This window comes from Miscanthus floridulus, chromosome 12 (assembly GCF_019320115.1).
Source record: "Miscanthus floridulus cultivar M001 chromosome 12, ASM1932011v1, whole genome shotgun sequence".
NCBI classification, from domain to species: Eukaryota; Viridiplantae; Streptophyta; class Magnoliopsida; order Poales; family Poaceae; genus Miscanthus; species Miscanthus floridulus.
In genome coordinates, this window is record NC_089591.1 from 58524395 (window position 1) to 58595866 (window position 71472).

The following is a 71472-nucleotide window of genomic DNA, read 5'->3' on the forward strand; positions in this document are numbered from 1 at the left end:
TTGCCTTTCCTCTGCTACTGTGACCCTTCTTTAAATAGGGAGGGAGAGAGGAGTTCTTGTCCCATTCTCTAGCCAGCCTCTGAGCTGCTACCACTTCTCCTTCCTTTCCACCTAATGCGGCGGTTCCTGAGTAAGAGAGGGTGATGCGAGGGAGAGAGCAACTCATAGATCTGCTTGTGAATCCAAAGCGTGATGTCGAGCTAGAGGTCGTCCAATGTAGATGAGATGGTGCGAGCCGCCCTTGCTGTGGAGGGACCACTACCACCGATGGAGGAGGGGCACTGGAGGGTGCCAAGCGTTGTCGACCTTGCCGTCATTTGTTGTGGCCTTCCTTTGGTGGGAAGCACCCCCTGCCCTGACGCTGTTGTCGGGGTTGGAGCTGATGACGATGGCATAGTCCCTAGGTGCCTCGGTGGAGGGGCACCACATTCACCGGGGCGGTGCTCGACGTTGCAGATGACGGTGCCTTCAAAGATCCCGCAGAGCAGTGGGATGTTGCCGATGGAGAGCATGGTGTGGCGGCCGTAGTAGACAAACTGGCCCGTGTATATGCCCAGACATTGCCGATGGAGAGCTTGGTGCGGCGGCCGTAGTAGTACTTGTAGTAAAGCTTAGTAGAGACTATAATTGAATAAGTTTGGGGGAGCCCCCGAGTGAACAGTCTTTTGAATTTTAGGAGTACATTAGTCCTTTACGTGATGAAATTACTTTGTAAGTGTTGAATTTGTGCAAAAATGAACAAATTTTCCATCTTTTGTTATGACAAACAGCTTTTCAGCTTCCTCTTTTTGTAGAAGAGGTTTCAATGCCTTCCCATGGCTCAAGTTGTAAAAAACTAGGAGTGCGGGTGAATTAGTTCTGATCATGCTGGTGAGCAAAGAGGTTGTAGCCGCTGGGGCATGGGTCTCCCGTAGTCCTACTAGTTGTATTCAGAATTTGTTCCTGAAATCTTAGTCTTTAGGACTTGTTATGAGAAGAACAGAAAACTTAGAAAAAGTTTGCAAAGATAACACAGGAAGTGTTTGTAAGATAAATGTACTTGTATTATTTGTATCAGCCCCCGAGTGAGGTCTGGCCCCTCACGATTTGCAGGGGTCGAATGTCACTAAAGATCAGGGATTTGTAAAGACAAAAACTAATAAGAAAAAACATGCATTTATTTAAGGGTAAAAACGATGTAGCTGCTCAATGTTCTAGGAGTTGGTGAAGACCTCGCTGTTGATGGTTTTCAACTTGTAGGCGCCTGGGCGGAGTACTTCTGTGACGACATACGGCCCCTCCTAGGGCGGGGAGAGCTTATGGCAGCCCTTGTTGCTCTGCACAATGAGGAGGACAAGGTCCCCGATGTTGATTGCTTGGTCCCGCACCCGTCAGCTGTGGTACCATCGCAACGCCTGTTGGTACTTGGCTGAATGGAGGAGGGCGATGCCGTGGGCTTCGTCTAGCTGGTCCATGGTGTCTTGGTGGGACACCTCGGCCCCCTGTTCGTCGTATGCTCTGATTCTTGGTGCTCCACAGTCAAGGTCCGTTGGGAGAACGCCCTCAGAACCGTAGACCATGAAGAAAGGTGTGTAGCTGGTGGCCCGGCTGGGAGTTGTCCTTAGGCTCCAGAGCACCACCGGGAGCTCGGCGACCCAGCGCGCGCCGAACTTGTTCAATCGGTTGAAGATCCTAGGCTTGAGGCCCTATAGAAGCATGTCGTTTGTGCGCTCGACATGCCCATTCGTCCGGGGGTGCACGACGGCCGCCCAATCGACCTGGATGTGTTGTTCATCGCAGAATCGAATGAATTTCCTACTAGTGAACTACGTGCCATTATCTGTGGTGATGGAGTTCGGTACTCCGAAGCGGTGGATGATGTCGAGGAAGAACAGCACAGCTTGTTCAGATTTGATCATGGAGATCGGTCGAGCTTCGATCCATTTCGTAAACTTGTCTATGGTGACAAGCAGGTGGGTGAAGCCCCTGGGGGCATTTTTTAGTGGCCCAACCAGGTGGAGCCCCCAGACCATGAAGGGCCATGTCATGGGGATCATCTAGAGTGCCTAGGCTAGGAGGTGACTCTACCGAGCATAGTACTAACACCCTTCACAGGTGCATAGAATTTGCTCGGCGTCGACTACTATGGTGGGCCAATAGAAGCCCTATCGGAAAGCGTTTCCAACCAAGGTCCTTGGCATGGCATGGTGACCGCAGACCCCACCGTGGATATCACTCAGTAGAAGTTTTCCCTATTCGCTAGGGATATAGAGCTGTAGGATCCCGGTGTGGCTCCGTTTGTAGAGTTTGCCTTCTATAAGAACGAAGGACTTGGCGCGATGTGCGAGCCATCGGGCTTCCATCTTGTCTGCCGGTAGTGTGTCACGGAGGAGGTAGTCAAGGTAAAGCGTTCTCCAGACGTTGAGAGGGTCAGGCTCTGCTGCTAGATCCTCTTCAAGCTCCATGACCTTGGGGTCGGGCGGAGCAGTTGGCGGGTCGGCCATCAGAAACGGATCAGATGGGCCATCATCGACCTATTCTGACCCCTCGTAGCACATCGAGGGCTTGTGTTGATCGCTGGCGAAGACACCTGTCGGCACTGGCTCTCGGCTAGATGCTGCTTTCATGAGCGCGTCGGCTGCTTCGTTGAGGCACCTTGGGATGTGATTGAGTTCAAAGCCGTCGAATCTATCCTCTAGCCGTTGGACTTCTTGGGAGTACGCCACCATCTTGGTGTCGTGGCAGCTTGAATCCTTCTTGACCTGGTTGTTGACCAGCTGGGAGTCACCCCTGATGTTGAGGCGTCGGATGCCTAGCTCGATGGCGATTCGTTGGCTGTTGATGAGCGCTTCGTATTCGGTGATATTGTTTGATGAGGGGAAATGGATCCGAACCATGTACCTCATGTGGACCCCGAGGGGTGATACGAAGACTAGTCCTACGTCGGCACCTTTTTTTCATTAGCGATCCATTGAAGTACATCATCCAGTACTCTTGATCGTTGACTACTAGTGGCATCTAGACCTCAGTCCACTCCATGACGAAGTCAGCTAGCACCTAGGATTTGATCGCCGTTTGGGGGGCATATGTAATGCCTTGATCCATCAGCTCGAGTGCCCACTTTGCAGTTCTTCCTGTGGTGTCCTGGCTATGGATGACCTTGCCGAGGGGGAACGACATCATGACTGTCATAGGGTGTGACTCAAAGTAGTGGCGTAGCTTCCTCTTGGTGATGAGGACGGTGTAGAGGAGTTTCTGGATTTGGGAGTAGCGGATTTTGGAGTCAGATAGTACCTCGCTGATGAAATATACAGGGCGCTGCACCTTGAAGGCGTGCCCCTCTTCTTCCTACTCTACTACTAAGGCGACGCTAACCACTTGCGTGGTGGCCGCTATGTACAGCAAGAGGGATTCTCCGTTGCATGGAGGAACTAGGACCAAGGGTTTCGTTAGAAATAGCTTGACCATGTCAAGCGCCTCCTGGGCCTTGGCTGTCCACACGAAGTGGTTGACTTTTAGGAGTCGACAAAGGGGGAGTCCTTGTTCGTCGAGGCATGAAATGAATCAGCTGAGGGCGGTGAGGCACCCTGTGATCCGCTGAACCCCCTTTATGTTCTAGATCGGGCCCATCCTTGTGATGGCTGAGATTTTCTCCGGGTTGGCTTCGATGCCGTGCTCAAAGACAATGAAGCTGAGCAGCATGCCCCTCGGGACCCCGAAAACACACTTTTCGGGATTGAGTTTGATGCCATTTGCCCAGAGTTTCGCAAAGGTTTGTTCAAGGTCGGCGACAAGGTGGTCAGCCCGCTTGGACTTAACTATGATGTCATCGACGTAGGCCGCAATGGTCCGCCCGATGAGGTCCCCAAAGCAGTTGAGCATACAGCGCTGGTAAGTTGCCCTAGCATTCTTCAGACCGAACGGCATTGAAATGTAGCAGAATGATCCGAAGGGGGTGATAAAAGACGTCGCGAGCTAGTCGGACTCTTTCATCGTGATCTGGTGGTAGCCGGAGTATGCGTCAAGGAAGCAAGGGGTTTCGCACCCTGAGGTAGAATCGACTATTTGGTCTATGTGTGGCAAAGGAAATGGGTCCTTCGGGCATGCCTTGTTGAGGCCTGTGTAGTCGACACATATCCTCCATTTCCTGTTCTTCTTTCGCACAAGAATGGGATTTGCTAACCACTATGGGTGGTGTACTTCCCTGATGAACCCAGCGACCAATAGTTTTGCTATCTCTTCACTGATGGCCCTGCGCTTTTCCTTGTCGAAGCGGCATAGGTGTTGCTTCACTGGCTTGGAGCCCGGGTGGATTTTCAAGGTATGCTCGGTGACCTCCCTCGGGATGCTTGGCATATCCGAGGGTTTCCACGCAAAGATGTCTTTGTTATCATAGAGGAAGTTGATGAGCGTGCTTTCCTATTCAGAGGAGAGCGTGGTACCAATGCATACCATTTTAGCCTCAGAGCTGCTGGGGTCCACGTGGACCTCCTTGGACCCTTCCACCGATTCGAACAACCCGGTTGATTTCTTGGCGTCGGGCATTTTTTCGGCAACCTCCTCCCTAAGGGTGGTGAGTTCCTTGGAGGCGACGACTGCGGAGGCATGGCTGTAGCATTCGACTTCACACTCGTAAGCGCGCTGGAAGGAGGCGGTGATGGTGATGACCCCGCGGGGACCCAGCATCTTCAGCTTAAGGTATGTATAGTTGGGAACGGCCATGAACTTCGTGTAACACGGTCATCCTAGGATGGCATGGAAAGTTCTCAGGAACGCCACTATGTCAAAGGTGAGGGTCTCAGTCCTGTAATTGGACTAGTCCCTGAAAGTGACAGGCAGATCGATCTGCCCTAGTGGTACGGCCTGCCTACCAGGCACGACGCCATGGAAAGGCGCTCGAATGGGGTGGAGGTTCATTCAGTCGACGCCCATCTCGTCGAGCGTCTTGGCATACATGATTATGAGGTCGCTGCCTTCGTCCATTAGTACTTTTGTGAGTCACTTTGGGCCGACGATCGGATCAACAATAAGAGGGTACCTTCCCGGGTGTGGGACGACATCCGAATGGTCGGTTCGGTCGAAGGTTATGGCAGATTCTGACCACTAGAGGAAGGCAAGCGTGGCTGGTCCGGCCGTATAGACCTCACAGCGCGCGACCTTCTGGCGGCGTTTGGAGTCGTAGGCCGCTGATCCTCCAAAGATCATGAGGGCACCGTTCGGCATTGGGAAGGCGTCGTCCTTTTCCTCGGCATTGTCTATGCTGGGGGCAGGTTCCTTCCCCTGCTCCCCTTTGTTGAGGCCTCCGGACAAGTATTTGCGCATGAAGCCACATTCCTTGTATAGATGCTTGGCCAGGAAAGCATGGTTTGGGCATGGCCCCTCGAGTATTTTCTCAAAGTGGTTCGGAGTGCCCTCCATGAGCTTTTGGCCACCTTTGCGGTCAGCAGCTTCCACGAGCGAGTTGTCGTGCCGTTGCTTCTTATTCTTTCTTTTGGCGGGACAATTGGAGGCGCCTTCGCCAACGTCCTCGTCCCGCCTCGCCTTGTCGTCAAAACGGTCAAAGATGGATCCGACGGCCTCCTTTCCTGAGGCATGGCTGGTGGCGATGTCCAGGAGTTCCTTGGTGGTCCGTAGGCCCCTACGCCCCAGTTTGTGAACCAAAGACTCGCAGGTTGTCCCGGATAGGAAGGCTCCTATCACGTCAGTGTCGACGACGTTAGGGACCTCGTTGCACTACCGGGAGAAGCGCCAGATGTACCCATAGAGGGTTTCATCAGCCTTCTAGCAGTAGTTCTTGAGGTCCCATGGGTTTCTAGGGCGTTTGTACGTGCCCTAGAAGTTCCCCACAAAGATCTCCATCAGATCCGCCCAACTTTAAATGGCATTGGACAGTAGGTGCTCCAACCACACTCATGCCAAATCAGCCAAGAATAGCGGGAGATTGTGAATAATGAAATTGTCATCACTCGCACCACCGGCTTGACAGGCAAGCCGATAGTCTTTGAGCCAAAGCCTAGGGTTTCCTTCCCTAGAATATTTAGGGATATTGGTGGGTGATCGGTACCTTAGTGGGAAGGCAGCGTTGAGGATGTGTCGGTCGAAGGCCTAAGGGCCTGGCAGGCCGGGGCTCGAGCTCTGGTCCTCACTGCTATCGTAGCGTCCGCCGTATCGAGGATGATAGCCACGGCGGGCTACTTCCCTTGCGTCATTGTGGGTATGCATGCGGGCGTCGACGGTGTTGCGTACGTCGCGGTTGTGGCCGAGACGTTGATGTACCGGGACAGCAGTGTGCTGCCTGCCACCTGGCGGTGTCTAGTGGATGGATGCATCCTTGGCGGGGCACACCGAGGGCATGTGTTGGCTGGCATCAGGCTCGCGTCGCTAAGACAACGAGCTTTCTACCTGCTACGCCGCCACACGCTCGAGTAACGTGCGAATCACTCGGTGGGCTCAGTGATCCTCGGACGTCGTGGCCTCTAGAAGGCCGTGCAACAAGGCCATCATAGCGGTGATGTTCTTGCTTGCCTAAGTGAAGTGAGGGAGGGTCCCGTGGTTGCTGAGGATCCTCTTTTGTACGGTGCGGGCCATGGCGCCCGCGCGCCCACCGTTTTCGCGGCGTTCGATCTCGCGATTGATGTCCACGTACTCCCGCATGAGCCCTTGTCCGGCCTCATCGATCTCTAGCTTTCAGGCTCTTAGCTGCTCCATCCTCAAATGAGATAGGACCGCTGCCTCCCCTTGAACCTGCCGTCAGGGTTGCTTGTCGGGGTAGCCTCCTCCTCAGAGACGCTTTTGACGCGCCCCTCAGGGGTTTGCGCCATGAAGCATTCCTGGGAAGGGTGATGGCTCCCCCTGCTGGAGTTAGAGATGGAGGGCGATTATGGCTCCTCCATGAGGAGCTCATGGAGAGTCTCCATGTCATGTTCAATTACCCCCACAAACTCACTATCTGTGGGTGGCTGAACCATGCGTAGTGCCAGAAGGTGGCCAGCGGTCACCGCGGTGTTGCGGAGACCGAACGGAAATGCTATTGGGGCGCTCCGCACGTGGCGTTCCAAAGAGAGGTGATGCGGCGTGGGGCCTCCCTGGACGACTGGGGCCCAAGGGAGACATTGAGCTGGCCCTCAAGCCTCTGGTGGCTAAAGTTGCCTGAAGGGAGAGAGTGGATGGCCGCGTGGGCCAGCGCCAGCTCTCCTCCTAGTGTGACGATAAAATCTAGGTCACCGAAACACACACGTGCGCCTAGGACCCAACTGATTGCGTGGTTAGCCATCCGAGGCTTGATTTGGAATGCGCAAAGTCCCCTACCTGGCGCACCAATAGTCGGTGTTTTGAACAAGCACTGGCAAGTAAATTTATATTTATGCGCGTTAGGCCCGGATGGTGTGCTAAAGGGCACCAGAATTATATTGGTTCGTGCTGAATGTCCCTACATCCAGTCTATTGCTGCTCGTGTTATTAGCACTAAAAATAGTTCATAGTAGGGGGTACAAACGGTCGAGAGAGGGATTGGTCCTAGATCTCTGATGGAAGGGTCGAGAGGATGTCAAGAGCATGATAGCAGCTGGACTGTGTGTGATGTGTGTTGTGTTGTCCGTCAAAGGTCGGTCCCTCTAGTGGGGAGCCCTGCCCTCCCTTTTATAGACCAAGGGGGAAGCAAGGGCTATAGATGGGAGAAAGAAGAAAATACCAAGGATATAGAAGGTCCTTCAAAGGAGCCAGGTCTTCCTTTTTCCCGTGCCTGCCCTGTATAACATGGTAGGCCATGTCAGAAGCGGTGTGCTTGTTGATCTTCGTAGGCCATGCCCTAGCCTCTTTTAGCAAGTGGGTGCATCCCATCTCGCCCCTGCGGGTGGTGGGTCGGATGGGGTTGTTAATCTCCGACCCCGTAGGGAGCGGATGGCGCGGTGACTGCTCGTTTGTCACCGTAGTAGACGGGAGTCCCCGCTTGGAACGTAGTGGTTGTCGTATGTCCACGTTGGGTTCTTCGCCCGGAGGCTGAAGGCGGCGCCTACAACACTGTAGGGTGAAGAGCACGCACCCGCAACACTTTTTAGGCTCTGCCACGCCTAGAAGGGTCTAAGCGCCCATCCTGTCACGCCCTGATGGTACTTTCCTACAGGGGTGTAGGGTATGGTCCTTGATGCCGTGGTTGACCCGAACGTCTTGTCTTACCCTATACCTATTATCATGACGGAGCGGGGAGTGGTTGTCAGGAGAGGCAGAGCCAGTCTTTTATCCATCAGGTGAGGTCGAGCCCAGCCCTCAGGGGTCGGGTGAGGCGGAGTCTGGCCCTTAGCCCTCGAGTGAGGAGGAGCTGACCCACGGGCGTCGGGCGAGGCGAAGTCTAGCCCTTAGCCCTCGGGCGAGGCGGAGCTGACCCATGGGCGTCGGGCGAGGCGGAGTCTAGCCCTTAGCCCTCAGGTGAGGCAGAGCTAGCCCATGGGCGTCGGGCGAGGCGGAACCAAACTCCCGTCATTTGAGCAAGAAGCGTAGTAGCGCCCTTGTCCGTCCGGGAGTTTTTAACGTTCGATGGTTATTAGTTCCACCTCTTTGGGTACTCCGGTGTTAGGTCCCCGACACAAATAAATAGCGAACGGCATGTTTAATTGATTAAACACGAAAAATAGTTTTATAAACAAAATAAAATATAGTTTGTATTTAGTACTTAATAAATCGAGAGCGCAAGTTTAATTGAGGAAAATGCAACTCTTGCTTTGGTAAGTAAAAGTATTCAATAGTATATATATATATATGATAGCTTAAAAATCAAAGTTAGAATTTAAAAACTATCCAATTCGTTCGCGTCACGCCGTGTTGCTCTGCCGGCCACGCTGCGCTGTCGTGTCCATGCCCACGCTACGTGCCACCGTCCAACTACCGGTTCTGTCCCCTAACCTTGCATCACATTAAATGCCTCTGCTGCCTTACCTGCCTTGCATGCTTCAGTTGCTTGCCTGTGCACTCGCCCTTCTCTCTCTCTGTCCTTTTGCTGCACTGCTGCCCATGCTGCTCATGCACTTTCCCTTGGTAGTGACAGCTGGTGTCTTGTCCAAATATTTTTCTGGGAGTACCAGCAGTCCTCAGCGGCTCACCTTTTTGAGCACCAGTAGCTAGCATTATTTTTACTGCACCAGCAGCCAAGCCAGCGCAGCTGCATTAGGCCCCTTTTTCCTAGCCTTCGACTGCGTCCTACACCAGCGCTAGTCTTTTTCCTCCTTGTGAGCGCACCCATGCTGGTCGTGGCCACGTACCGTCCCCACGCTAGAGCCGCGACCCCAGCCCTACTTTTCTCTAGCTCGCCTTCACTGCTGGCTTCAGCGTTACGGCGTAAGCCACGCCGCTGCTCAACCACCGCACGCGTTGGTGCACCTGATCCACGTGTGGCTCCTCGCCCCTCCTCTTCCTCCTCTGCCACGGCTATGCGTGGCCGTCGTGCCCGCCTGCCTATGCCAGTCATCGTACCGCGCCATTTGCGGGTGCTCCGTGGCCGACCGTAGCGCTGCCCCTCCCGCAGCACCTCGCCACGCTCCTCCGCACCGTCATGGCCGCTGCCACCGCGCTCACGAGCGCATGCAAGCCACAGCACGCCACGGCCGTGACCCGCACGCCATCACCGAGCGCGTCACGCTGCCCCGCCGTGCCCCACAGTCGCCGAGCTGTAGCGCCGCTGCTCCTTCATCCTCCGATCCGTCACCATGCCGTGTTGCCCCGTAGCACTTGCCAAGGCTGTGCTTCGCTAGCTGTTCACCCGCGCCTCCTTCGTCGAAGCCGCGTCATGCGGAGTGGGCCGCCGTGCGCCGTCCTGGACCCAGCCGCGCCGCCGATGCCTCTATGAATGTTGTCCCGTGCCTCCTCTGCTATGTAAGATGAAGGAAGGGTATAAGTCCAAGCACAAACTTTGTACAGGGTCCCTATTGCTAAATACTGGACTCAAGTAAATAGTACTTTCGTACCGTGGGTTAAATTGAGGAAAATACGAGGGCCTTGGTACAAATTGGTGTCGTCGCTGTCTGGCCCTAGCCATGTGGGCTGCCTGCTCACCATTCCGCACGTGGGCCATTGGCCTGCTTGTCGCTGGGCTGGCCAGTCATTGCCGCGCGCTAGGCTGGCCTGTGGCCACCGCGGTTGGGCCGCTAGCGCCCCACCGCGTGTTGGGCCACGTTCATCCGCGCTGCTGGGCTGCCGTTGCCTGGGCCGCGCTGTGCGTCTATGGGCCACGCTAAATCGCCTACCGTGGGCCGCGCTGGAACCGCGCTCGCCATGGGCCTTTTGGGCCGTGGTGATCTTTTCCATTTCCAGTGAATTGGAGTAGATTTCCTAATATAAATTCTGAGCAGATTTTGTTATTTAAATATAAAATTATTTAGGAGTCCAAAAATTATGAAACTAGTTTTGTTGAGTTCCTAAAATCATGAGCTACCTGTTAGTAGATTTTATTCACATAGTTCGATAATATTTTTGGGAGCTATATAATTAATTTAAGGTACTAATATTGTAAAATATAAACTTGTAGGAATTTCCATGATAAAACGTAATATTGTTGAATCAAAAATTTGTACAATAGACTCCAACAATATTAGATACTCGTGGTAATTTTTGTAGCTCTAGAATAATCAGTTGCTAGGTAGCTAATGATTCTCTATTTCGAATAAGGAATAAATCGATAGAATGAAATAAAGAAATATCTTGGTTTATATAACTAAAATAATTGTTGGGAAATAATGTCTTACCTGACCATGTGTATATATAGCCTAAGTACGGTCGTCGTTAGAACTCGCTCATTAGCTTGAGAGGCATAAATCATATTTTATAAGTCACCATTGCAATTGATTAATTATGTCTTTGCATTGTATCGCATTGCATATCATATAGGTATGATAATGGACCAACAGATCAATTAGAGGATGATTGGGAATCCGAAGATGGTGTAATGGTATTCTCTCCAGGAGATGATGTAGTGGGCTTTCTATTCAGTTGATGATGGATAATCTGAAGATGCAGATACTAACTTTTAATATATATCTTACCTAGGCAAGCCCCGATGCATAACCCCTACTTTCTGAAGTTTAAATTATATTTGTGCATTAAGTTTTAAGGAGTTGAATGAAACCCACTTGCATATATATATCTTTATCCTATGAGTCTTACTAGTATGACAGGATCATGTAGATTGCTATGCTATAGGACTCCGGTAGAAGTCGAGTGATTGCCTATCACTCGCGAGAGATAGGAAATATATTATTGTATTATTATCACTTGAAAAATATAAATGGTGGAAAGGTAAACTAGTGACCGGGCAGGGATATGGTTTGGGTATTGGTGGTGTAAGAGGTTGTGTCACCGTGGACGTGGGGTATGGCTTGGTTACACTGCTTTCCCTGTCTGGTCGGTTAAGGACCGATCGTTGCATAAGCCATCGAGGCAAGTCATTGACATATTATCCCGAGCACATACTTGGGTATGGGCGCTTGAAAGACTTGTTGCTCTCTTGTCGTGGATCCGGCTCTTTCTGGACTATCGACGAAATATGGTCGGCGGTCTACCTAGGGGTATGCCTAAGGTAGTAGATTATCGGTAGACAGATGCACAAGCTGCAAACAAGATGATGACACAAGACAGACATGAGATTTTATCTAGGTTTGGCCGTCGTGAAGGCGTAATACCTATGTCCTATGTCTGATTGTATTGCTATATGTCAATGAGAGATGTTTTTTAGAGGGGCCCCCTGCCCGCCTTATATAGTCTGGGGAGCAGGGTTACAGATTTGGAAACAAATCCTAACCAGTTACAATTGCCATAGGTGGCCAGATAAGGATTCCTATTCTAACCAACCAGGATCTTGCTTGATCTCCAAGTCTGCCTTGATTCCCTGTGCGGGACTCCGAGCAGATTGGTCAGGCCACGCGTCGTCTTCTAGTGGGCTAGACCCCCTGGTCCGGGCCGGCCCAAGCCTAGCCGTAAGGATATAGGGGGTTAATACCCCCATAGCTAGTCCCCGAGCACCATGTATTATGTTGCGACATGTCGTTCGATCTTCTTCAACTAACACGATCTGTCTTCATGTCATCTCCAACTGGCTGAAACATTAACCAAGCAAATATGCCAGTATTCTGGTCAACATAGAGAGTTGTAGACCACAATTATAGCCGAAGATTCTGGTTGTCCGAAAAATGCATGGTGCTCTAAAGAAAAAAGAAAAAGAAAAAAGATTCCTTTCCTGATCAAGTGTGCCCACTTGTATTTCTGAAAAGAAATGTAAGTGACCCTTGTACAATAGTAGTTATGGCCAACAGTCAGAGCGTAGGGGTCAATAAAATAAGCACATTCAACGCAAGGTGAAGTGTGCCCACTTAGTCCCCGAGCCTGGTAGTAGGTGACGCAAGCACGTGGTGCTAGGGTCTAAAATGAATTCCCACTTAAGTTGAAAATCCAATCGTCGTACAAGTGATACGAGATGCACCGGTAGGTGCATCGTACCGATGTAGTCCCGAGCTTGCTGGAAGGCGAGGTATCAACCTTGTAGCAAGGTCTAAGTGAGAAAAAATAAATGCCTCTCAACTGTATGTGAGTACAAATCACATGTAGTCGAGGAGAGCGGTCTTCGAGCAATGTTCGAAGAGTGGTCGGGGCAGTCCCCAAGCACGAGAGTGGTCAAAACAGTCCTCAAGCACGATAGTGGTCTGGACAGTCCCTGAGCACGATGGTGGTCTAGACAGTCCCCGAGCACAAGGATAGTCGCGATAGTCCCCGAGCACGAGAAGTGTGGCAAAAAACAATATGCCACTTGTACTATTATTTTATGTATTTATTTATTTACTTGTTCTGTTAAGTCAAATCTGACACGTCTTGTCAAAAAAGTAGACGGGTATAGCACGTCATACTGCCTTTTTGTCTTGTCAAGCAAACAGTTGCGTGGCACCTGTAAGTATGTGCATCAACGTGGGCCCTCCCACACTGGCAACGAAGAGGCGCATATATTGGCGTAGATCTCGAAGCTGTGAAAACAACCGTCTATGGCGTGTGTGCACGTCTCCCAAGAATCCTAGGCAGACAAAATGACATAACTCTTGGATTAAATACAGTATAGGATAGGTAAGTTACTTTTTACTGAACCCCATTGCCATTCGCAGCCGTAGCTTTCTTCTTCCTCTCACCAACCCTAATACATCTGAAATCACCACCAATCAATCCTCCGCCATTTCCTCATTCATCAGCAAGGCCAGATTCATGGCAAAAACTGATGCGCTGAAGAAAGCAGGGGTCATGGTGAAGGAATGGTGGAAATCGAGAAGCAACAAGCAGACCATTGAAGACCTCATCACCATGGGGGTACTCCATAACAAGGAGCTCGTAGGATGGCGTGTGCCGGAGGGCGAGGGGTACCCCGATCCACAACCAGGTGAGATCGTGGTGTTCAAAGACTTCTTTAAACAGGGATTTGGGGTTTTGGTACATCCTTTTCTTCAGGGGCTATGTCTTTACTATGAGATTAGGATTTGCAATCTGCATCCCAACTCGATCCTCCTTGTCGCCACTTTCATACATCTTTGCGAAGCATATGGTGGCTTCCAGCCCCTTTTCGATTTTTTTGCCATCTTTTCTATCTGTGGAAGAAAGGAAGCGATGGTTCAAAGATAGCCGAGGGTGTGTACCTCAACCTCCATGACGGCATGAAAGCCCAGTACCTGCACTACCCATGGAACATGTTGCTAGATGACTGGCACAAGAAATGGTTCTACATCCGTGAAGAGCCAAACATGATCACACTGTGTGACATGGGGTACATTTTGGAGAAGAGGACAAGCTAGTCAGAGAAGCCTGAGCACCTGGAATAGATTCTAGAAATATTTGGAATGATCCCGTGGAAAAAAACTAGATGGTCCGAGCAAGGTCAGGAGCTTCATCAGCTGATGGATCCAGCCCTACCAGAGGAGAGTACATCCTAGCTATGAATATCAAGGTAGCGTGGACCTGACGAGGACGAGGCAAGGGGCACTTGACAAAATCGAAGTCAAAGCCAGAATTGGAGAGGTATTTAACTTAGCTGATCTAAATTATGCTAGATTGAGCGATATCGATCACGCTTTCAAGCTTGCCCGACCTCCCCCAAAGGTAACTCATCTTGCCCTATACCTATAGTTTTATATTATGGTAGGATAAGTGGAAACTTACTATAGTCACCTACTTTTGTTACCCAGGTTAATGGTCGGGGTAGAGCGACAGTGTTTGCGTTGCCACCCCCTAGAGTGGAGTGGCCACAAGGAGCTGGTCCCACCACCCAGACCAGCATTGAGATCAAAGACGAGGATGTCGACTGGGTGGTGCTCGGAGCTGGAGAGAAGGCAGCGGCCTTAGCCGCTAGTAAGCGGTCGGCTGCCCCCAAACAACCGAAGAAGAGATCAGCAACCACCCTGCTCATCAAGGGGGCGCTAAGTATCAATGAGCCTGAGGGGGCCTGAAGGAGAACCCGACCAGCAAGCATCGACAGGCGATTTTTGCCTGGTTGGATGATGACACAGAGGAGGGAGAGGATGCAGACCCCTTTTGACTTGTCCCTCGAAAGAGGAGGAAACAACTGGAGTCGATGGAGCAAGGTATCTCCTCTGCACCTATGGGACCCACATTGTCGACGGCGGTGAAGGATGCAGTCGGGTCAACCTCGGGAGTACCTGGGCAAGGAATGTGACCAGTGACAGGAGCGACAACTCGACCGAGCACGCCACCGACCACTATAGCGCAAAGGGCAAGCGGCGGAGGGGTCGAGCACCAAGGCCCAATGACAGTGCTGGATGTAGAGGAAGACCAGGCGTCACCTGCATAGCACGTGGAGCAAGTACGGCCGAAGAGACGTGCCTTCTCCACATCATTCCATGCATCCAACATGTAAGTATTTGTAACCTTGATGTAAGTTAGCAATTTGCATTGAATATGGTTGACTTCTGAACTTATCTTGGATGTACTAGTTTGGCGTCCATAGAAAGTCTGGACCAGCTAGCCAGAAGTAGCGTGGCTCCACTAATAAGTTCAGAGCAGACTGCCCAGCAGCCGACCACCGAGGAAGCCATAGCAGAAGATCTGTCGGGGCCTCAGCAAGGGAGCAGTCAGACAATAGTCCTCGAGCAGGTGGTCGAGGGACCAATTGAGCCAGGCACGAGTGCTTCGAGTGCTAGACCTGCTGAGGGCAACACCCTAGCATCGAGGGTGATGGAGTAGACCGAGTAGCAACAACTGGAGGTGAGAGCATAGCCCACATTCACTGACGCTGAAAACCCATGGGAAGGCTTTGGTGATCACAGACGCTGCTGACGCTGGACCAGCACCAGGTCCCAAAGAAGAGCCCAAAGAGGACAAGGTGGAGGAGGTCCTAGGCCATCCACAAGACAAGCGACAACATGTTTATGTGTCGCGTTGGCGAAATGACCAATGGGTTGTCTATGAGAAAATCCCGAAGGTTGAAGAAACCAAGAAAGTTGAACGGGCGGCGAAACGGCTTGTGACAGAGGTGCGGGTAAGCTTTGCTTCACCACCTGATCTTGCTATCTAGTCAAGTTGTCTTACTTAGCTATCTGCACATAGGACTTAATGAAGACCGTGAGGTACCGCAAGAAATGCTTTGACCAGATCAAGGGGATTGCTGCAAGCAACAAGGAGCTGATGGCAGAGGTGGAACACTTGCGCCAGCGACTTGAAGCCGCCAACCATGAAAAGATGGTGCAAGAGTGCTAGAACTAGAACCTAGTCGTCCAGCTCAGTAATAAAGAGAGGGAAAGAACAAGTAAGTAGCCATTTTGTCATACCGACTACTGATAAGGGTTGTTGTGTTGTTGGTAGTAATAGCTATAGTGTAGACTTAGAAGCTGAAGTGATCTATCTCTGAGAGGAGAACAGTCATGCGGTCATTGAGTGTGACCACCTGAACGAGAACAACAGAAAACTAGTGCAAGACCAGTCGTAGCTCTAGGACCAGACGACCAAGATGACAGAGGAGCCAAAAGGTAAGTTGTTCAAACCCCTTTGCTCATTTTTGTTGCCTGCCGTAGTTTGGCATGGTCTAAAGTTTCAATAGCGTGTGCGGTTTGTAGTTATAAAAGTCAATGCAAAGAAGCATCTGGAGGCCATGATAAAAGATGGTGATGGCTGGAAGGCGCAATGCCAAAAGATCATCAAGGACCGTGACACCTGGAAAAGCCAGTGCTAGGAGGTGGCAACGGGCATTTTGCTGGTCCTTAACCTCATCGATCCGGCACTAGTAGAAGATGTGCCAAGGACTCTACCGCTGGGATTGATCGAGAGATGCCAAAAGGCATGGGGATGGTTCTAGGAGTTCGTGAAGGAGGTAGGAGAGTATGCAGGCGCACATGTGCTAAGCATGGTACGTGCTCACTACCCCCTGATCGATCTCAAGCGCCTGGAGGCTAGATACCCAAAGGAGGTAGATCTAGACAAGGCCGAGGAGCTACGGATGACCCAGCTGGACTTGTCGACAAAAATAATTGGCGATATTAACCTGTGTGGAGGTGTGACACCACCCGTACAGGGAACGCCGTCAACAAGTCAGCTGGGAGGGCCATCATTTTCAAGCCAACTGGCAAAGCCTACGGTCTCGATCAGCCAAGCATCGACGGGGCCATCTTCTTCAGCTCGATCAATGCCAGAGTCCTCGAGACCCATGCATGATGTTAGGCCCAGCGAGCAGCAGGTGCCGCGTGCCCCGACCAGCCAATAGTATAGGTTATAGCTATAGAAGAAGATGTAGTTGTGTTATTGTAAACTTGGACCTTTTCAGGCAAGCTTGTAATAACGTAACTGTATATCGGCATAAGCTTGTTTGTTTTGAAGAAATGTGTTTAAGCTCAGATATCGTGTTGGTGTAACTAAGTTAGAACATGTTAGCATTCTGTTTAGTTATACTAGTTTAGTCAACATGTCATCCTGAAAGGTTTGTATGGCCCTGGTTTGTCTTGTGGTCAGGGTGTGAGGTGAGTAGCTTGTGCACACGTAGAAACACACAAGTCAAACCAGAGAGCACCTGCCGATCACCTGTAGCATAGAGAGCCGATCCCATGCACGTGTTGGGAGGAACCGGAGACAGAGCCTGCTCTAAAAACCTAAGAAGGAATGGTGGTCGGTTTTAACTGGTTGAGTTAGAATAACAATAGACTTCGAAGTGACATATTAGAGTGATCAGAGAAATCATAATAGCTTTATTGAATTAAATCAAAAGTACAAGAGGGTACATATCTTAGTAGTTAAGCATAGAAACGCCTAAGCTTGTCGATGTGCCATGAATTGGGTACGTCTGTACCGTCTAGGTGAGCTAACCTGTAAGATGTTGGGCGTGTAACCTCTTTGATCATGAAGGGCCCTTCCCATGGGGTTGCAAGTTTGTGGACACTAGCCTAATTCATCTTCCACTTTAGGACCAGGTCCCCAACCACGAAGAACCGCTCCTTGATGTTCTTGTTGTAGTACCTACGCAAAACAGCAAGGTATTTGGCTGTATGTACACAAGAATCAAGCCGCTTCTCTTTTGTACTATTCACTTCTAGCTCCCGTACTTCTTTGGCCTTGTCTTCATCGAAGTTCTCTACCCATGCATGATCTGAAGGCTATATCTGCTGGGAGCACTGCCTCAGCGCCATAAACCATAAAGTATGGTGATACGCCGGTATTGCGACTGGGCTGGGTTCTAAGACCCTAGACCATGGCTGGTAACTCTTTGAGCCATCTTCCAGGAGCTTTATCATTTTCTCTATACATCCTCTTCTTAAGTGCGTCCAAGATCATACCATTTGCTCGCTCGACCTATCCATTAGCTCTAGGGTGTGCCACCGAGACGTATTTTACTACTATTTTCCTTTCATCGTAGAAGTCCCAAAAAGCGTTCCCAGTGAACTAAGTACCTAGATCAGTGATGATGCTATTGGGTATGCCAAAGCAGTGGATGACCTGGTCGATGAACGTGATAGCCTTTTCTGAAGATGCCTTGACCAGGGGCATGTACTCTATGCACTTGGAAAATTTATCAATCAGCACAAAGACGCATGTAAATTTCCTAAGGGCCAGTTTGAAAGGCCTGATCATATCCAATCCCCAGCATGCGAAGGGCCAAGAGGCTGGTATTGTCTGAAATCTTGTGTGCTGGTACGTGGATTCTCTTGTCGAAGAACTAACAACCTTCACACTGGCGAACTAGCTTCTCTACATCGGCTATGGCTGACGACCAATAGAACCCTGCTCGGAAAGCCTTGCCAACCAGCATTCTCGAGGCCAGCGTGGTTGCCGCAGGAGCCAGAGTGGATTTGGTCTAGGAGATGCTTCACCATCCTCCTGGGTTATACACTTCATCAAGATTTCCTCCTTCGTGTTCTTGCGCCACAATTTGCCATCGACGAGCAGATACTGCTTACTGTGATGCATCAGGCGTTCGTTTTTTGTTTGATTGGTGTAACTGCTACCATCTGTTAGGTACTTGATGAAAGGTACTCTCCAGTAAGGCTCCTTAGTGGTTGAAGGTGGTTCGGTGGTGTTTGACACTGGAACCGTAGCCACCAATAGCTGGTCTGGAGGCTTGTCGACCGCGGGATCTTCTTTGATGGAAGGCGTGAGCAGGTCTTGAACAAATACGCCATGTGGGACTTTGGCTCGGGATGATCCTAACTTTGACAGCACATCTGCTGCTTGATTTTTGTCTCGGGCCACATGTGTGTACTTGATGCCATAGAACTTGCCTTCCAGCTTTCTAATCAATTTGCAGTATGCGTCCATTTTTTCGCTGGTCGTATCCCAGTCCTTATTGAGTTGGTTGATGACTAGAGCCGAGTCTCTATAGACATAGAGATGTTTGACACCGAGCTCGACCGCAATGAACAGACCATGTAGGCATGCTTCGTACTCGGTGGTGTTATTAGATGCCAGGAAATAAATCCTGAGGACATATCAGAGCTGCTCCTTGGATGGTGATATGAAAAGGACTCCTGCTCCTACGCCATCGATGTTGAGAGAGCCGTCGAAGTACATCTTCCAATACTCGGCGGGCCCCTAAGAGGCAGGTGTGCTTAAGTCTATCCACTCGATGATGAAATCGACAAGTGCCTGAGACTTGATTGTAGTACGGCTTGCAAATTCCAAGGAGAAAGGGCATAGCTCCATTGCCCATTTGACGATGCGCCCGTTTGCATCCTTGTTGCGAATGATGTCTCCCAGAGGGTACTCAGTCATGACCACCACGCGCTATCCATCGAAGTAGTGTTTCAACTTTCGAGATGTGATTAGTATGGTGTAGATCAGTTTCTAAATCTGTGGGTACCTGGTCTTGGATTCATTAAGCACCTCACTAATGAAATAAATTGGTCGCTGTACCTTGTAGACGTGGTCGAGCTTGTCGCGCTTGACCACCATGGCAAGTGGAGACCACTCGATTAGTTGCCACCAATGACATTGGTCGGCTAGGGTCTTCTTGGCATCGAGCGTGGTCTTAGGCCATGCGAATAGAGAGGTCATGAACCTCTGCTATTTTGAAGCTGTCATCCTCGCAAGGTATAAGCTACGTATACGTTGCCCCTGAGAGTTAGAACCCCTTTCTTAGTAGGCATCTTGAGCACCAAAGACCTATAGTGAGGTATGGCCATGAACTTGGTGAGCACTGGTCGACCAAGGATAGCATGGTAGGTGCCTTCGAAGTCAGCGACCACGAAGTTGACATAATCGGTGCGGAAGTGGTCCGAGGGTACCAAATTGCATAGGTAACATGATCTACCCGAGAGGTGTGGAGTTTTGTTCAGGGGAGAACACCCTAGAACTGTGCCTCGTATGGCTTGAGATCAGCCTAGGTTATCTTCAGGGCTAGCAAACTGTTCTTGAACAGTATATCAATGGAACTGCCACCGTCAATCAGCACTCTATCGAACTGAACCTTGTTGATACAAGGATCGAGAACCAGAGGAAAACATCCTAGCTCAGGTATTGCAGCCCATTGGTCCTTTCTGCTGAAGGAGATCTCACAGTAAGACCAAGGAGAGAGCCGTGGATCGGTGATGAGGTCATCGGCGTTGGCCACGTTCAAGCAAGCGTGGGCGAGCAGCTTGTGTTCTCGTTTGGTCTCGATGGACACTTTGCCCCCAATGATGGTGTGGACGTGATCGGTTAGCTTGACGTACTTGTGATGGGGATCTGCATCTTCATCATCGTTGTCCTCGTTACGCTGCTCTCCTGCGTTGTTAGGCTTGTCGGATGTATCCGGAGCCTATTGGTGTATATAGATAGATTTGAGAACATGACAATTCTCCATGGTATGGTTTGACTTGGGATGGAGCTGGTAGGGTCCTTTCAATGCTTTGGCATAGTCTTCTTTGTAGTTGCGACGTTCGCCACTGTTTTTAATGGTGTTGACCTCGCCATCGTCTTCCCGAGCACGCTTGCCCCTGTAATCGTCACGGCGATTACGCCACTGATTACGCTGGTCGCGGTGGTCGTGGAAATCGTTGCGCTGGTTGCGGCGATCAAAATTATCGTTCCAACCACGGTTGCCGCGGTAGTCGTCGTGGTGCGGGGGGTGGTCGAAGCGTGGAACCCTTGCTGCTTCTTTGATGATTATCTTTTTAGCATCATCGGCACCCGCATATTTTTTAGCAGTGGCTAGGAGCGCTGTGACTGATTCGGGTCTCTTGTGGAGGAGCTTGTCCCTTAGGGTGTCGTGGAAGCGGAGACCAGTGATGAAAGCCTTGATTGCCTCATTTTCGGAGATTGACGAGACCTTGATGCGCATCTCCGAGAAGCGTCAGATGTACTCGCGTAGTAGCTCATCTTTGCGATCTCGAATCCGTTGCAGATCATATTTGTTGTCGGGTTGCTCACAAGTAGCAATGAAGTTGTCGATGAAAGCTTGTTTGAGCTCTTGCCAAGAATCATAGTAGTTCGCTGGCAAGCTGACCAGCCATTGGTGGCCTACATGGCTAACGGCGACTAGGAAGTAATTAGACATGACATGCTCATCAGCCATGGCTGATCTACACGCGGTTTCGTAGAGCATGACCCATAATTCGGGGTTCTCCTTGCCGTCGTACTTCTGAAGTTTTTCGAGCTTGAAGTTCTTGGGCCATATGACTTGGCGAAGGTGTGGAGTAAACTGCTTCAAACCTAGAGGGCCATGGGTAGTATCATATTCCATACGGCGATAGCTTTCGTGGGATGCATGATCATTGGCTCTTTGGTTAATGCGATCGCACAGATCGTGTTCTCCAAGGGAATGGCGGAGATCGTTATTGCCATCACGGCGATCTTGATTGCCACCCTGGTTAACCCTGCGACTGCGATTATCATGGCGATTGTCGTGGTTGTCTCGGTGGTTGTCGTCTCGGTAGTTGTGGCGGTTGTCATCCCAGTAGTCACGACGGTTGTCGTCCCGACCACCATCATGACCACCGTTTCTGCCTTGACGGTTGTCTGATGGGTCGTTGTTGCACGAGCCACGTTGGTTGGGTGGCTGTAAGCGACTTGAGTACTTGCAGCTGTGGCTTGATTTAACTGAGACAGATGGAGCTTGGGCTTGATTTACAATCTCTGCGGTCTGGGCCATAGCAGCCGTCAGGTAAGCTTGTATATCATCATGAACTGCCAGGATTTTCGGGGTATTGGGTAGTCGTTGCATTGTTGCCATAGCAACAGCTACGTTGGCGCTTGGAGTCCTAAAGACCTACTTGTCCCCCACCCTGTCAAAGGCATTGTTAAGGTCATGTGGCTAGACCCTTATGCGTCATGCCTCCTCTTCTGCCTCGGCTTTGACTTGTCGGCGATTAAACCGGTCAATATTGCATGCTTCGTGTGCTAGCCTTTCTTGTTCTATTTCACCGACTACCGGAGGTTCATCATTACTGACAACATTGATCAAGTCCCCTCACCTTAGTGGGAAGGATGGGAATCATGGGAACTCCAGGGCGTGGTCTAGGATATCCAGATCGTATTCAATGCCTTCATTATCATGATGCTAGAGCTCAGTGTGGACGAAGCCATTAGATGCAATGCCAGACAGGGAGCTTGAGCCACCCTCTTGAACTATGTGGACCGATCCTTCTTGATACTCCTCAATCTGGACCATGTTGACGAAGTTGTGCAGGCCATAGGGCTAAGCCTGGTAGTTCTACATCGAGGCTTCGCACTCGGAGAGCAGGAGACCCGTCGCGGGGGTTGGTCGGCGATGAACGGAGCGCCCTTTAGGAGTAGATGTGACCATGGGATCCATACCAAGTCATGCAGGGTGACTGGCCTGAGCTAGTCGGGTAGATCTATTGTGGGTAGTGGTTACCTGCTCATTAGGTTGACTTTGAATCAAACTTACTAGAGCTAGGGTTTCAGCAAGTTTGGTGCCTGACCCGATCGATGGAGTTAAGTAGGTTGGTGTTGTCGATCTGCCTTCCTTTGTAGCGAGGAAGCGGATGATGGGTTGTCGGCATGGCTGAAGATGATGCTGGCATGGCTGGAGCTAGATCCACCGTGGTCAGAGCCTATAGCCGATGTAGGTGAAGCAGTGGTCGATGCAGATTGAATCCACGCCTCCTGCGTGGTCATGGCGATGAAGTCGTCAGAGGGTCCAGGTGATCTGGCCGATGGTGAATGTGAGGCCGTTTGGCGTAGCCATGGAACCAGGGATGATGACCATCTTGTTCGTCTAGAGAGTAGTACGCACACCCCCTACCTAGCACGCTACTATTGATGAAATATGGTCGGTAGTCTACCTAGGAGTATGCCCAAGGTAGTAGATTATTGGTAGACAGATGCGCAAGCTGTAAACAAGATGGTAAGACACAAGGTTTTATTCAGGTTCGGCCACCGTGAAGGCGTAATACCTACATCCTGCGTCTGATTGTATTACTATATATCAATGAGAGATGTTTTTTAGAGAGGTCCCCTGCCCGCCTTATATAGTCTAGGGAGCAGGGTTACAGATCTAGAAACTAATCCTAACCAGTTACAATTGCCATAGGTGGCCGGATAAGGATTCCTATTCTAACCGACCAGCATCTTGCTTGATCTCCAAGTCTGCCTTGATTCCTTATGCGGGACTCCGAGCAGATTGGCCGGGCCGTGCGTCGTCTTCTAGTAGGCCAGACCCCCTGGTTCGGGCCGGCCCAAGCCTAGCCGTAAGGATATAGGGGTTAATACCCCCACACGGACCGACTATCAGGGTTTTATTTTGGTGGAGGAGGTCCTTGCACCGCACTGAGTCTGAGACTCAGGGGCGGGGGCTTGGAGTCCCAGTTTGGACGAAGACCTGGACATCCGAGATAGGAGAGTGATGGGTTGGTCCTGCTTGTGCCTTGGGTACAAGCAGGGCGTGTGTTTTTGGGGTACCCAGCTAGGGGGCATTGATTCACTGAATCACCTGGGCGATCCGGTACAGGCTTATTTCGTGCCTAGCACCATAGTAAGAACTGAAAGATGAAGGATGGAATGGAAAAAAGGAACTCTGATTGCTTACCACCTGCTTGAAAGTAGCACAAGTGCTTACATAGAATGGTTAGTTAATAACCAATGCGGCTATTAATAAAAATCGAATATAAGGACGCACGCTTAGTAATGCTTCCTGCAAACGCAATGAACCCACAAGCCAGATAGCAGTCGCATATCCTTAGAGTGTTTTCTTTTCTCCTGTCGGGTAAGTCTTGCTGAGTACAATTGAGTACTCAGGGTTTTATTCCCCCTGTTGCAGGTGACAGGTGGATGCTAGAACTGACCCTTGTGTATGGATACCTCCTGGTGGGCTCAGCGAGGATTCCTTTACACTGCGATCGTAGTTTTTACTTACAACTCTCGCCAAATGTTTTTATAAATGAAAGCTTATAATCTGTTGTCATAGTTCAATTATCAATGTTCATCATGCTATGAATAGATATTTATTTCCGCTATAATTTTGATCACGTGTTTATATTCCGCTGTCAATTAAATTGCTCATAACTCTAATAATATGATTACATTCCACTGTTATAATAAATAATATTATACTCTGATATTGTATTAAAAGTGATGTAAGAAATGGTTAATGATGATGTAAGCTTTATTCTCTCATTTGTGATCCTGATGGTAAAAATGTGGATTTTCGGGTTCTCCCCTGGGGTGTGCCCGACTGGAACTACGTAATTTGGTGTTCTCCCTTGAGTGCTTAGTGTCTAATGGAAGACAAGTGCTCCTATGAGGCATTACATTAGGCGGTTCTACCACATGTGTATCAGAGCACAAATGAGGAAATAAGGCTTCGAAAACCTTTTCTAAACTAAAATTTGACAACCTAGTTTTACAAAAAGTTAGACGTTTGTATGCGAAGTTATATAAGTAGCCCTATTACTATGGTTATATATCCAGGGTAGATGGCACTCTGCTGACTTAGGTAGGCTTAATCAAGTTTTCTGCAGGTACACTGACTTGAGCATAGTCCGATATTATCGACTAGTTAAAGGGAAGAGAACGATGTGTCCAAAAATCTAAGAACGGTTGCCCTATATATTGGCAACAGTGGAAGGATGTATAGGACGTGCATTCATGCATCTCCCATTTGTGCATTGTAGCTCTCGTAGTGCTTGTAGATATGCCCTCCATAGGTGTCGCGCGTGTCGTATTATGCATGTCTCACTCGTTCCTGTCCTAGAGTTAGGTTTGCACTATGGCTTCGTGTTTAGCGTTCGCCCATGGTTCACGCCCATCATGACCCACGTCTCCCTGTACCCCTTTTCTATGCTCTTGTCGGACCCTTGCCCTGCAGTCGTACCAGTCAATAATGGCATCGCACGTCGCTCGCCTCGAACGCATAGAATTTGGTCGATTCGTCGTAGTGATATCGTGCGGGAACCCTAGTGGACCACTGAGCGCTCTGCCTTTATAAGCAGAGCCTGACTTAGCTATTGGTATCACCACTCGGTGCATTTTAGCTCACTTAGCTTTTCCTTTGAGCTAGCTTTTCACTCAGCCTTCCATGCAACCATTGCTAGAGATGGCAGGAGCCTGGGTTAGTACCTACTGCCTGAACGTAGAGGGTTTTCCTAGAATCCTGCACGCCACCGTGCAAAAGCTCGGAGTCAAAGATTGTCCTGAGTATGAGGGCCGTGAGTATGAGGAGCATGGCATCGAGCGGTGTATGGTTACCATCTACATTGGGAAGAGTGGAGAGTTCCCCCACCTCACTGAAGCCTAGAGTGTGACCGCAACCGGGTTTAGCTTCACCGACACCTATCAGGTTATGGCCCATAAAGCCTTGCGATACCTCCACCAGATCGATGAGGAGCCCATTGCCCATACCCCCATGCAGTTCTTTCCACCTTTGGATAAGAATCGGTGGCCATGGAAGGCTCGCATGGAGGCCTTGAAAGGGTGGGATGCGTAAGAGGACAGTCCTACCATGGTGCACTTGACCACGTACCTGCTCGCTCTAGATGAGCAGTACGACCGTCAAGCCTTGGAATAGGGGCGTGCCTTCGAGTGCACCAGGGAAGCTAAGATCTTCAACCAGGATGCTCCAGGTGTAGCTCTCCGAAGCGCATGCCAGTGCTGCAGCTACTGAGAGCCGAGGAGACTACCATGTTGGAAGCCCTAAAGGAGGCTAAAGACCGACATGTCCATCAGCTATGGGTGGCCTATCTTGTCACCTAGGCCCTGAGCGGAGGACGTTGGCTACTGAAAGGCAGGATGCTCCAATCTTGGAAGGGATTCCTATCCACCCGCCAGAAAGAAGAAGAACTGGTGTTGTAGCACCGCCAGCACCTCCACCCTTGGAAGTGTTAGAAGTCGAGCCCTTGATTTCTCTCACTCAGCCATTGCCATGAGAAGATGTAGATTAGTTGCCTTAGGATGTTGTACCCATAGTAGTAGTGTTTTTTATTGCTGTCCCCCAGGTATTGTACTATTGCCGTTGTTGTCGTCCTATAGATGTTGAGCTTGTTCGACCGAAGGTGAATGCGGTATCGTGAATGGGAGCCGAAATGTCTGTATGATGTACCCGCATGAGACCATTGGAACATGCATTTTATTTAGTTTGTTGTGTTCATTGCGTTCATCTACCTTAAGTTTCGTTAGATGTGCTTAAAGTTTTCAATGGTGATGTTAAGTGGGTTACAAGAGAGGTTGACATTCAGATGTTAGCAAACCAGTCATGATTAGGAGAACATTGGACACTGTATCAACTAATTGTGGATGTCCTAGCAGAACACTTGAATCTCTTTAAAACAAATCCGCCATTGGATTTAAATTCCTTGTCCCTTGTTGTCAAGGGAAACCTTTGTTGTTTGAATTTTCCCTTGCAATACTCCCCTTATTCTGTGGTCTATGACCCCACCGCCTTCATGGCGTGTAAATTAGGTAATAGTTTCCTGGTTAATAGCTTATGGTGCACGTGATGAAACTGAGGGCCCTCTGTGGAACACCTACCACATGTGATGCTGCTCGGCACGTGCTGGTATCGAGGTTGTTGACCAAGCACCTTTACCAAGTTACACCGCCATACCACTTTTGCTACAAATAATCTCCTTAGAAATGTTTAGGTGTTCAAATGGGAAATCCACAACGGGTTGATGCTGAAGTGTTCTCTCTAGTAACCAAGAGGAGATGGTTTTGGAGGAAGAAAGTATGACATGGTCTCAGTCTACTTGAAAGACGGATGTGGTCGAGTAAAGGAAAGAAAAAGAAGAGTAGTAAGGAAAGTTAGCCTTGGGTAGTCAGGAGTAATAGAAAAGCCTGAGTGGATGTCATGTCCCAAGCCATGTGTTTAGTTGACCACGCTACGCATGCTGGGTTGTTTCAGTTGTGTGCCTTGCGGACGCTATCTGTATGGGGTCCTCAGCTCCCCGTTTTCGCGTGGCTGCAGCATCGTGCCGCACTCATCGTCCTTGTGCACTGTGTGCTTTTCCTTTTCCTAGCATCCGGTCGGCTCTTGACTCTCACGCCTTGTCCCTCGTACCGGACCCCCCTCCTTTATTTCCCCCTCTATCGCTCGCAGTAGGAAGCACACCATGTCTCTGACCTTATCTCCACAGCATGCGCCGCCTATGTATCCCATCCCCGCCGCATCCACTCCTAGTGTGTTGCGCCCCATCTCCATTCGCCTCTATAAATACCCTTGGTCCTTACTTTTCTTCTTCATCCCCATTCCCCTCACATTCTGACATAGAGCTACGAGATCCAGTCGACATTGTGAAGCTAGGTTCGTCAGTCTAAGGTAATAGTGTAATCTGAGGAGAAGAAAGGATCCGATTAGTCAAAAAAGTTCAAGTTCCCTTTTGGGTAGTCAATCTTAGGGTTCACGATGTTTTACTTCCCAGTCAACTGTTTCTGGATCTGTTGGTGCTACGCCATGTTTTAGATAATCATCTTCTTGTTGTTTCTCCATTGTTCTCGCCTATCTCGACTTCTGGAGTAAGTCTCGATTATATCAGGTTGCTCTTAGCCATGTATCTCTAAAGCCCTATGTGGTTTAGTATTCAAAGTCGTGTAATCTTTTATGTAATCCCTGGTCTACTGAAATGTAATCGCATTTTCCCTCTTTTGGTTCTTGCTTCGAATCTCAGGACGAGATTCATTTTAAGGGGATTGGTTGTAACACCCCTGGTGTTACGAGCTTATTTAGCACCGTGATTTAGGCCTAAGTAAAGTTTTCAAAGCGAGTTTCTCGGATTTTTGAATTAAAACATACTTGCCATGATAAGCGAATCCTGTGTGATTTAGTTTCGTGGACTCAAATAAACGCTCAAGATAAATTACGTAGTGCGTAGAAATGTTTAGAAATGTCCGATAACGATTCTAGCAAATAAATAGCGAATGGCGTGTTTAATTGATTAAACACGAAAAATAGTTTTATAAACAAAATAAAATATAGTTTGTATTTAGTACATAATAAATCGAGAGCGCAAGTTTAATTGAGGAAAATGCAACTCTTGTTTTGATAAGTAAAAGTATTCAATAGTATATATATATATAAATCAAAGTTAGAATTTAAAAACTATCCAATTCGTTCGCGTCACGCCGTGTTGCTCTGGCTGCCACGCTGCGCTGTCGTGTCCATGCCCCCGCTACGCGCCACCGTCCAACTGCCGGTTCTATCGCCTCACCTTGCATCACATTGAATGCCTCTGCTGCCTTGCATGCTTCAGTTGCTTGCCTGTGCACTCTACCTTCTCTCTCTCTCCTTTCGCTACACTGCTGCCTGTGCTGCTCGTGTACTTTCTCTTGGTAGTGACAGCCGGTGTCTTGTCCAAATATTTTTATCAGAGTACCAGCAGTCCTCAGCGGCTCACCTTTTTTAGCACTAGCAGCTAGCATTATTTTTACTGCACCAGCAGCCGAGCCAGCGCAGCTGCATTAGGCCCCTTTTCCTCCTTGCGAGCGCACCCATGCCGGTCGTGGCCGCGTACCGTCCCCACGCTAGAGCCGCGACCCTAGCCCTGCTTTTCTCTAGCTCGCCTTCGCTGCTGGCTTCGGCGTTACAGCGCAAGCCACGCTGCTGCCCGACCACTGCACGCGCTAGTGTGCCTGATCCACGTGTGGCTCCTCGACCCTCCTCCTCCTCCTCTACCACGGCCGTGTGTGGCCGCCGTGCCCGCCTGCCTACGCCAGTCGTCGTACCGCGCCATTTGCAGGGTGCTCCGTGGTCCGACCGCAGCACTGCCCCTCCTGTAGCACCTCACCTCGCTCCTCCGCGCCGCCGTGGCCGCTTCCACCATCGCCACCACGCTCGCGAGCACACGCAAGCCGTAGCACGCCACGGCCATGACCCGCACGCCATCACCGGGCACGTCACGCCACCGTGCCGTGCCCCACAGTCGCCGAGCCGCAGCGCCGTTGCTCCTTCGTCCTCCGCTCTATCACCACGCCGCGTTGCCCCATAGCACCTACCAAGGCTGCGCTTCACCAGCTATTCGCCCGCTGCCTCCTCTGTCTAAGCTGCGTCACTGCGGAGTGGGCCGCCGTGCGCCGTCCCAGAGCCAGTCGCGCCGCCGATGCCGCTGTGGATGTCGTCCTGTGCCACCTCTGCTTTGTAAGATGAAGGAAGGGTATAAGTCCAAGCACAAACATTGTACAGGGTCCCTATTGCTAAATACTGGACTCAAGTAAATAGTACTTTCGTATCACGGGTTAAATTGAGGAAAATACGAGGGCCTCGGTACAAATTAGCGTCGTCGCTGTCTGGCCCTGGCCATGTGGGCTGGCCTGCTCGCCATGCGGCGCGTGGGCTATTGGCCTGCCTGTCGCTGGGCCGGCCAGTCATTGCCGCGCGCTGGGCTAGCCTGTGGCCGCCGCGGCTGGGCCGTAAGCGCCCCACCGCGCGCTGGGCCGCGTTCGTCCGCGCTGCTGGGCTACCATCGCCTGGGCCGCACTGTGCACCAACGGGCCAGCGCTGAATCGCCTGGCGGTGGGCCTGCGCTGGAACCGCGCTCGCCGTGGGCCTTTTGGGCCGTGGTTATCTTTTCCGTTTCCAGTGAATTGGAGCAGATTTCCTAATATAAATTCTGAGCGGATTTTGTTATTTAAATATATAATTATTTAGGAGTCCAAAAATTATGAAACTAATTTTGTTGAGTTCCTAAAATCATGAGCTACCTGTTAGTAGATTTTGTTCACATAGTTCGATAATATTTTTGGGAGCTATATAATTAATTTAAGGTACTAATATTGTAAAATATAAACTTGTAGGAATTTTCATGATAAAAGGATAATATTGTTGAATCAAAAATTTGTACAGTAGACTCCAACAATATTAGGTACTCGTGGTAATTTTTGTAGTTCTAGAATAATCAGTTGCTAGGTAGCTAATGATTCTCTATTTCGAATAAGGAATAAATCGATAGAATGAAATAAACAAACACCTTGGTTTATATAACTAAAATAATTGTTGGGAAATAACGCCTTATCCGACCACGTGTATATGTAGCCTAAGTACGGTCGTCATTAGAACTCACTCGTTAGCTTGAGAGGCATAAATCGTATTTTACAAGTCACCGTTGCAATTGATTAATTATGTCTTTGCATTGTATCGCATTGCATATCATATAGGTACGATGATGGACCAACGGATCAATTAGAGGATGATTGAGAATCTGAAGATGGTGTAATGGTATTCTCTCCAGGAGATGATGCAATGAGCTTTCTATTCAGTTGATGATGGATAATATGAAGATGCAGATACTAACTTTTAATATATATCTTACCCAGGCAAGCCCCGGTGCATAACCCCTACTTTCTGTAGTTTAAATTATATTTGTGCATTAAGTTTTAAGGAGTTGAATGAAACCCACTTGCATATATATATCTTTATCCTATGAGTCTTACTAGTATGACAGGATCGTGTAGATTGCTATGCTATAGGACTTCGGTAGAAGTCGAGTGATTGCCTGTCACTCGCGAGAGATAGGAAATATATTATTGTATTATTATCACTTGGAAAATATAAATGGTGGAAAGGTAAACTGGTGACCGGGTAGGGATATAGTTTGGGTATTGGTGGGTATAAGAGGTTGTGTCGCCGTGGACGTGGGGCATGGCTTGGTTACACTGATTTTCCCTGTCTGGTCGGTTAAGGACCGATCGTTGCATAAGCCATCGAGGCAAGTCACAGACTTATTATCCCGAGCACATACTTGGGTGTGGGTGCTTGGAAGACTTGTTGCTCTCTTGTCGTAGATCCGGCTCTTTTCGGACCGACTATCAGGGTGGAGAAGGTCCTTGCACCGCACTGAGTCCGAGACTCAGGAGCGGGGGCTTGGAGTCCCAGTTTGGACGGGGACCTGGACACCCGGAACAGGAGAGTGATGGGTTAGTTCTGCTTGTGCCTTGGGTACAAGCGGGGCGTGTGTTTTCGGGATACCTAGCTGGGGGCATTGATTCACGAATCGCCAGGCGATCCGGTACGGCTTGTTTCGTGTCTAGCACCGTAGTAAGAACTGAAAGATGAAGGATGAAATGGAAAAAAGGAACTCTGATTGCTTACCACATGCTTGAAAGTAGCACATGTGATTACATAGAATGGTTAGTTAATGAACCAATGCGGCTATTAATAAAAATCAAATATAAGGACGCACGCTTAGTAATGCTTCCTGCAAATGCAATGAACCCACAAGCCAGATAGTATTGCATATCCTTGGAGTCTTTTCTTTTCTCCTATCGGGAAAGTCTTGCTGAGTACAATTAAGTACTCAGGATTTTATTTTCCCTGTTGCAGGTGACATGTGGATGCTAGAACTGACCCTTGTGTGTGGATACCTCTTGGTGGGCTCAGCGAGGATTCCTTTACGCTGCGATCATAGTTTTTACTTACAACTCTCACCAAATATTTTTTATAAATGAAAGCTTATAATCTGTTGTCATAGTTCAATTATCAATGTTTCATCATGCTATGAATAGATATTTATTTCCGCTATAATTCTGATCACGTGTTTATATTCCGTTGTCAATTAAATTGCTCATAACTCTGATAATATGATTACATTTCGCTGTTATAATAAATAATATTATACTCTGACATTGTATTAAAAGTGATGTAAGAAATGGTTAATGATGATGTAAGTTTTATTCTCTCATTTGTGATCCTGATGGCAAAAATGTGGATTTTCGGGTTCTCCCCTAGGGTGTGCCCGACGGAACTGCATAATTTGATGTTCTCCCTTGAGTGCTTAGTGTCTAATAGAAGACAAGCGCTCCTATGAGGCATTAGATTAGGCGGTTCTGCCACACAATAAGTCTTGGCTGAATTCAATTTTAAGTTCCATTTCTAAGCTACTAGAATTTCTAGCTAGCAATGTTATTTTTCTACAGCGAAAGTTGTATTGTCATCTACAAAATTTGTACTTCAAACTTTATTTAAGTATCACACACATGTTCTATAGTATTTTTTCTTAATAAAAATTAATTTTCAACCCTACTTGATATACATGAGCTATTGAATCAACTTTCATTTAGTATTTTTATTAATCATTTTAAGTTACAAGAAATGTATCTACACATCCTATCACATGCATTAACACATAAACATGATGCTCATAACATGTTTGAGTAGTTAGTTTAGGGCATAACACCGAGGGTGTTACATGTAACCACACTATATACTCTCCAGGAGGCCCGTTTGGCTTACCCCATATTCAGCTTGTTCGGCTTGTTTTTTCAGCCGGAACAGTGTTTTTCTCTCACAACAATTTAGTCAGAACAGTGTTTTTTAGCCAGTTTCAGCCAAATTTCAGACCAGCGAACGGGGTCGACGTTTGTGAATTGTGATGTGTGGAAAGCTTGAAGTTGACTCCAACTAGGTTTCCCTTCTCCAGCTTCCGTGCATCTTCTTCGTTCGAGTGAATGTATGATTAGGCTACTGTTGCCATCCGCCGTAATCTTCTATATTTTTTAATCGTAGTGCCTGTATAGTAAGTAACAATGCCAAGTCTATCTTCACCTCATCAAGTTAAATATATTCCACCAAGTAACAATGCCAAGTCTAATCAAGGTAGAAATTAATTCACAACTTTTGACTTCTACTTCACATTACTACTGTTTTTTTTTCTCTGAATGCATTTCCTGAAAGTTTGGTATATTGTACAGATGCCCTGTTCTTGACATATACAAATATACTCCCTCCGGTTTTGAAATGATAAGCATATTTTAATAATAAAAAGCATACAAAAATAAACCCCTAATTTATCCTTTAATATGTTGTCATTTGCTAAAGAATAAATACTATCTAAGAAGCATTTTCAATACAATTTTTTTAGGAAACATTTCCAATACAAATTTATTGAAGCAAGTTCAAGTCCTAACTTATATATTAAATTATTGGTTAAAGCTCATTAAATTTGACTTTTCTATGTATATATAAAATACGTTTATTACTTTGGCATGGAGGAGAAGTAGTGCGTAAGCGAGTGTAAGAGCACATGTTCACATGTCTGAGGAAAAGCTAGACTTTTTTTTGTGTGCCTTTTTTATCTGGTACTGCAATTAGGAACAATGTAGTACGAACTAATACACATGAAAGGATACGTACAATAAACCTTTAGAAGCATATCATTGAGCTAACAGCAGCCAGCCAGCCAGCTATCTCCACTAGCATTTGGAAATGGAATTTAACCTGAGCCTACATGGCTATAGCTAGCTAGTTTGAGCTATTGTGGAATATTGTAAAGTTTATCCAACCTATCCATATCCCGTAGCCAAATTTGAATCTCAGATGTTGCTTAGACCAATAATTAGAGATGGTACCCGAGGCAACCTTTTTTCTAGCGAGGACCATATTGCTGTTAGTGATGCCTACACATTGCCTTTTAGACTTTATCATTTTGTAAATACAATAAAGCATGCATCTATATATAGCTTTCTATCTTGAAGGAATAAAACAGGATGGTAGACCATTGAATCAACGAGACGAAACATCCAAACACTTGTTATCCTTGTTGATTTAGCTTGTATATAATTTAACAAACCAAAGTATATTATAATGATCTATTTCATTAATATATGATAACATTAAAAGGAGACACCATGTTCGCCGAGAGGACCTAGAAGATATGAGATTAATCGAAAAAAGAAGACTTATTCATAACACGATCTAACGGTCTAAATTAAACCAAAGAGTCTATATCTACTACGATAATAAATAGTAAATTCAGAGTAATAAAATAGTCCACGGTTGCTAGACTAATTGGTCAAGCACTCAAGCCTCCGGGTGGCGTCCCCCGTGACCAGAGTTCGAATATTGGGTTAGACGAATTTCTGGTAGGCGGTGTGGAAAAAAAAAACCCTCGCTTGTCCTGCGTTCCCAAAACACAGGTAAGATAGACCGTAACAGCCCTTGTGTTTAGAGTAATAAAATAAGGGACAATAGTAATTTGATTTCCATCGTCACTGCTTAGTGAGAGGATTGGTGAGCTGTTTTTTTTTTTTTTTGATAAAGGATTAGTGAGCTGTTGACTACGCCAGCTACTAGAAATTTTAGCAGAAGAAACTGTACGCCCGAAGTAATTACTGGAGTAATTAGCACGCAATGGCATCAGTATTCTTTACGTCAGCAGTATGTCATATTTACGTCTGCATGCACCGAGTGACATGTTTTCTGCACATTAATTTCCACTTCTAGATATGGAACTAATTCTTTACGCCCTGTAGTCATATGAGAAAATTGCCTTTTGAAACTTCAATCAAAGGATAAATTCCATGTCCTACACTGTACTCGTCTACTCAGGCAACTCCTTTGACTTGACTAGGATACAGTGCGGAAGTGTTCACATCTTGTTTTGGAACAATGACCAATGTTTACTACAACATCTTGCCTCCTCTTTTGTTGATTCCTTTTCTTGAACTTGTATACTCTTGTTTTCGCTAATGCATCTTCAGTAGGGGGGCTTTGGCGCTTCCTGTTTCATAAAAAGGTTTACTACAACATGTACTGTATATTCATTCAGATTTTTTTTATTTGATTTGTATAGAGCGTATGATCATGATCATTAAGGCCCCCTTGCTTTGATGCTCATCAAACTGTCGGCGACGATAATTAGCAGTGTATTCCACTCATCTAGCACAGCTCAAAAGGTATCCTGGACAGTACAGTATCTGAACCCTAGCGTAGACAACGGCAGGAGACCTGCTTGTGCCATTGGAGACTGTTGATATAGTATAGCTTAGGCATGAAAGGCACAGGTTGGAATAGAAAAATGGCGGCGCCAATCTGCATTTGTGGATCAGGCCCCTGTTTAGATGCGAAAATTTTTGGCTTTTGGCTACTGTAAGCACTTTCGTTTGTATTTGGCAAAAATTGTCCAATTATGGACTATTTAGGCTTAAAAGATTCGTCTCGCCAATTACGGATAAACTGTGTCAATTAGTTATTCTTTTTACCTACATTTAATGTTCCATACATGTGCCGTAAGATTTGATATGACTGGAGAATCTTGAAAATTTTTGGATTTTGGGTGGCATCTAAACGGGGCCTCAGCACCCCCACACGTTCTTCGTTTACTTTTCCAGATCAAACAAAGGTGACGCAGCAATCAGCAGACAGCCAGATCTGTGCTTGGCATTGTTTGACTGTAAAATCACACAAAAGAAATCCTCCTTTAGTTTGTCCCGGTCTCTGCTGCAGTCTGCACACGTGTTTCAGACTTTTTTCTCAAAGGCAACAGTTACCATTTCACATCAGCTGGGGACGAAGCGTGCACTGGAGAATGGACAGATCGCAGGCAGGACAGAAGCCGTACACGAGTTGAGCATTGGCATAACACACGAGTAGCAGACTAGATGAATTTAATCAACGAATTGCAAGAGGCCGAGTCCATTTCTGTTCTGGTGATCCTCACTACTGTACATGGAAATCTGCATGCACAGCGTGCAAAAGAATTCTTCTTGGAATGGATAGCATAGGTTTCGATCACCGATACCTTGTCGATCGATCTTTATATACAAGAAAGCAAACAAGATAGATGCAATGGCGTGTCGCGTTGTTTCTGCCTAATTTCGTCGTGGACACTCTTTCATTCTCTGTTAATTCGCTGCTATTGCCCCCTCCCTAGTCCCTCCGACGCAAGACGTGCAGAGGGAGAGAAAAGAACGATGAATCAATTAGCCAAGGAACTGAAAAATCCTCTCGCGCGCGCTCTAAATCTGCGGCAATTCCTGGTGCACGTCGCCGGACTCCATGAACACTCTGAGCCAGTAGTCCAAGTCGCCGTCGGCGCCAACCGACGACGCGCCCAACGCGTCGGAGGGCTCCATGGGGACGTCGAAGCTCTGGAGCGGCATCGACAGCGTCTCGGACCAGAAGGTGTCGTCGAACTGAAACTCCTCGGCGTCCGAGGCGGAGGAGGTGAAGCTCTCCTCCTTGGGGAACCCGGGCGAGCTCCCCGTGTTGCCCTGTTCCTGCTCCGTCATGGACGACGACGACTCGGTCACCGACGACAAGGCCGCCGACCGTTCAGGCGACACCGGCGCTGTGGTGGCCGGGACCGGGACGAGGGCGACGTCGGCCGTCTTCTTCCTGGCGCCGCCCCCGCGCTTGGGCCTGTGCTTCCTGCCGGCGCCACCTGCTGCCTGCGCCCCGTGCTGATGCTCCGGCTTGGTGGGCTCCAGCCGCTTCTTGAGGTGCGTGTGCCAGACGTTCTTGATCTCGTTGTCCGTCCGCCCGGGCAGCGTGGCGGCGATGGCGGACCACCTGTGTGTGGCCAAACAATTCAGAGCTCATCACATCAGTGCACAGCTTTGTCAGAGGAAAGGAATTGATTACTTTTACTCTCTGCTGCGTGATTGGATTCCCCTTGCGGAATCACACGCACTTGTTTTAATTAACGCTGTACTAGTTCAATTTTTTAACTGCCCTGAGCTCTAGACGGCAACGGCAGGCAGCAGTGCCCCGTTCGTCGTCCACGACGAGGACGGACGGCCAAACTAGAGGAGGTGGAATCTCCGGCAGATCTCGCGCATCATCAGTGACGCAATTAAATTAACTAGTGACCAAGTGGCCTGCACACTTGGGATTTTCTTTCTTCGTCGGCCTCGAGGCGGGGCCCACGGGGATAATGTATTGTATGCCCTGCCCTGCCCTGCCCCACTGACAGGAACAAGAGGAAGACGAAGACGAAGAGTGATTTGCGTTTGAAGCAACAATCACTGCTCCTCCGATTTAGCAAAACACCCGAACAGACAGCAATGCGAGAAAGGGAAAGAAAAGGACGAGAAGAAAAAATGGGGGGCAGAATTAATTAGCAGCAAGCAGTAGTGCAGTACCTGTTGCCGAGCTGCTCGTGGAGGCTGATGATGGCGTCCTCTTCCTCCTTGCTGAAGTTGCCGCGCTTGATGTCCGGGCGCAGGTAGTTGATCCACCGGAGCCGGCAGCTCTTGCCGCACCGCAGCAGCCCTGCAGAAGCAGCAGCACGTCTCGTTAGCACTCCGCGGCGGAGGAGCTAGCAAGCAGAGGGAGGCAGGCAGGTCGTCGAGTGGGTTGATCACTCACCGGCTTGCTTGGGCAGCGCGCGCCAGTTGCTGTGGCCGAAGCTCTGGATGTGGGCGACCAGGATCTTGTCCTCCTCGGGCGTCCATGGCCCCTTCTTCAGCCCCATCTTCGCGCAGCACGGAGCCCTCCCCATTTGATTCTACTGGATGGATCTCCTCCGATCCTCTGAGTGTTGTCTGAAGCTGTGTGCTTTGCTAGATTGGCTTGTCTGTTCGAGGGAGGTGTGGGGAGTGCAGGCAGGGAGGAGGGAGGCGTGTGTTTGCTGCCTGCCTGTTTGTCTTTGGGGACGGGAGCACTGTCCTGGTCGTGCTGAAGGTAAGGGTGGAGTCGTGAGGGTGCCCGGCTATTTATCTTGGTGGCGAGTGATGACGGGGCTTGAGAGTTTTTTGTTTTTTTTTTCAATAATAAATGCATAGAGCGCTTGAGAGTTCAAACAGACACGTGCTCTAATGCGTAAGCCCACGCAACTTCCGGGTAAGTGGTTCCTCTGGGTGGGCCAAGTGGGGCTGTAATTTTCCACCGTTTGTGATTTATTTTTCCTCGTTACTTTTTAGCTCACGGATAGGGCCAGTTTGGTCTTTGAATTCTCTAGTCTAAATATTTGTTGAAAGTTTTTTTACTGTAATTTTAGAGCATTTTCGTTTGCTAGTATGATCTAAATTTTTTATTTAGGCTCAAGAGTTAAAGTGGTCTAAAATTGAGTGACTACACTTTAGACCATAGGATCCAAACATTCCGTGAGAGTTATGTTGCTTAGAGAAAACCCTTCTATTTATATTAGGACAATCCCCATCTAAAATTATGGGATAGCTTCTATACTTACCGAGTGAAGCAGATGCTACGTATAGAAACCATATTCATAATAATGGATATTTTCTTCAAAACAAATTCTCTCAAATCACTTATCATTCTCTACCGGGAACGACCATCGAACTCGAAAACCGGGAATGTTTCACCATTTATTTTCTGAAACCGGACACAAAAGGCCATGGATTGCAGTCCACCTACACATTCCTGGTTTTGACAGAACTCCTCCCCTTCTCTCATTCTTCTCCTCCAAACCAGCCCTCTCCTCTTCTCACGTTACTCTCTCCTCCCCTTGCTCTGCCATGGCTGCCACTCCCTAAATCCCCTCTATTGCACCAAATCCTTGGGGGAAACTTGCAAATCGGATCGAGGACAACAATAGGAGCAAGAAGAGGTGCATCTTGCATGTGGATCGGTCCTTCCCCATCCCTTCCAGTCACCCTAGGGTTTGTGGCTGACCAAGGTGAGTTGGATTTCCCCCTTCTCTGCACAAGTTTGGTGTTTAGGGTGGATTTTGGCCATGGGAATAGGTGGACTAGTGGGGGAGAAAAGTTGCTTGAATGTTGTTCCTCGGATTTCAGATGAACAGTTTCTGCAGATTTTCTTGGGGAAACGATTAGGGCTACTTAGAGACCGAAATAAGTGTTTTGGTGAACTACAAAGTTGCAGAGGACCTTCGGATCTATTAGCTCGTGAAATTTCATGATTTTATCTCAAGCAGTTTTAGAGATATGTATTTTCGAAATTAGGTGTCATGCTGTGACGAAGTTCTAGACAGAACTGGATGTAGGGGCCTTTCAAAACCCTTAAATGTCTTATTAGACTTTCCAAATATGAGAAGCTTGTAGTACTTTCCATTAGCTTTCCAGATTGGTAAAGATTATGCCTTTTGTATTTCGCTGCCATCATATCCTTTATGGATTAAAACGTATAAAGAGGTGAAGCAGCACTGCTGCATTTGATATGTCGCTTTGTTTGTTGTTTTGCTTGTATGTCGGGTTGGGGAGTAGGAGTGCTTAATCCATTGTTTAATGCAGCCACAAACTTGTTTGTCATACAGGCAAGTGATAAAGTGTCCTGGGAATGGATCCATTTGAGTATCTTCCAGTCCGGTTCCATTTCAATGGAGAATTCATAAGAACAGGAAGACAAGTGCAGTACATCGGTGCTCGGATGGAGGTTTCCTTCATAGATAGGGATAAAGTGTCCCTGTCTGAGATTATTGGCCACCTAAAGGACCACTGCAATGTAAGTGAAAGGGCTCTCTTGCATTGGCTTCTTCCTGGGAAAGAGCTCGATAATGGTCTGAGGCTGCTTCTAGATGACAAAGGCTGCTTAGAGGTAGCAGGTACCATTGGGGATGGAGAGGTAGCTAAAATCTATGTTGAAGAACCTATTGCTTTGGAAGAAAGTGAATGTGACGAAGGCAGTGAATATGAAGAGGAGGAAGGAACAAGTGATGAAGATGACTCACTGAATGAGCAGGAAGTGCAGGAGGAATTGGATGATGAAGGACCTGAGATAGAAGAGGATACTCAGCCTGTGCATGCAGCCAATGAATTTTTAGGTGCAGCCATTGTTCCAAGTGGTAATAGAGCTGGGATCCAACAACCAATACAACTTGATGAGGGATGGAAAAATTCAAGGAAAGACAAAGGCAAGCAAGTAGTTGTCCATGATCCAAAGTCTGGGGATAGCAGTGACAGTGACTACTTACCTGGTGATGAGTGTTCTTCTGAGGATGATTTGTAGAAATTCTGACCAAGTTCAGGGTGTTTTAAAGGAGGTTAAAGGCTGGACAGGTAGCCAACTTAGATGAAGTCATATTGGACAGTCCCAAAGAGGTGCCAAATTTGTATGAGATAGAGGATGAAGGAAATTTGACCCCATATGATGGCAGCAGTGATGATGAGGATTCAGTAGAAGAGATGAGTGATGGGGATATTCAGAAGTGTACTAGTAAGTGTCCAAGATTTAATAAGAAGGGACCAATTCCTAAGTTTGAGATTGGAATGAAGTTTAGTGGAGAGAAACAATTCAAGAAGGCATGTATCAAACATGGTCTAGTTGAGAGGAAGCTTATCAAATTCTACAAGAATGAGGCATCAAGAATGATTGCAGTATGTGACTGGTCCACATGTAAATGAAGGTGCATGGCTTCTGTCAATTCTAGGAGTAGTAGTTGGTAGATTGCTAGCTACAATGCTGAGCATACATGTCCACCTAGAAGGGACAATAGGTTGGTCACTGCTTGGTAGAATTGCTGCCAAGTATGAGAAGATGATCATTGCCAACCCTGCTTGGGGTCTTGACTCAATGAAAACAACTGTGCAAGAGGACATGTTTGCTGATGTGAGTTTTAGCAAGCTTAAGAGGGCCAAGTCCATGGTAATGCAGAAGGCATTAGATGCTACTAAGGGTCAATATCTACTCTTGTACAATTACCAGCTAGAGTTATTGAGAAGTAATCCTGGAAGCACAATTATTATGAGAAGACAAGGTGATACAGACATTTTTCAGAGGATGTACATATGCCTTGATGCTTTGAAGAAAGGGTTTAAGGCAGGATGTAGAAAAGTTGTTGGGCTAGATGGGTGCTTCTTCAAGGGAGCTACAAATGATGAGCTGCTATGTGCAATTGGCAGAGATGCAAACAGGCCAAATGTATCCTATTGCATGGGCTGTGGTGGAGAAAGAGAATAATGATAGTTGGGATTGGTTTTGTGATCTTTTGTTTAGAGATATAGAGGTGTATGGTGGCACTGGATGGGTTTTCATATCAGATCAGCAAAAGGGAATTTTGAATGCAGTGCAGAAATGGGCTCCAGATGCTGAGCATAGGAATTGTGCTAGGCATATATATGCCAATTGGAGGAAAAAGTTCAAAAAGAAGGAGTGGCAGAAGAAATTTTGGGCTTGTGCAAAGGCCCCTTAGTGTCACATTGTTCAACCTAGCCAAGGCAAGACTTGCAAAGGATACACAAGCTGGAGCTCATGCTATAATGAACACTGATCCACATCACTGGAGCCATGCCTGGTTCAAGTTAGGTTCTTTTTGTGATTCAGTTGACAACAATATGTGTGAATCTTTTAACAAATGGATTGTAGAGGCTAGATACTTTCCAATTATTACCATGCTTGAGACAATTAGGAGAAAAGTCATGGTTAGGATTCAGCACAACAGGACCAAATCAGATGGGTGGAACACAGTCATATGCCCAAATATCTTGAAAAAATTGAATGCATGTATTAATTTATCTGGAGTTTACCATGCAATATGTAATGGACAAGACCAATTTGAAGTGGTTCACTGGATTAACAGGTTCACTGCTGGACCTGAACAAAAAGGAGTGTTCCTATAGATATTGGCAACTATCTGGAATGCCATGTCCTCATGCCATATCTTGCATTTTCTTCAAGACAAATGATTTGTCACCATTCATTGCTAGCTGCTACTCAGTGGAATAGTTCAAAAACACATATGACCATTGTCTATTGCCAGTGGAAGGAATGATTGCATGGCTCGTTTCAGAGAAAACACCACTGAAGGCTCCTGGATATGTAAAGATGCCAGGTAGGCCAAAGAAGGAAAGAAAGAGAGAAGCACATGAGAAACCAAAGTCTGAAAAGGCCTCAAAGGTAGGCACAATTATCAGGTGTACGAAATGCATGCAAATTGGTCACAACAGGTCCACATGTGACAAAAGGAATGGCCTAGTCCCATAATGTTGCTCAGGTTTCAAGAGAACAAGGTGGAACTTCATCAAGTGCACCTCACCATAGCACTGCTGCATCCATGAAGAGGAAAGCAAATACAACTCCATGTACACAGAACAAAAGGACAAGGACAACCAAGGTATGGTTTCAAAACCAGTGTAACATTATTGCCAATTTATGATCCTCACAAAATATGTGTGTTCAATGATTTATTTCTTCTTTTAGCAAGGCTGGAGGTTCAAATACATTGGCCTAAGACATCCTGCAAGTGCCAAAGTTGATACAACTCCTTCTAGTTCAGCAACTATGCACCTGCACTCTAATGTGCCATTTACCAAAGTTGGCTCAAGTGTGCCTATCACTATAAATTCAGGGAAAGCTGAAGTTCGTTTGAATGCTCAAGGACCATCCCCTCCAAAGAAGGTCTCCGGTTAGAAGACCAGCCAAAGGCCCTATGTTCTTTCTGCCAGCACCTAGTGATGCCATCTGAAGTATCTGTGATGTCCATGTGTAATGCCTAGAATGCTGGCTTAAGTTTATTTTGCTACCATCTGAACTATGGATTGTGAGGTGTAATGCCAGACTGTTGGCTTAAGTTCATGTTGCTACCATCTAAACTAGGAATTGTGATGTGTAATGCCTGACTGATGGCTTAATTTTACCTGACAGCATGCTGAACTATGAATGTCATGTGTAGCTGGCGTCAAAACCGGCGTGGCGTCAAAACCAGGTGGACTGCTAGTCCATGGCCTTTTGTGTCCGGTTTTAGAAAATAAATGGTCAAAGATTACTGGTTTTAGAGTTTAATGGTCGTTCTCGAACTTCGTCAAAAATTCGATGGTCAAAAATGAACTTTTCCCTTTCTTAAATGTGTACACCAAGTGATCACGCACCTGTAAAAGACAAATCAGCACACTTAAATGAGGGTGACGAGCGAGGACGAGACGAGACTCATCAAGGTTGAAAGGAGACAATCGTACTTGTGGTACGTTGGAGTGAAGGACCCTGCTCTTCCGTCGCTCCTGTCCACACACACACACCGCAAGTCCGCAATACCGCGCGCAGAGGTCCGGGCTTAACGAAACGCGTCCGTGCACCGTGCACGGCACCGCATTCCAAAACAGAAGGCCGGCGCGCGGCAGCGTCCTGGCTTAAAGTTAACACCGGTGTTTCTCGGCTAGCCGCGAAGTCATCAAGGGCGCCGCAACTGTTCAGCGGCACGATCGTGTTCGTGTGTGTGTGTTGCCAGTTGAAAGTTGTCAAGGCGAGGAGTTCAGTCCGTTCGTTTGGCTGTGGCTTATCGTAAAAAATCGTAAATTTTAAGCTGAAACGGTATTTTTCTCTCACACAAACCTAATCAACAGTATTTTTTTATAAACCAACAATGATACGAATCAGCCAACCGAATATGTCCGTAAAAGTGAAAGACGAAGCGAGGAAATTAACGCACGGTCTAGAGTCGTCACACGCGCTGCGGCCTGCGGCGGCGCGCGGAGCAAAGTTCAGCGCACCTGGGCGAGGTGTGACCAGCGTGCAGCGCATGTTTATGTCACGCAAATGCCCGAGGCAGGACGGACGTCGCAGTCGCAGCCGTATCGAATCGGGGCTCCTCCCCGCGCGTCTACGGCCGCTTTTTTTTGCCCGGGCGTAGGCCGCGAGCCGAGAGGCGGCAGCGGCACCGAAGGGTTGGTTCCACCTTCAATTCAAGTCAACCCAATCCAACGCCAAAACTGCTCCGCACGGCGCCACTTTTCCTCTTCTGTGTTTTCTTCTTGGAGCGCAAAGCGGCTCCAATCTTGTCTTGGGTGCCGGGGCCGGGATATCAATGGCGTGTGATGTCAGCGATATATCAGGTCGGTATTTTTTTTTTTTTTTTTTTTTTTTTGGCCCCGCTCGCTTCGCTGAAAAATAAGTCGAAACACTGTTCTGGCTGATTTGTTGCGAGAGAAAACACTATTTCAACTAAAAAAATAAAGCTAAAAAGTATGGAATTATAAAGTACGAATTATAAGAGAAGCGAACAGAGCCTTTGGCCACGCTCCCAATCTATCTGGCCATGCATGCTTGACTTGCGGTGGATCCGATAGGATCATCATCGAACAAGCTTCAACTGCCAGCAGCTCTGCGAACAAGTTATAATAATTTCAACCGTGGATCTGGACTAGCAACAGTAGATATATAGCTATGTATAGTGTTGAACCCCTACTGTTATTTGTTAAAACAAAGCTAGCTCAAAGAATTTTTTACAAAAGCTCAGGGCTAGGGGCCGGAGAAGGAAAATTAATTTAAATTTGATTCACTTTATTTATATATTAAAAAAATAACAACGGTTATAGTAGCAAATAAGTACATTATGAAAATAATTTCACGTGATAATGTTATTTTCTATACATTTAGTTAAATTTAAAATCATCTAACTTTAGGACAACTAAAAGAGTTTAGTGAATTTGGACTCAGGGGATAGAACACTATATGTTTTATGTGCGTGTCGTCGACCGGAAAAAGAGAAGAACCGACAATGGGAAACAACCTCGGAAAACGTCGTTTATTGAGAACAACGGAAAACTTCACTGGTCGTGCTCCAATCGAGTACTTACTGTAGTAGTAATAAAAATCCTAGTAGACTGATCGTTGCACAACATGTGCGGTTTTAATTTAGATTTAGATTTAGATTGACCAGAACCGAAGCAGCAGCCTGGGTCAAACGGTCAACGATAATTCACGGGCGGGGCCCACCCGGCCGGAAGCGCCGCTATACAGACGGTTCGTTTGGCTGTGGCTTGTCGTAAATGATCGTAAATTTTCAGCCGGAACAATATTTTTCTCTCACACAAACCAGCCAACAGTATTTCTTCACGAATCAACAACGATATAACCAGCCAACTGAACAGGCTGATAGTTGGCCACTCTGCAGCTGCTGGAGGAGGGCTGATTTGGAGCCATGCATCGGTGCCTTCCTAGCTACGGTATTTATTTTGGTCTCATGGAGCAAGTCACAGGGTCGTCGACTTGTGAATCGTATTCGTGTCGCGGGGTCTCGGTGTTCTTCGTCAAACATGTTGATGTTGTTATCACGGCAGGACACACTGACACTGTATAGATAAGAATAGAAGCATGCCGCTGAGGTCCGCGAATAAACAAAGTCAATATTAATTAGTTAAGTGTATTACAGAAAGTCAGAAACCGATCGGCGACGGATAAATAAACTAGTTTGATTTAAGATTAAAAAAAAACTATAGTAATATTGTTGTTTTTAGGACTGAGGAAATATTACATTCCAATGCCAAGGTGAATAGAAAAGTAGACGAATACTAGCTCTCCATTAAAGTACAACGCACCCACGTATACTCGCTTGCTCGTGCGACGACAACAACGAGGAGAAGTCACAAAGCTGCAAGTGCATGCACGAGGAATAAATCGGTCACGCTGGGACGCGGGCGGGCACGTAGCTTTCAGGACGTCGGCATCGCCGTACGTCGTCGATCACCGTCACCTCCCCGGCCGGCCTCTTATCTCAATCTCCAAGTTCACAAATGAACTCGTTGTCAACCAGCACTTCACCGGATATGAGATCAATTTGGTATAAATTATTAATCACGTACCTCCGCTAGGTACGCCGCTAAATGATTTTTTCTAATAAATGTTGATTGAAGAGAGAGGGAATAATATTAAGACACAAAGCATTTCGTAGACACGCAACTAACGGCCGGCGGCGAACGTATAGTAAATCAGCGTCTCAACAAGGCCACAGCCATGTTGTCCCGATCAAACGTATCGGCAGCATACGGTGCTCGCGTGTCGCCGTCCGTGGCCCATCCAAACGCGCTGTAAGCGGCTGGCGCAAAGTTTCAACACATGCCGATTGACACTCGTCGTGGGGACTTATTTATCTCTATCTATCTTTCGTTTTAAATTGAAGTTAAAATTGTGTTTTTGCCATCGTCATATTTTACTTTACACGTTGTTCGCGTATGCATCTCCGTGTCAAAGTCCGTGACTAGACTTATGATCGGTGCTTATAAAAGTTAGAGTAGCACACGTCTAACGAAAATTGATGCTAAGACATATTAAAATAAATAACTTAATTTGTAAATAAATCTCTAAGGTCCTGTTTGGATCCGTGGAATTGAATTCATACTAATAAATTATAATTTAGGTATATATTAATTAGACTAATATGGTGGTACGTTGAATATATTTGTATACTATCGTTAGCCATGCAAGTGATATGCTTATATGTTGAATTTTTACTTGTGATGAGGGAGTTGAAGAGTAGAAACATAGCATATAGAATCAATTTCCATCTCCCACCTTTGAGTTTGAGATAGACTTATATGTGAACTTTGAAAAGTTATGGAATTTTAAAATTTCAAGCCAAATAGCATAATCTTTAATTCCTCCAAATAAAAGGAACCGCGTGATATATTGTATTTTTCGTTGTGACGCGTGAATATTTATACTCATCTAGTACTATGTATACTCCTACGTAGAGTACCACTTAATCCACTAGCTACCTTGGGGCTTAAAAGTTGAGGAGCCACTATATTTATATTTATCTATACTATGTAAAGATCGCTGAATGGTGAATGCGAGCATAGCACAGCGAAAAAACGTGGGTTCACACGAGAAGAGAGCAGTACTCGTAGAGTACCGTACGTGTGCAGCCTTCTTGATTAATGATTAGTACTAGTCAAGGTTGGTTAGTGCAAGTAGATAGTAGTGTTTTCTTTAATTGGCTCCGTGTCATAAGTCATCTCGTTTATGTTCATCAATTAATCAAAGCAAGGTCATTGGTTAGACCATCCACGCGTGCAGACCAATTAACATATCCGCCACTAACTTTTTTTTTCTAAAAAAAACAATATAAATCCACGACTTGCATTCTTTTCTTGAGCCATTATGATTGGCACGCTTCTTTGTCACTATTCTTCGCCTACAATGGAGCAATAACAATGGCTATGTTCGGTTTACCCTATATTCGACTTATTCAGCTTATTTTTTTAGCTCAAACAATATTTTTCTCTCACAACAATTCAGCCAAAACAGTATATTTCAGCTAGTCTCAGCCAAGTTTTAGACCAGCGAACGGGGCCCCTTTAAAGTTAGAATCTCATACCACGCAATGTATACCACAGATTCCACGTACAGGCCACTATACCACTATACACGTAAAAACAGTTTCTCAGAGCACCTGTAATGCTACCATGAAAATAAGGCCTGGTTTAGTTCAAAAAAATTTCACCTCAAACTATCACATCGAATCTTACGGCATATGCATGGAGTATTAAATATAGACGAAAAAAACTAATTGCACAGTTTGGTTGGAAATCGCGAGACGAATGGTTTAAGACTAATTAGTCCATGATTAGCCATAAAGTGCTACAGTACTAACATGTGCTAATGATAAATTAATTAGACTTAATAAATTCGTCTCGCAGTTTCCAGACGAGCTATGTAATTAGTTTTTTTATTAGTATCCGAAAACCCCTTCTAACATCCCGAAACATCCGATGTGACATCCAAAAAATTTTATTTCGCGAACTAAACATGCCCTAAATAGAGCAGGAGTACGACTGTTCCAGCGTATTCATAGATTTGTGGGATCTATGTGGTGATTAAAAAAATCTCTTCCCCCGTCTCATGGCCAGCGGAAGAGTTCGCATTCGTCCTTTTCTCCTCTCTCTCTCTCTTTTCCCGCGTATGGGATCGGTTATTTTAACATCGAGTCTGATTTTTTGTCCAACACCCATGGTTCGAATGCTCTAGTGTTTCCGGTTCGTTTGGACCTACCCATGGTTCGATTTGGAACAACACTTGAGTTGCTCTTAGGCTGTCTCCAACAAAAACGATCCAAAAACGATACCCATTCACTAATATAGGTCATCTACAATGAAAAGTCACGGACCCAAATCTCTGTCTTCTCCAACAGAGCCCGAGCAACAACACCACCGCCCTCGCTAGATCTGCTCCGCCACCACCGACACCCCCTCCTCGCCTTCCTCCGGCGAGCTCCTCGACGGAGCAGGGCCGAGCGCCACAACCGACCCGCCCGCCCCACCCCAGACCCTGCTGCACGCGACGGCGCTGCCAGGTGCCCGCAGGTTTTACCTCCCGAGAAGCTACCCGCACAAGTACAACCCCGGCGACTACGTCAACGTAGATCCGGACGGGGGGCGCCACGGCTGCGCCGATGCCGGTGCCGGTGGCGGCGAGGGTGTGGGGCTTGAAGCGAAGGAAGGAGGAGTGGCGGGCGGCGTGGCTGAGAGGAAGAGGGCGAGGACGTGCGGGCGAAAGAAGTAGGCGCTGTAGCAGTTGGGGCAGAGGTTCAGCGCTTGGTAGCCGTCGACGGCGATGGCGCTCGCGATCGTCGGAGGGGGGCCACGGTGGGAGAAGAGGATGTCCATGTGCTTGGAGCAGCGCGGGGCAGTGGGCCTCCATGTGGATACGGCGCGGCTCGGGCTCGTTGGTGGAGGAGGAGCTGCCCCCGGAGCCTGAGGAGGAGGACTCCCACTTGCGCCGCTCCTAGAGGCGCCGGTGCGGCGGCAGGGTGGACGGAGCTCACGTCGAAGCCCCCCTCATCTCCACCTCTCTGCTATGCTTTTGCGTCATCGCAAGAGACGACGCTTTTTGCCTATCGATTCGCCAAGTACCCAAAATGGCTGCTTTGGATGCATCCTCCGTTGGAGCGTGAAACTAAGACGCAAAACACTGTGCACAACGCATTTTGCATTTGAGTCACCCTTTGCTTACGCCGTTGGAGACAGTCTTATGTACCACTCTCACATTCATTTGCCACGTCTACCAATCCATCCATATCAATACGGCACACCAGTCAACGGACCCCACCACCATAACATAGTGCCACCAGCATGTGCGGGTGCCACACGTGTCATGTGGTCATTCGAGTTGAACGCTATCTGGCCGTGTCTATGGCATAGCTTAGCAACCACATGCTGTCGATCCCATAATAGTCGCTAGCTCGCACACACACCACCACCTAGTATCTCTTTCTCTCCAATCAAACACCCCATCACCATCTCTCTCCCCTGCTTTCTCTTCTGCTCGACGCCATGTGGCTAACCGACTGCATGCAGCGGTGGGGAGGGCCTGCGGCCAACGGATCAACAACTGCTAGTTTATGGATTCTACACCCATGCGTATGTCATCGTCCTCCATTCATGCACTCAGCTACAAGAAGAAGGGACTGCAATGTCCAACCCAAGCTCTAGTAATCTACACCACATGAAGACGTGATGATAGTTGTTTGTCCCACAACTATCCTCCCTCCCAGGGAAAAAAATCTCGGCGAGAAAAAAATGAGATTTCCGATAATCCCGTTTCTCGCCTGGCCCGGTAATTTCAGTTACCGCTCAATTTTTTCTGTCATTTTGAATTTGGGCCCATGAAAAAAGCCCACTAGATGGCCAGACCAAATACCCACCTCCATATATATATTCCTCAGTCTTTATTTAACCCTAAAGCTTATCTATTCGTCCACCAGACTCGCCGTCGCCTGCCACTGTCTCCCTCACCAAGGCTGCTTGGTCGTGCAGGAGCTACACTGGTGCTTCAACGCTGCTTGTTCTTGTTTGCTGCTCGTCTCCCTCCCCAACGTTACTGCACTGGTGCCACTCGTCTCCCTCCCCAACGTTGCCCTCCATCCTCACGACCTCACTGCTCGGTTTCCATAGGTACAATAGCTCTATTTCCATTTGATTTTGAGTATATTGTTTGACGTGTTCATTTCAAGCTTTGTGTGTGTACTGCCAGGATGAGTGCGTCTCTTCTGTGATGCTGAATGGGGACAGGGATGATGATGCACGTTCACGCCCTCCAGCTTGTCAACCTGCTACTCGAGGCGAGGGTGATGCTTCGTCGAGTGGTGTTGCTGGTAGAGTGCCGATGATAGACACTAGTGCTGCGGTTGAGGTGGTTGCAAAAAATGGTAAATCAACACATTGTTGTATGACTATGGGAGATTCATAGTAAATGCTTAACTTTCTCAATTATTGTGCACATGCTGATGACCACCAAGCTATTTGAATGATAATTTTGAATGAATTTGATGGCAACAAAATTTATCTATATATCTAAAATGAACTATAGAGGTTTTGCCAATGCCAATAGTTGAACTCCTTTTGTTGCAACAATAGCACATAAATGATTTTTTTTGTTATGCAGTTCAAGAAAATGTGTTAAATAGACACGGCATGTGGTGTTGCATGACCTGCAAGCTGACTGTAATGATTTTGAATGAACTTGATGTCTACAAATTGTATATATGATATCTAAAAATAAACACTGCATTTGGTGCTACATGACAGGAGCACATAATTGATTTTTTTTGTTATGCTACTCAATATAATGTGTTAACACTACATGTGGTGCTGTAGGGAGACGAGTGAAGTTAAACGGACCAATTGAGGTCACTAATGTTACTGAATTTATTTCTCTTATTAGCTGTTGCACTTAATCCTAAAGCGCTATATACTCACAAGCTTGCAAGATGAACAACATATAGACATGTTGTCACATTGGCCTTCAAGAAGCTTGCAAGCTCATCTTCAAAAGCTTCTGCTGCAATTGACCAATATACTATTTTCAGCAAGCAAGGCGGATTATTTGGAGGAGAGGAGGCTCGAAGATCGACACTTAATGGCAAAATGAGTCCAGGTAATTGCATCTAAACTGTTGGTAGTAATGAATTCAGCATACTTTTGTCTTGCTGGTAGTAATGAATAAGGATTTTATCTTGCCCATTTTTTTAGCTGATTGGTAGGATCAATATGGTGGAGCTTGCAAAGAACTACAAGAGATTGCACGACGTATTGTATCACAATGCATGTCCTCTAGTGGGTGTGAACAAAATTGGAGCACATTAGCCTTAGTTCATACCAAATTAAAAAATAGATTAAATTATGAGAAGCTCCACAAGTTGGTTTTTGTGCACTATAATCTGAAGTTGTGCATCAAACAATTTGAAGACGAAATGCAAAGCCTTCACCAAATGCAAAGCATTGAACAAGAGGATTTCGATCCTTGTCACATCTTGATGGAAATTGCTCTATATGATGAAGGCAACCCTATCATGGATTGGTTGTGCAACTCTAGGAGTGAATCTGTGCCGACACTTGATGAATATGATTGTAGTGAGCCTGAATCTCCTAACAACCCTAGCACATTTCTTGTAGAGGAGTTAGGAATGAATGAAGAAGAGTTGACCACATTTAAAAAGAAGTTTGATTTTGGTAAAAAGTAGGTGGTAAGAAAAGAAAGGCGGTATCTGAGGAAACTATTGGAGACTATTTTGAATCAGATTCTAATCAGCAAGGTAGCCCAACTTATGTAGAGTCAGGAGACAGTAGTTCTGATGGTAGTAAGGCAATGGTGTGTTTTATCATTTGATTGACTATTTTATGCATATCATGTCATAAGTTTTCTCGATGTAATGTGTTTTTGTTGAAAATATTTGTCAAAGGTGATAGTGATGCTGGTGGTTCTTGTGGCAATACTGGTGGTGTTGGTCAGCCTAGTCGTGGTGAAGACTCTAATGGAGGTCAAGCTGGTAATAATTTAGTTACAGGTCTAAATTCAGTTCATAGGTTCTATTTCTGTCCATGAGTTATACTCTAGATATTAAAGAATTTTTAGTTTTGGATGATAAGCAATAGGATTGATGCTTGAATGCTCTAGTACATGTACATAAGTGTGCTAGGAGGCTTATATTTTGTACATATTTGTAGGTGCTAGAGATGTGCAACCAGCCCCTCTCCATCCAAGATCGAAAAGGCTGAAGAAAGGCTCTGTCAAGGGCCTCTATGAAAAGGTTAGATAAATCTCTTCCCTCATCTACAATTGGACTACAAATTTTCTTACGAATTTTTAAGCATATATCAACAATTGCAGTGATTTGGGCACCTGAGAGCTGTGGTGTTTTGCTGACCAGACTTCAAGTATATTTGTTGTTTTGGTTCATGTGGTTGTAATATTTTGGACAACATACTGCTTTAGTGCCTGACCAGTGACCACAAGCATATTGTGCTATCTTGGTTCATGTACTTTTATGTTAATGTACTGTCTGTAGTATCTGGGACTATGGATTATGGATATGGACTACTTTTAAGTTAGGTTAATTCTCTTTGAACTTATAATAGTTGGGATTTGGGATTGTTAATCCAATGGACTATGTGGAAGGGAAGAAGTCAGATGACTATATGACGTGTTGGGTGAAAAATGATATTCTTGCATTTCTATATATGTATTTTTTAATGTTAGCTAATTTGGACATAATCTATGCGTTATCCTGTACAAATTCAGGTGTTTTTTAAATTTGTCCAAAAAGAAAACGATAAACCGCTAGATTTTCTGATAAATCCAATAAACCCGTTTATCGGTGACCTCCGGTATTTTTTTCCTATCGGTAAATTGAACCTTGCTCCCTCCATCTTTGGATGGGTGGATCGGGAGGGAGGGTGGTGGAGCCGCCAGATTTGTGCCAGTGCATAGCAATGAAGAAAGCGAGAGAGGGTTTCAACGGTGGCCAACTCCTCCAACGAACGTTTGTCTGTGAGCGGCAGAAGCCGACGATGGCCTCACACATCGCCATGTCAACATAGGATAGCTCCATGGGGGTGTGAACCTCTGCAGGTTAGAAGCAATAGCTCCTCCTTCCTAGCTTCAACAACGTAATGCAGTGCCGAAGACATAGATGCTGAGAAAATATGTGACGTCGATAAGAGAGTGAAAGTGCATCTAGCCCTTTAGTGGGTTTTGGATGATTGAATGACAACGTGATTAAAGAACTAACCCATTTGGTAAGTGTGGACAAGTAATAGATTATCTCACAGGTACTTAATGAAAGCCAACATGATGTGTTGTTGTATAAACAATCTAGTTCAAGCACAAGACAACAATGCAAATGGAATTCATGTAAATACTTGTTTATTGTGGGATTTCCATATAATGTGTGAAAGCAAGCTCATGAGTATTAGTTAATGAGACATGAGGGATTGCATATGGAATGGTCTCATATTTGAAGCTTGCTAAATTGAAATGAAAAAGATAGTAATACATATGAATGAATGATTCAACACAAGATGTGACTTAATGGCTTGAGATGGTGAAGATAGCAAGGAAAGACTTCGAGGTACTAAGCAAGGGTGAAGGGCAAGCGATGGCTTGGCGGCCGAAGAACCTAGCTAGGGTGAAGAAGAAAGTACTTGCATTTAGTTGAGGTACTAATCAAGCTAAGATGGTCATATTGATGTGAAGGATCAAATCTATATTGGACAAGTTGATTAAAGTGACTTGATGCATTTGGAGTTATTCATATTTGATGAATGGAATCAAGTCACATGCTCAAGATGGCTATGCTCAAGTGAAAAGATCAATATTGACATGTTGGCACCCTCACTTGATGAAGATTGAAAGACACGGCATCAATTTAAAGAAGATCAACTCAAAAGGTTTAATTTTGTTTTTCTTTTGATCTTGAGTTAATAGGTATGCCGTACTATTAAGAGGGATGCAAGTTTAGGTGGTCTGAGGAAGATAGAGTGCTCAAGCATAATAATAAAATCAAAAGAGAGACACTCTAGCACTTCACGAGCACATAGAATAATTTTCTATGACTGTCGGTGTCGGAAGTCCCGACGTAAGCCGGAACTCCCGACAGTCGGAAGTCATGACTCTTGCCGGAAGTGCTGACTCCCAGTCACTGCCTGCGCGGTGACTGTGGATGTCAGAAGTCCCGACGTGAGTCAGAACTCCCAACAGTCGGAAGTCTCGACCCAAGCCGGGAGTCCCGGCATCGATGGTTCTACTGACCTGCTAACTATGCTCGTCGGAAGTCCCGACGTTCGTCGGAAGTTCCGACCGTCGGAAGTCCCGACGTTCGTTGGAAGTCCCGACGTTGGCTGTCTCGAGTGGACTTTGACCTCGCATGAACAGTGTTTTCTTCATACGTCGGAAGTCCCGAGATCTGCGTCGGAACTCCCAACGTAGATTTGAACGGTTAGATTTTGCCTTGGAGTATATATACCCGTCTCCTCATTCTAACCGTAGCCCACTCATTTCATTGCAACGAACACTCGGCCAAAACAACCCCCAAGCATTCTAGGCTCGCCACTCTTCTCTCCTTTGCCTCCAACTTCAATTCCTAAAGGGTTTGAGTGATTGGAGAGTGGATTGAGTGAGAAAAACACTTTGAGCAAGCTTGAGCACTTGATTTCTTCGTCAAGCCGGTTTGATTTGCATTTGTTACTCTTGGGGATTTTCCCCTAGCCGGCTAGACATCGCCCAAGAGCTTCCATCTTGTGGAAGAGCCTTGGGAAGTTTGTATTACCCTTGTTTTCTAGTGAAGAAACTCAAGTGACCTTTGTGGTATCCTTGAGTGAGGTAAGGAGGTGGAAGAGACTCCGACCTAAGTGGTCACCTCAACAACGAGGACGTAGGAGCTCCTCTGTGGGGCTGCCGAACCTTGAGATAAATTCTTGTCTCCCGCATGCTTGTTGTTGTTGTGATTTGCTCGAAATTACTTGTATTTGGTTGTCTCCTTCTCTCTAGCTATTTCTTAGGGTTTGGGCCTCGATCTACGGAGTGGTGGCTTATCAACGTCAAGAGAGTGACCCAACACCTTTCCTTACCACTAGGAAGTGGGTTTGTAAGTTATCGGCATCACAAAGTTCATTTTAGCACTTGTAGTTCATTTCCCATAGGGGTCGGAAGTGCTGACAGTTTACGTTGGAAGTTCTGACCCAAACTGTCAGGACTTCTGACACGTTGGAAGTTCTGACCCAAACGTCGGGACTTCTGACACGTCGGAAGTTCTGACCCAAACTGTCGGGACTTCCGACATTAACTGACTAGTGTATTTTGATTCAACTCTTTGGTTGCCGTTGTTTGGCTCCCTAGGTTTATCTAGTATCTTTTATATACTTTGTGGCTAACTTGTGAGGGGTTGTATTACTTTGATTTAGAGTTTCCATTTTAGAAACTCCTATTACTAATCGTTTCCGCTTTTAAAGGTGTTGATTTTTTAGAAACGCCTATTCACCCCCCTCTAGGCGACATCCTAGATCCTTTCAATTGGTATCAGAGCGAGGTTCTCACCTAAAGCTTCACCGCCGTGAGAAAAGGATGTCGACGCCTATCGAGTTGGAGCCGATGCTTCTCCAAAATGATGGTTCAAACTTTCTATCTTGGTTAATTCATGTACTCAATGCTTTTAGAGATATTAGTCCTCTTGTTGAGCATATTGTGTTTGCAAGCATACCTCTTCCTATAGTTGATTGGAGCAACTATAAGAATTTATCAAAAGAGGAAGAAATATACGTGCAACTCAATGCTCAAGCTATTAATATCATTTTGAGTACATTGAGTGTAGAGGTTCAAGATGAGGCAATATTCAATGGACAACCACCTCCTGAGAGTGCTCATCTCATTTGGACCAAACTCGTTGAGGTATATGGAAAATCCAAATGCGATGATGCACTTGAGGTCGAGTCAATGGAAAATATGTCCATTATGTCTTCATGCGGCGAAGAAGCCTCACAAGACCTCAAGAGCGTCGAGCTGGAGCAAGAGATGCAAGCCGAGGCGACTGCGCTGTCTGCAAGAACATACCGGACGTGTTCGGTATCCCTGCCAAACGTGTCCGGTATGGCTGAGGCAGCCGGACAGCAGGCAGTCTGTGATGATGAGGCTCAAGCTCGGTGGCGGCCAAGTGATGAGTCAACCTTAGTATCTCATGATACTCATCACTTGTGTCTCATGGCCAAGAAAAGCAAGAAGAAGGCTAGCAAGAAAGATCAAGCCAAGGAGATAGCACGAGTAGATGATCAAGAAGAGAGTGATATTGAAATTGAAGATAGCTACACTCTTGATCATCTAAGCAACAAAGACAAGCTCATTCTCATGAAGCTAGTTGAGAAGAATGATGAGCTAGAGGAAGAGAATGAGAAACAAGAGCAATCACTTCAAAATCAAGAAAAGTTTCTCATCTCCAAATTGCAAGAGCTAAAGGCCATAAATGAGAGGTATGAAAAATTATCAATTGAGCATGCTTTAGTTACTAACTCCTCTTCTAGTGTTTCACAACTAGAGAAGGAAAACTTTGAGCTCAAGGCAAAATTAGATGAACTCTCAAGCAAATATAATGTGCTACAAGCAAACTATGTTCATCTCAAGTGCTCTCATGAAGAATTAGTAGAATCAAGCATCATGCTTGAGGTGGCTCATGAGGTTGTGATTACAACGGTAAAATCATCTCAACCTCCTACTCACACACTCACTTGTACACAATCTCAATTGAATATTTCTTGTGCTAATGAGTGTGCTTCTCAAGCAAGCCAATCTTCGATTGAGCAAAAATTTATAGAAAACATAGAGCTCAAAGAAGAGGTGAAAAGATTAAAGAAAGATGTGATTCGATTGAAGGGTAAGGAGAAAGCACAACCTTCTCAAGATAACCGTGATAACATGGTGAAGAAGCTTGAGAAGGGTTCAAACCTTGCTTCCTTCAAAACCCAACAAAGGAATCACATTTCAAGCAAGGCCAACACAACCAAGAGCAAGAAACATGGAAAAAGTATGTGCTATGGTTGTGGATTGTATGGACATGAGTGGGCTACGTGTCCACATAAGAATTGGGCCGACAAGGTTGAAGCCGCCACTCAAAAGGCTTCAATCAAGGAGGCCAAGCAAGTGAAGAGTGATGGACAAAGCGCTTGTCTCATGAGCAAGAAATTGGGGCATCCTACCAAGAAATGCCCAATATATCAAAAGTCAAGAAAGGTAGCCCAAGTTGCAACAAGAAGATGCTATGGATGCAATGAGATGGGCCACAAGGTTGATAGATGTCCATACAAGCAAAACAAGTATAAAGCAAACAAAGGTCGCATATGCTATGCTTGTAAAAGAAAGGGGCATCTAAGCTATGATTGCCCAACTAGTAACATCCCTAAGCCGAACACATTTGTTTATGATAATATGCTTAGGAAGACCACAAAAGGAGTTAGCACTAGCAAGGTGATGTGTTCACCACAAACTAGTACTAAGGCCATTTGGGTGCCTAAGCACTTGTTGACTAACCCAAAAGGACCCAACAAGAGTTGGGTACCAAAATGTGCTTAGGTTGATAATGTAGGTACTTGGTGGTGAGATGAAAGCTTCGGGGTGGTTGAGCAAGTAAATTAAAAATATTCACTCAATCTATCAATCAATTCTTATCATAATCTCATATATGGTTGACCCAAAGATAAATCAATGACCATATCGTTTACTTCATCTCTACCATTGGTAACAAGTATCTAAAGACCTTATAGGATAGCCACTTTGTGTTTAGTGCTCAATGGCTCACAAATAAGCATATTTGTGAAATAATTGGAAGTGACTAATTAGTTTTATTTAATCATTATCATATTTGCCATGAGATGCTTTTAATGGCTCTCTAGTAGAGCAATGCATTTGTTCAGATGCAGGCATACAAGAAGTACTAGAGCTAAACCGAAGAATCACAAGCAGCGCTTCAATTGTTTCTGTCCTACGCCTACCAGACATGTCCGGTATGGCCAGGGCAGGAAGGAAAAGTGTTTATGTTCTTCACATGCCGAACGTGTCCGGTATGTCTACCGGACGTGTCTGGTATGGCAGGAACCAGAGCACTAATTGGGATGCAATTGAGGTTTGATCCATATGATTTCATATGTCCTTAATTTGCTCAGAAGCTTGTGATCTATCAAACCTAAGTGGGTTGTGAGTATGTCTCAACGAAATTTAAATATGGCAAATTACTTTGTGTTGGTCAAAATAGAAAATTGACTCCTAAAATTCTTAAAAGAATAAAGTGCTTATTGAAAGTCATTCAAATTACTTGTGGTACTTATTTAGGAGGAGCTCAGTTTCTATTTTGCACCATTGTGGACTAACAAATTTATCTAATATTATTTGTAGTCCTTTGGATGAAAATTGATTTCATATATGGTATGATTATTTGACAAGTGAGGTCAACATGATGTTGTCATGCCATGTATTATCTCAGTGGTGATATTGTGGGCTCAAGGCAAAGGTATGTATTTACATACATGCATTGTAAGTGCATCATCTAAGGCCCTTTATATGCTAGTGTGTGCATTTGTGTGATATAGGATAGATGTTTTTCAAAATCCCTAACTAGCATGTGTAGGTGGTGTGGTTTTTGAAAATCATGTGGTTTTTGGGTCTTTGTGACCTAGTCATGTCATATTGTGATTATTGCTACCCTTGGCTGATTATTTTCCTGATCACATGTGACATGGTTCTCTCAAGTACATAAAAATCTCTATGTCCCTTTAAAATCTCTCTCGAGTTTTGAAAATCATAAATTTGACAAATATTCGAAAAAGAGAAAATCAATTCTTGGCTAATACATGTCCCCTAAGTGAGAATCCTAAGCCTATTTCAATTGATGCAAATATTATGCCTAGGAAGGTTTGTTATTGTACCTTATTGGTTAGTATTGCAAAAATTCCGCTATTCATACTAAGGCTATGCCTAAGTATGATGCATCTAACATGAGTGGACCCAAACTAGTTTGGGGTACCATCGAAAAGTGGATGATCGTTTGTAGGTATCATGGCATTGAAGACTTGATTTAATGGAATTATTATTGTTCATCTTATGTTGAGTCAAGTATTGAAGCCTAGTGCAATTCTATCCCAATGCTAAGTCAAAATTGAGTGAAGTCCATATGCTATCAACATACAAGTGTCATATTCAAGTTGTGGGAATTTATTGATATATTTGAAGGCCTGCAAATAAGTGGAGTTGAAGCTTGCAAAGATGATCATAAGCTATCAAGGTATATCTCTTGTTGATCAAAGTTTATTTGGGTGCATATGAGTTAATTGAATTGGATATATATGCATATGTTGCTTGCTATGAGATGTTTGAATGGATTAAATGCTTAAGTAATCGAGTTTGAAGTTGGTTTGATTGGATATGTTCATAAGATTTCTTCTAGTAAGTGGTTTGAATGGACATATGTCTTGTGAGAGTATTCAAACAAGTTGATTTCAAGTTTGGTTCAATTTGGAGAAAAATAGCTCAATTATTGAAATCTGTCCAATATTGAAAATTTGAGCTAGCAGTGATCATTGACATGTTTGAGCAACCAAATCTATTTGTATTGGCTTGAAATTTGGTCTGCATGCTCTACATTTATGGTATTAGTTGCTGTGCAAATTTCATGAGATTTGGATAAGTGATACTTCGGATTTGGAGTAGATCTTGTCAGCTATAGTGCAGCAGTTTTCAGCATGTAGCAGTGTGAAAAGATATGAAATCTGGTAGCAATATAGAAGTCAAAAGAAGCTAAAATTTTTACAGCTACTAGAAGGCTTAGTGTGTCACATCTTCACCAAATTTTGTGGTTTTTGGATATGAACTTTGGGAGATATGATTTATTCTTTGAAGAGTACAGAATCTATCAGGAAAGTGACAATTATTGGATTGATCAAAAGTCACTTAGATTCAAAGGTCCTCAAATTAGAATCATATCTATAAGTGATTGAGGTACTTATGTTTTGGTTTTGGTTTAAGATAGAAGCATGACAAATGATGAGTACAAGACAATTTGTTTGAAGAGTGTATCTGGTACACATTTGGTACTCAAGCTAGAGATCAAGACCAAGATCAAGATGAAGATGAAGTTTAAGTTCTAGTGATAATTGGAGATCTTTTGATAGAAACAAAAGGACTTAAACAAGTAGAAAGAAAAGTACTTAAAGAAGGATTCAAAGTTATTCATCAAATTAAGTCCAACAATATGGATCAATCAAACAAAATCTTTCAAGTGGATCAAGTGATTTTCTTTTAAGTTATTTCAAGTAAGTATCAAGGATGGTTCTTTAGAGAGAGGTCACTTCGCCCTAGGCTTGGATGGCTAAAATCAAAGTGGTAATCTAAAGGGACATTTGAGGTACTTGGTTGAAGAAAATCAAGAGATTGGTCTAGAAAGCAAGCAACACCCAAAAGAGAACAAGTCATAAAATTTTAAGTGGCATCATGAAATTTCAAGTGGTATTACAAGTGGTGTATTTTTTAGTTCTCTCAAGCAAGCAATGATCAAAGAAGAAGCAAGCCAACCACAACAAGAAGAGTGCACTTGATCATTAGTGATTCTCAATTCATATGGGTGAAGAATAGGAATTCAAAGAATTGGTATATATTGGTCTTCACTAAGCTTATAAATGGACTTCATGGTGCTATTGGAGAAATGACTTGAAATCTATATGACTATCTTCCTCTCCAATATAGCAAAGGTATCATTATATTGTGCATGATCATTTTTCATCCCTTACTAGTATGCGGTTAGTGCATATAGTGCATGCTTATAGGATCATGCATTACAAATGAAAATTTTTAGATTCATAGACTACCACTATTGCTTGAATGATTATATAATCTAGTGGTTAGTGTATGAGTTTGTTCATGAGCTAGTAAACCCATGTACTTGATCTATTTTGAATTGCAAACAAGTGACAAGTACAACCTCTTTAAGATGACAAAGGGGGAGAGTTTAATACAAAGGGAGAGATTAGTACAAAGTTTGAACCTTAAGCACCCTTTGTGCTTTGTGTGACAGCTTGTAGCCCCTTTGTCCTTAGTATGTCATTGTTGGACCTTTGTGGTGATAGATGACAAAGGGGGAGAGAGACTGATTAAAGCTTCAGGATAGTCTCATTTGCTTATCTTTGTACCTGAAGATATGTACTGCAGGCTGTCGTTTCTTGTTTTTGAGCTTCATTGATGTATCTTGGATTTGAGATAGATTGTATCATGTGAGAGATGAGACTTACTTATGCTTTATCTATGTATCTCTTGAGACATGATCTTTATTATTATTTTAGTGGCTTGTGGACTTGAGAAAATGCGTAATGAGTGCTATGTGTGAATTACATGTGTTATATTTATTTTCATAAGGACTATGCATGCTAGAATGAAAATATTTGATGTGATGCCTTTATATTTATTCTTTTGTGATATATCTTGTCATATGCATCATGGTTTCACTTTGTCACACACACATGCACCCCACAGATGCAATGATTTAAGGGGAGTCTCCTATATGTTTTAGTATATGCAATTGACATTTGAGGTCATTTTGTGAATTTTAATCATAAGCACATATTAAGGGGGGCCTCTTATAAATCATTGAACCCAAAAGTTTAAATGTTTATATCATTTTATAAGCTTTAATCAAGTTGTCATCAATCACCAAAAAGAGGGAGATTGAAAGTGCATCTAGCCCTTTAGTGGGTTTTGGATGATTGAATGACAACGTGATTAGAGAACTAACCCATTTGGTAAGTGTGGACAGGTAATAGGTTATCTCACAGGTACTTAATGAAAGCCAACATGATGTGTTGTTGTATAAACAATCTAGTTCAAGCACAAGACAACAATGCAAATGGAATTCATGTAAATACTTGTTTATTGTGGGATTTCCATATAATGTGTGAAAGCAAGCTCGTGAGTATTAGTTAATGAGACATGAGGGATTGCATATGGAATGGTCTCATATTTGAAGCTTGCTAAATTGAAATGAAAAAGATAATAATACATATGAATGAATGATTCAACACAAGATGTGACTTAATGGCTTGAGATGGTGAAGATAACAAGGAAAGGCTTCGAGGTACTAAGCAAGGGTGAAGGGCAAGCGACGGCTTGGCGGCCGAAGAACCTAGCTAGGGTGAAGAAGAAAGTACTTGCATTTAGTTGAGGTACTAATCAAGCTAAGATGGTCATATTGATGTGAAGGATCAAATCTATATTGGACAAGTTGATTAAAGTGACTTGATGCATTTGGAGTTATTCATATTTGATGAATGGAATCAAGTCACATGCTCAAGATGGCTATGCTCAAGTGAAAAGATCAATATTGACATGTTGGCACCCTCACTTGATGAAGATTGAAAGACACGGCATCAATTTAAAGAAGATCAACTCAAAAGGTTTAATTTCGTTTTTCTTTTGATCTTGAGTTAATAGGTATGCCGTACTATTAAGAGGGATGCAAGTTTAGGTGGTCTGAGGAAGATAGAGTGCTCAAGCATAATAATAAAATCAAAAGAGAGACACTCTAGCACTTCACGAGCACATAGAATAATTTTCTGTGACTATCGGTGTCAGAAGTCCCGACGTAAGCCGGAACTCCCGACAGTCGGAAGTCATGACTCTTGCCGGAAGTGCTGACTCCCAGTCACTGCCTGCGCGGTGACTGTGGATGTCAGAAGTCCCAACGTGAGTCAGAACTCCCGACAGTCGGAAGTCCCGACCCAAGCCGGGAGTCCCGGCATCGATGGTTCTACTGACCTGCTGACTGTGCTCGTCGAAAGTCCCGACGTTCGTCGGAAGTTCCGACCGTCGGAAGTCCCGATGTTCGTCGGAAGTCCCGACATTGGCTGTCTCGAGTGGACTTTGACCTCGCATGAACAGTGTTTTCTTCATACGTCGGAAGTCCCGAGATCTGCGTCGGAACTCCCGACGTAGATCTGAACGGTTAGATTTTGCCTTGGAGTATATATACCCGTCTCCTCCATTCTAACCATAGCCCACTCATTTCATTGCAACGAACACTCGGCCAAAACAGCCCCCAAGCATTCTAGGCTCGCCACTCTTCTCTCCTTTGCCTCCAACTTCAATTCCTAAAGGGTTTGAGTGATTGGAGAGTGGATTGAGTGAGAAAAACACTTTGAGCAAGCTTGAGCACTTGATTTCTTCGTCAAGCCGATTTGATTTGCATTTGTTACTCTTGGGGATTTTCCCCTAGCCGGCTAGACATCGCCCAAGAGCTTCCATCTTGTGGAAGAGCCTTGAGAAGTTTGTATTACCCTTGTTTTCTAGTGAAGAAACTCAAGTGACCTTTGTGGTATCCTTGAGTGAGGCAAGGAGGTGGAAGAGACTCCGACCTAAGTGGTCACCTCAACAACGAGGACGTAGGAGCTCCTTTGTGGGGCTGCCGAACCTCGGGATAAATTCTTGTCTCCCGCGTGCTTGTTGTTGTTGTGATTTGCTCGAAATTACTTGTATTTGGTTGTCTCCTTCTCTCTAGCTATTTCTTAGGGTTTGGGCCTCGATCTACGGAGTGGTGGCTTATCAACGTCAAGAGAGTGACCCAACACCTTTCCTTACCACTAGGAAGTGGGTTTGTAAGTTATCGGCATCACAAAGTTCATTTTAGCACTTGTAGTTCATTTCTCATAGGGGTCGGAAGTGCTGACAGTTTACGTTGGAAGTTCTGACCCAAACTGTCAGGACTTCTGACACGTCGAAAGTTCTGACCCAAACGTCGAGACTTCTGACACGTCGGAAGTTCTGACCCAAACTGTCGGGACTTCCGACATTAACTGACTAGTGCATTTTGATTCAACTCTTTGGTTGCCGCTGTTTGGCTCCCTAGGTTTATCTAGTATCTTTTATATACTTTGTGGCTAACTTGTGAGGGGTTGTATTACTTTGATTTGGAGTTTCCATTTTGGAAACTCCTATTACTAATCGTTTTCATTTTTAAAGGTGTTGATTTTTTAGAAACGTCTATTCACCCCCCTTTAGGTGACATCCTAGATCCTTTTAGAGAGGTAGGACGAAAAAGGGAGAGAGGAGAGATGTGTGTGACAATAGGCTCCATATGGCAGTGTCATGACGTGTGTGAAAGGATCAAGATGCCCAAGGGGGGGTGAATTGGGCTAATTCTAAATTTTCTTGCAATAATCAAATCCTACGGTTAGCCCAATTAACCCCTTGTGCCTAGAAAAGTGTTTCTATTAATCTAACGCACAACGGACTTGCAACCTATGTTTCAAACTTACTCTAGCATGGCAATTCTATGAATGTAAGAACAAGTATTGAATTGCTCAAAGTAAATACTCAAAGTAAATGCTCAAAGTAAATAGAGAGAGAGGAACACGGCGATGTTTTGCCAAGGTATCGGAGAGTCACCACTCCCCACTAGTCCTCGTTGGAGCACCCGTGCAAGGGTGTAGCTCCCCCTTGATCCGCGCAAGGATCAAGTGCTCTCTATGGGTTGATTCTTCAACACTCTATCACGGCGAATCACCCAAAGCCGCTCACAACTTAAGTTGGGTCACCCACAAGCTCTGCCAAGTGATCACCAAGCTCCTAATCACCACCAAACCGTCTAGGTGATGGCGATCACCAAGAGTAACAAGCACGAACTCTCACTTGACCACGCGAAGCCTAATGAGAATATGGATGTACACTTGACTACTCTTGATTCACTAATGAGGCTACTCTCTTGGATTCTCAAATCTCAATCACCTCACTAGGACCTTGCTCTTCTTGGCACTCACAAATGTGTTTCTCAGCTGTTGGAATAAGCAAAAGTGACTCCACACACGAGTGAAGCTTCTATTTATAAGGCAGCCTGAAAAACGAACCGTTACGAGCTTCTGCGGGGTGACCGGACGCTCCGATCGTACTGACCGGACGCTCCGGTCAGTTCAACCCGCGAACCAGTGAAAATGTGTTGACCAGACGTTGGCAAGGTCCAGTCACTACTGACCGGACGTGTCCGGTCGCATTAAACCCTTACTGGAACCTTACTAGAGTCGACCGGACGCTGCCTTTCAGCATCCGGTCACTTGACCTCTCTAGCGTCTGGTCGCATCGAACGTAGTCTGTTGATCAAATGAACTGACCGGACCCTGCGGCCAGCGTCCGGTCGCACTGGAGCCAGCGTCCGGTCAGCATTTGACCCTCCATTCACTTCCAACTCTCGATCATATGTGAATGAAGTTTGCTCCAAAGGATCTTAGGCATTCATAGGAGCTACCTAGAGCTAGTTTTAACAAGTGTGCACCACACCTAACTCACTAGACTCACCTAGGTCAAGCTACCCGTCCATACCCCCCTTAATAGTACGGCCAATGGAAAAACAAAGTCCTAAACTACTCTAAGTGTCACTCCAACTTCAATCGACACTTAGAACTAGTCATCCTTAACCTTGTCGTCCATCCTTTGAAAACCGAAACGATTTCCATCGTAGGGGCATGACAACCTTGATTGCCCAATTGATCTCCATTACCATGACCTAACTTACTTGTCTCTGCAAAACACATGTTAGTCATAGTAATCTTGTATTGTCATTAATCATCGAAACCCAACTAGGGGCCTAGATGCTTTCAGTGTGGAACCATATAAATATCGGAACGAGTAGTGCATGGACGTCCGGCCCGAGGACGCGTCTAGACGTGGCTCGGGGCCATCTGATTAGAGGAACAGGAGCCGTCCGATCTCCGCACATAATATAAGAAACGAGCGCACCTATCCCTCCCCACATAATGGAACAGAAGGGGGCGCCCACATGTACTTGCGGCGGCCCGGCCCGACACACCGCCATCCCACGATGCGCCGCCAACATCGAGAAGAAGGGGAGGGGGTGGCTCTGCGCCTCTGGTTCATATGCCCAGCCGGTGCCGAGAGAAGGTGGAGATACTAAGGCGAGGCAGCCAAAGGCAAGGAGGGAGTGAGATGCAACACCCGATCTACTTTTGACACATTCAGATACAACACTTGCAACATACATCTCAAAACAGATAAAACACTTTAAACATGCATCTGAAACACTTGCAAAAACATCTCAAAACCATTGTAAAACATACGCAACATTAAGATAAAACACTTGAAACATATGTGTGAAACATATGCAACATCCAAATAAACACAGTTGCAACATATGTCTGAAAAAACAGATGAAACATTAGAAATAGAAGCTTGCAACATACGTGTACAACCATTGCAACATATGCAACATCCCAATCTACTTTTGCAACATACCTATGAAACATCTTAAGCACCTGGAACATAAGCTTGTAAGATACGTTTTCATCCTTCTTTCGTACGACACAGTGCAAGCGAGGGATGGTTAGGCGGAGGGGACAGGCCTCCGTCGAGCTTTGGACGGGTTGTGGGTTGTCGCCGCTGCGGGCGGGCCGAGGGGAAGGCGGGGATAGGCCAGCGATGGCGTATCTTGATGTCATTATTCCGAAAAGTTGAGCAGTGGCGGAACACATAAGTGTGCCAATTATAATAGCATTAATTAAAATAATCCTTTCTTAAGACGTAGAGTAAGTAATTACGCTGCTAACATAACCAAAACATTTGTGTGCCACGGAGAACCTCAGGTACAACCTACTATAATATAATAGTAGTAGCAGTGGCGACGGGTTGGGTACGTGCCCCGTCTCCTTGGGAACACACAGCACGACAACGGCCGTACGTGTGCACGGCGCGGTCGCCGTTCCGCGGGACGCCCGCTCCTCATCCGTCCGCGTTGGCTGTGGCCGCGCGTACGACGGACGACTCGTCCGAGCCCGGCGCGACCGACCCAGGCCAGCCGCCAGCCAGAGCGAGGGCTCGTCAAGGCGCGTGGCCATGGTTATTGGTATGGGTCCCGATCCCGAGCCTTGCGAGTTGCGACGACGTCGCGTCATCGCCATGCGCTCGTCATCACCTGCGACCACGGTCCACGGGCAGCGCAGTTGTGCGGGTGGGCATCACCGGGTGTCCTTCCTCGCCTCGCTCGTACGTCGCCGGTCCAGCAGAATCCACCAGATGTGAAAAGGGAGCCGGGGCGCTGGATCCGCCGTGCCTTTCCGGCATTTTGGAAACGGATCGACTCGATGATTTCGGTGGCGTCCGTAGTCCGTGCCGTGCATGGACTGTTAAATGAAATGGTTTGAGAAATCGAACATTATATAAATGAAATGGTCTATTAAGAGTTTATGCTATGAATTTTGGTGTTATATGATTTCATCATCTTGCTTATACTAATTACTAGTTTTTGAGGACTGAGGTAGCCATGGATCAACATATTTTATACAAATCAAACAAAAGAGATGGTGAAGAGGTGAAAAGATGATAACGGGACGTCGCCGTAGGTGAAGACCTTTTGCTCAGGAGTCTGGACATACATATGCCAAAGTCCTAGTGCTAAATATATATTAAACTTATGATGTGGGGTAGTTTTCTTTCTTCTTTTTGTAAGTGGTTCTTGATGGCTGTGGCGGTGTGGCCTCTCTTTTTCTTGTATTCATTTTCTTCCCGTCCAGCTAAGTTCTGAGCTCTGCATATTTCTTGTAATTATGTTGTCATTTCAAAATAAAGTCCAGGCATCAAAATGGTTGCCGTATCTTTTCCTCTCTTTTTTTAAAAGAAGAAGAAGATGATAAACCAGTCCATTCTTAAGATAATAACATTTTGATGCGAATTAAGTACCATTAGATTCTTCATTACTTACATTTTTATAGTGTATCTATTTGATGCAAACATGCCCAGTAAATAACCAATCCTTCTGTTCACTTGGCTTATAAGTCATATTTTTTTAGCCAACGAACGATATTTTTCTTTCACAATAAATCAGTTAATAATACTTTTAGCCATGGCTTATCAGCCAAGCCAACCGGCCAAATGACGCGGCCTCGGACTCACGGTGATTTCTGCTTCGCTGGCTCGCTGCAGCAGCAGGCCGCGAGCGTTCATTAGTTCATTCGTTTGCCGTAGACGAAGCCGGCTCCTTCCTTCGTCAAGGCACGTGTGGGCGTGTGGCTCTGGCATACCGTAACAGCCACGGTAATTACGCAGGCCTTAATTTCGGTTCATCTTTTTTTTTGACTGTCCTCTCCGGCAGCGGCATACGTACCAGCCAGCTGCTATCGAGTATCGACGGATCGTTGTCGTTGACGACTAGGTGCAATGGAAACGCCTTTGGCTTTGCGCAGCGAGGAATCCCCCAAACATGCGAACCGTTCCTTTGTCTGGCCAAAAGCCCAGGCCCCAGATGGCCAGAGCGGCAAGCTTGACTCGTGAGAAGGAACCCCGCACCGTCCCGGCGTCGCCTCGGCCTCTTTTTTTTTTTCATTTTTTTTCCTCTCACGATCATACCACAAGGTACGTATTTTATTAAGCCAAAGAAGAGTTGTTAAAGTACAGCTAGCGGAAACCCAAGGATACCGCACCCAACAAATGGTCCCTAAAACATACGCAGGAAAAGGAACTGCAAGACGGGTTGATGACGTGATTATCCCAACTCGATTGATGGTTTCTGCGGTTGACAAGCTGGCTGATGATATTTTGTTAGGAAAGAAAAATAATGTACCATGGTTGATAAGCCGGACTGATAAGTTCAAACGAACAGAGGCTTACCTCATCCGACACCTTGTGTCACTTTCATTTTTCCTTCGGAAATGATAGGACGTAGGTGTCCGTCACGTCCGAACGCCACGTGGCTAGGCCTGCGGACCGGTCAGCCTAATAATTCTTGCGTTTGTCCCCTTTCGTTGCTCCTACCGCATGTCTCGCGCCGCTCAGGCTTCTCCTCCGCCGCCCACGCCCCCTTCCGTTGTTCCTGCTTCGCTGCCCATCTCGCTGCTCCTGCTCCGCACGCCCGTCTCGCTGCTCCTGCTGCCCTCCCGCTATGCCTGCTCCGCCACCCGCCTGACCCGACGACGCCGACAGCCGTCAGGCCCTGGTATGGACACCCTCCGGCCTCGCCTGCTGCTACGGCTGCGGCGCCCCGATGCAAACGGCGGAGGAGGCCGCACCAGAAAATGCATGTTGCAAGCTCATATTTCAAATGTTTCAGATGTTTTATAGCTATGTTGCAAGCGTTTCATATGGATGTTATAAAAGTAGATTGTGATGTTGTAATGGTTGTACATGTATATTGCAAGAGTCTGTCTTCAATGTTTTATCTGTTTTTCAGATGTATGTTATAAACGCGTGTTATTTGGATGTTGCATATGTTTCCACACATATGTTGCATGTGTTTTATCTGGATGTTGTATATGTTTGCAATGATTTTCAAGTGTTTTTGTAAGTGTTTCAGATACATGTTTCTAATGTTTCATCTGCTTTTTTTATGTTGCAAGTGTTGCATCCAAATATTTTTGAACGTAGATCGGGTGTTGCACATAGAATACGTGTGAGAAGCTGGAGGGGACGCGAGTGGTCGCCATGGGCGCGGGCGAGCAATGTCGGGCGGCGTAGGCCCATGCATGGACGCAGAAAAATAGACTGCAGTTGTGGACATCCGTCCGGGTGTCTGGGCGCTAGCATTACCTTTTTTTCATAGCATGTGGTGTCGGAAAAAAAAAGTTAAAAAAAAAGTTGTAACCGACAAGTGCCATGCGCTCCGCGGATGGTTGCTCTTGTTCACGTCGCTTTGATCAGGTGTCGACAAGCTGTGGATCCAAACTTGTACGACAATTCACCTTGTTCTATCGTCACCCATTGACTACTAACCCAGCATCGTACCCACAACGGCGCATTAAGAGAATGCATGTAGACATGTAGTGTGTGGCCTTGCCGGTTTCCCCATTCAAGCCCGATTCAGGTTTCCAACAATCGGACGGATGATAGATAGACTACCTGTCGAAACATTAATCAAATCTCCATGATCACAAACTACAGTCAATACAGGTGGCACGACGCACGAGGAGCCAACGGACTGGACACGCGAAAAAAATGTTCTAATAAGAACAACCAAAACTCTGTGACACTTGGTCAGCTCATCTCTGTAACTAGAAAGAGTTACACTACACTGCGCACATACGGTCTTGCGACTACTGAGACTTTGCAAAAGCAACTCGACTACCGTTCCCATCCAAAAACTGATCTGTGTACCACCCTCTACTCCTAACTTCTGATACAAAAGCGGGGAAGACCCTCTTCGTCTTCTCATAGGCTTCGTTCAGAACCGCGTCACGTGAACCGATGCCCGACCTCTCCATCTCTGAAGCAAATGCGGCAACCAGCCACCCCCTCAACGCGTCCTCTCCGCTCGCGCTTTGCTCAAGAACCATGTATGTCTTGTTGCTTTTTTGGGTAAGCAAAAACTTCTCGTCTGGGAAACTTGCCCTCAGCTGCTCAACAAGCCTCGGACTCAAGACTCTGCGGAGTGGCTGTCCGATCTTCACACTTCCAGCTTCTTCTATAACTCGGTTAGGAAACAGAAGATCTTCTCTGTATCTTAGCTTAGCTGGGCTAGAAACCTTTCCACTCTGTGGTGCAGACAAGTATTACTACCGTGACTGGACTGAATAAAAAGGTTGCGTTAATTAATAGATCAAAGATACCAAACCTTAATAAAATCAGCCACAATCATTGCTGTTCTTTGTGGGTTGAGTGTGTTTACAGGAGTTGCTCTCATCTCTTGGACAACTCCGTATATATGCACTGCGGAAAGTAACGGGCCTGCAATTAACTGACGAAAATGGCAAGGTCATTAGAAGCACGCATCAGTACAAGGTTATTAATTGTAATAGCAGGCAAACCTGCACATCAACATAAGGTTCTTCAGCATTATAGCAAGTTCAGATTATATGCAAGAATTGAATGCAAAGTGGGACAAAAAATGAAAACAATCCTAAAAGATGCATTCTCTGTAGTTATTCTATGCAGTAATAATCCAACAAGTAAATTAGTCAGTTACTAGGTAAACACCAAAATTTGTGTTGTATCTGGTTTAGCTGGAAATTTACATCGAGTAGCACGAAAACATCAATAAAAGTCTGTTATATATAGTGGATGGCATATTTACAGTCAATATGAATAAGAACTAGAAATTACTAAATGCATGATTTATTCTTGCCCTAAAAAGACCATGCTTTCCTCATGCGCAGAAAAATCCAACAAAAACTATTTACTAAGATCTGCATCATCCCAGCTTGCATTCATGCTAACAGCAGGTATGTGGAATATAGTTCATCGTGCCGCAAAATTCATTTAATGCTCTGGGTGAGCTGCATAGCATGTCTATAACATAAATGATGCACTACTTTAGAGGACCTAATAACTTGTTTCGGGAGTATAGTTGATTTTGAAACTTGGAAGACTGTAAAGCACTGGACAATGGTAGACAAAGTTCTCCTGGATAACATAAACAGAAAGTTCATATAGCTCTACGGTCGCATGTTGTGTCATATGGTTGCATTTGCAATGCATGTCAGGTGCACATTTTCACTATGTATATTTGCCTGATGATAGAGTGTAATGGAACAGCTGTAACGATAGGATAGATGATGACATGTAGTTCTGTAAATAGTACCTTCCCTTGAGTTGTTGAACAAACAGTAGATGCCAATCCAATTCCAGCTCCTATTCCCATGACATTGAAAAGTGTTGAGATGGCTTCCCCTTTAGCAAATAAATCACTAAGGTTGCCTTCTTTGGCAAAAGAAGAGTAAATTGGAAGCCTTGTTGCTCTTGCTGCAACAACGGCCATTCCCTGCAATAAAAAGTAATGAATCATTTAACATTGCAGCTCAATTTTCAGGCAGAAAGACCAGGACAAATACATTGCCATTACAATGCTACCATTCTTATGGTTATTTGAGACTATGCTAGGGGAAACATTTCCTACTCATTTGTAAATATTTAAACACAACTGTGCATGCAAAATATCAAACAGAAGATTATATATATCATTTGTTTAATCTAAAGAGTGAAATGCCAGTTAGAAAGGCAACCTTTGCGAAATTTCCCAAGCCTGCTACTTCAAGGAAAAGTTGTGGGCACAGAGGTGAAACGACTTCCAAGGCAGTACCAAGATCATAGAGAACATCAGCTGTCAAAACACAGCAGTTGGCATTAATAGGAAAAATGGCAGTACAAAATAAAATTGTGGACACAATGACGAAATGACTTCCAAGGCAGTGGCAAAATCATAAAGAACATCAGCTGTCAAACCACAGAAATAGGCATGAATAACATAATTTAGGGAAACAGCAACAGAAAAGGGAAAAATTGTAAAAGTATCAATATGACGAGCAAAAGAATAGAAATATCAGAAAGGAGGTCATAGGATTCTATCATCATTTCTCACCAAGTATCCTCCAACTCTTTGGTTCGGAATCCATTCTTGCCCCCATGCTGCTACAAATGAGCTTTCCTGCGTGCTGCATTCCATCTTTTAGAATCTGAAATAGATAGAGAAAATCAGCCAATAT

At 45.9% G+C, this 71472-nt stretch overlaps 2 protein-coding genes across 2 annotated transcripts in view; both read right to left on the bottom strand.

Annotated features, from left to right (window-relative positions):
* Positions 1 to 34991: 34991 nt before the first annotated feature.
* Positions 34992 to 37243, bottom strand: LOC136496485 (transcription factor MYB4-like). Its single transcript, XM_066492185.1, has 3 exons — positions 36941 to 37243; positions 36715 to 36844; positions 34992 to 36142 (listed from the first exon to the last, which is right to left on the bottom strand). Exons 1-3 carry the CDS (start codon positions 37071 to 37073, stop codon positions 35590 to 35592), a joined length of 816 nt encoding a protein of 271 aa, XP_066348282.1. The 5' UTR covers positions 37074 to 37243; the 3' UTR covers positions 34992 to 35589.
* Positions 37244 to 68894: 31651 nt separating this feature from the next.
* Positions 68895 to 71472, bottom strand: part of LOC136496594 (protein root UVB sensitive 2, chloroplastic-like) — a 5489-nt gene continuing 2911 nt past the window's right edge. The window contains exons 7-11 of the mRNA XM_066492312.1: positions 71349 to 71442; positions 70993 to 71090; positions 70572 to 70751; positions 69606 to 69728; positions 68895 to 69525 (exon numbers count right to left, since the gene is read on the bottom strand). Of these exons, the coding sequence (XP_066348409.1) occupies positions 69088 to 69525; positions 69606 to 69728; positions 70572 to 70751; positions 70993 to 71090; positions 71349 to 71442 (933 nt within the window). The 3' untranslated portion in view covers positions 68895 to 69087. The remainder of the gene's footprint in view (positions 69526 to 69605; positions 69729 to 70571; positions 70752 to 70992; positions 71091 to 71348; positions 71443 to 71472) is intronic.

Coding starts and splice junctions, on each gene's coding strand:
- LOC136496485 (XM_066492185.1), bottom strand. CDS start 37,073: ATGGGGAGGGCTCCGTGCTGCGCGAAGATGGGGCTGAAGAAGGGGCCA. Junction 36,845..36,940: donor CGCGCTGCCCAAGCAAGCCG/GTGAGTGATCAA, acceptor CTGCTTCTGCAG/GGCTGCTGCGGTGCGGCAAG. Junction 36,143..36,714: donor CACGAGCAGCTCGGCAACAG/GTACTGCACTAC, acceptor GGCCACACACAG/GTGGTCCGCCATCGCCGCCA.